General features: G+C 38.1%; 7 protein-coding genes across 8 annotated transcripts; 6 read left to right on the forward strand and 1 right to left on the reverse strand.

Annotated features, from left to right (window-relative positions):
• Positions 1 to 2,761: 2,761 nt before the first annotated feature.
• On the forward strand, positions 2,762 to 12,955 carry LOC122074037. Of its 2 annotated transcripts, none has more exons than XM_042638824.1 (6): positions 2,762 to 3,253; positions 9,314 to 9,399; positions 10,134 to 10,943; positions 11,033 to 11,254; positions 11,361 to 11,485; positions 11,553 to 12,955. In XM_042638824.1, the coding sequence occupies exons 1-6, from the start codon at positions 3,251 to 3,253 to the stop codon at positions 12,254 to 12,256; spliced, it is 1,950 nt and encodes a 649-aa protein (XP_042494758.1). In that variant the 5' UTR covers positions 2,762 to 3,250; the 3' UTR covers positions 12,257 to 12,955. The 2 variants fall into 2 exon arrangements, with proteins under 2 accessions (XP_042494758.1, XP_042494759.1); XM_042638825.1 differs by having other exon boundaries at positions 9,317 to 9,399.
• Positions 12,956 to 14,085: 1,130 nt separating this feature from the next.
• LOC122073182 (uridylate kinase) lies at positions 14,086 to 20,757 on the forward strand. Its single transcript, XM_042637719.1, has 7 exons — positions 14,086 to 14,429; positions 17,690 to 17,837; positions 17,934 to 17,987; positions 18,186 to 18,277; positions 19,283 to 19,509; positions 19,982 to 20,158; positions 20,243 to 20,757. The coding sequence occupies exons 1-7, from the start codon at positions 14,227 to 14,229 to the stop codon at positions 20,350 to 20,352; spliced, it is 1,011 nt and encodes a 336-aa protein (XP_042493653.1). The 5' UTR covers positions 14,086 to 14,226; the 3' UTR covers positions 20,353 to 20,757.
• Positions 20,758 to 22,955: 2,198 nt separating this feature from the next.
• LOC122074841 (nuclear speckle RNA-binding protein B-like) lies at positions 22,956 to 24,239 on the reverse strand. Its single transcript, XM_042639810.1, has one exon. It carries the CDS (start codon positions 24,114 to 24,116, stop codon positions 23,316 to 23,318), a length of 801 nt encoding a protein of 266 aa, XP_042495744.1. The 5' UTR covers positions 24,117 to 24,239; the 3' UTR covers positions 22,956 to 23,315.
• A 5,325-nt stretch (positions 24,240 to 29,564) lies between these two features.
• LOC122074624 (probable Histone-lysine N-methyltransferase ATXR5) lies at positions 29,565 to 32,718 on the forward strand. The gene is made up of 6 exons (XM_042639533.1): positions 29,565 to 30,177; positions 30,332 to 30,418; positions 31,161 to 31,390; positions 31,498 to 31,598; positions 31,689 to 31,901; positions 32,119 to 32,718. Exons 1-6 carry the CDS (start codon positions 29,829 to 29,831, stop codon positions 32,276 to 32,278), a joined length of 1,140 nt encoding a protein of 379 aa, XP_042495467.1. The 5' UTR covers positions 29,565 to 29,828; the 3' UTR covers positions 32,279 to 32,718.
• A 3,442-nt stretch (positions 32,719 to 36,160) lies between these two features.
• Positions 36,161 to 37,476, forward strand: LOC122073465 (dof zinc finger protein DOF1.2-like). The gene has a single exon (XM_042638057.1). The coding sequence runs from the start codon at positions 36,276 to 36,278 to the stop codon at positions 37,251 to 37,253; it is 978 nt and encodes a 325-aa protein (XP_042493991.1). The 5' UTR covers positions 36,161 to 36,275; the 3' UTR covers positions 37,254 to 37,476.
• Positions 37,477 to 47,899: 10,423 nt separating this feature from the next.
• Positions 47,900 to 51,987, forward strand: LOC122074783 (LRR receptor-like serine/threonine-protein kinase RGI2). The gene is made up of 2 exons (XM_042639749.1): positions 47,900 to 51,367; positions 51,438 to 51,987. The coding sequence occupies exons 1-2, from the start codon at positions 48,547 to 48,549 to the stop codon at positions 51,917 to 51,919; spliced, it is 3,303 nt and encodes a 1,100-aa protein (XP_042495683.1). The 5' UTR covers positions 47,900 to 48,546; the 3' UTR covers positions 51,920 to 51,987.
• Positions 51,988 to 55,032: 3,045 nt separating this feature from the next.
• LOC122072863 (glycolipid transfer protein 3-like) lies at positions 55,033 to 56,787 on the forward strand. Its single transcript, XM_042637288.1, has 6 exons — positions 55,033 to 55,323; positions 55,469 to 55,524; positions 55,657 to 55,787; positions 55,863 to 55,998; positions 56,226 to 56,369; positions 56,478 to 56,787. The coding sequence occupies exons 1-6, from the start codon at positions 55,155 to 55,157 to the stop codon at positions 56,511 to 56,513; spliced, it is 672 nt and encodes a 223-aa protein (XP_042493222.1). The 5' UTR covers positions 55,033 to 55,154; the 3' UTR covers positions 56,514 to 56,787.
• The last annotated feature ends 2,295 nt before the right edge of the window (positions 56,788 to 59,082 follow it).

Consider the following 59,082-nt stretch of genomic DNA (forward strand, 5'->3'; position numbering starts at 1 on the left):
CTCACCTTTAAGTAAAGGGAAAGTCTTGTCCTATCATGTACGTTTGTAACAAATAGTTTCAACCTCAACATTACTTTTTAGGTGTTTTCAACATAAAAAGAAAATCTCTCTCTCTCTCTCTTTCTCATGTTAATCTAAATTACCTAGTTTGTGTACATGCTGCTTGAGTTCATGAATTCGGGACACATTACACACGAGTCGTACTTATTAATAGCATTTGCAATTTACTTAATCTCTTTATTAGCCCTTGCTAATAAGAAGATTAGCCAAGTCATCTCAAGATCTATGGATTCTAATTCATTACTACAATTATTGATTCGGAGAAAATCTTCCTTCACCCATGAATCTAAATTCATCATTAGGCCTTTATACGTTAAAGGTTTGAAATGTCCCATGCACCCATCCAAGCACAATGATGGCTTTGGGTGACATAATATAATTTTTATTACATTACTTTTTTTAATAGGAGAGAATTCTCTAAGAAGTGGCATGAAGGAATGCACCAATGAAGGTTTTATACATAGGAAGGTAAAGAAGTCATTTCATGTGAAGAGGAGAGATATAATAAGGGAGAGTGCAAACATACTATCCCCTGGTAGTTCAAAGATTTACTTTTATTTTTTTACCCTTTTTAAGTTAATAATAAAATTTTGTAATTAATATAAAAAAATGATTGCATTTTTTTTCGACATATTTTTTTTTAAGTAAATGCGGTAAAATTTGACTGAATGATCTTTCTTGCAAGACTTGATATTTTACGCTAGCCCTACACAGAAGAACAAACAAAGGAGAGTCGGGTTGCTCCAACAAGGGACTCTCTAATGCTTAAGTCAGATTTCTTAAAAAACATATACTCAAGGGAGTTTCACTATGAAGTGATCAATCCCCTTTTTTAGGGGTATACCTTGATATTGTAGTAGATAAAGAGAGGCGGTTGACGAGAGTCCCATTTTGGCAAGTAGTTCACTTTTTGTAAGAAATCTCTTGGAAAAGCCCATGAGGAAGTGTTATCTTATTTGGTTTGAATTCATATCCAGATAGATCTCTTAGGGAGATTGCTTTCGTGAGTTCCAAGCGATAAGATTTTTTGAGCTAGCGATAAGATCTACTGAGTTGGCAGTGAGTGATCCTTGGGATCATCCTCGCAATTGTCGGGATCATATCCGACTCCTTGGAGAGGCGATCTGACGAGTCTACCATACAGATAGATGACTTAAGAGGTCAACTCAGCCAAGGGAAGACCTAAGAAATCAGTTTTCTTAGGGATGACCTGGGAGGTTGGCCAGGGCAAGGGATGATCTGGGAAGTCGGTCTTCTCAGGATGAGCTGGATGGTCGGCTTGGCCAAGGGATGATGACCTAGGAGGTTGGTCTTTCCAAGGATGACTTGGGATAGGGGTGTCAACGGGCCGGGTCGGTGCGGTTTCGGTCCGGTTCCACCGGTTTCGGTGTGAGTTTGGAAGTGACCGAAACCGACCCAATAAGGATTTATCAGTTTCGGTCCGGTGTCGGTTTCGGTGCGGTTTGGGTTCGGGTTGGTACCGGTTTGGATTTATTAGGTTCATTTCGGTTTGGATCGGTTTTTTAAACCGGTATGGAGCCATTAGGAAACAACCAAATGATGAATTGTTGAACTTCGATTTCTTAAATCGATTTGTAACCGGGTTGGTTTTGATTTTTGGTCTAGTTTGAATTCGATTTTCCATACAAATGTATACAAAACTATTCAAATTTTAATTTTTTTAATGAATTTTGGAGTGTTTCGGTTTCTTACCGGTTTGGTTTCGGTTTCGGTCCGGGTTTTGAGCCGGTTTCGGTTTGGTTTCGGGTTCATCCGGTTTTCGGTGCGGTTCGGTTTGGTTTTGGGGTTACAATACTTGAAACCGAACCGAACCAATAAGGCTTTGGTTCGGTTCGGTCCGGGTTGTTATCGGTTCGGTCCGGCCGGTTTTACCGGTTCGGTTTAGGAATTGACACCCCTAACTTGGGAGATCCCCTAAGAGAGGACCCGAGGGGTTGATTTTCCCAGGGATGATGTGGATGGTTGGCTTATTAAAATCCAATCAACAGACGGCAATTCTCTAAGGTCATAGGTCAGGTATGCCTCTGCTAATTGCCTACTTCCCCACATTAGGCAACATGTCACGACCAGATTGGTGAACAGTATTTTTACCCTCATCATTAAGTTTTTCGGTAGAGAATAAGGGTGCATGTTGTTGTTACCAAAATAGTGAAGTGAGAAGTTTTAACTCTTTTTTTTTTTTATTCCCAAAAATTGTTTAACTTAAGGTAATAGATGTTCAAGATATTTGACATAAGAATCAAGGATAGAAATTTCATTATTTTGAATAAAATGATATGATAATAACTCTAATTAAATTATATAAATCACGATTAAAATCAAAGTCAGACTGGGCTGAGCTGGGCATAGGACTCAACCCAAGCCTGGCACAACCCTAACCCGGGGTTAGTGTTTTTCAACCCTAACATACCCTTAAGTTAGAAATCTTAGCCCAGACCTTTTTGGGGCTTAGGGCATGCCTGGGTGATTTCAGGCCATCAGGTCCAAATTTATACCCCTAGAAAAAACCCTTGCTAATATGATATCCTTCTCGGTTCGGCCTTTACATTGAAAATAAATCCAACGCCTAGTATTTCTTTTGTAAATTGCATATTTTTCTTACCGTCCAAACACAGCTTTAAAGGAAAACGGAAAAACGGTTTTATGTACCCGGAGGCGTAAAGCGTAATGCCACCTCCCACCCTAACCATTGAGCGCATAAAGAGGGGACTGCGCCTCCCCCTCTTCCTCCTCAATTCGTATTAAGGCCTTTAGGGGTGAAGAGAGCAAACAGAGTCATACTATCACTAGGAGAGAACAGAGAAGGGCTTGAGAGCAACCTTTTCCCTATTAATATTACCCTATTTAATTTCTTTATCAGTCTTAGAAGCGATAGGATTAGAGGAAGCAACAGCGGAGAGACCGACACTCTCCCTCTCTGGGTTTATTGAGAAGTTCGCCTTCATAGTCCTCTCGAGTACTTTCCCAAATTTTCCCATCAATATCTTCTTTACTACCATGTACTGTGTATCAAGGAGTCACCATTTTTTCACTTGTTATACAGTAAGGAGTTCTTCAAAGCCCTTCAACCTTCATTTTTTTGTTCCGTACTTTTCAGCAGACGAAAAGATCCAATCTGTTTCTCTCTCTTGTTCTTGCTACGGTTCTGCCTACTGAAGCTGCAGCGATCATGGTAATGTATTTTTCATGTTCTAGATTCGAAGTGTTTGAAAAGCAAATGCGGTTGCTTTTTCTCCTCTCATTTATCTGTATCTGGTAGTCACTTCTATGTTGGTGAATAGAAATAAGTTTGGGGAGGGATTGCTTCCTTCCTTGTCATCGTTAGGTTTAGCTTATCTGTATCTGGTAGTGTCACTTCTACGTTTTGGTGAATAGAAATAAGTTTGGGGAGGGATTGCTTCTTTCCTTGTCATCGTTAGGTTTAGATTATCATGATGTGATTTTTCCTCAGCAACTATAGGTTGTCTTTTGAAACTCGGTATTTTGTTGAAACTTGAAGGACATGGAGCTCAATGTTGAGTCTTTCTCTTCTTTATGACATGTATCTCTATATATCTTATTAGAATACCCATGAGAGTAGTTAATTTCTAGATTCTATTAAGAGTCGACATTGTTCTTTCCGTTATTTTATTTTAATCTATCAATGGTTCATTCTCCTCTGGTGAACTTAAAAAATTAGGCTCCTTTTACTGATGGTAGAGTCGTAGATTAAAAACTTGTGACTCAGCTGAAATATGATATACCAATTTTTAGGACCCAGCCTCTAGTCCTTGATTGTTAGGGATTTGTTTCTTATGCAGGCATAGAGTGTTTTATTTTGCAGGGGGTGAGGGGACTCTATCTTGGGTATATGTTTAATTTTTTGGGGTTTTAAAAGCTGATGCTGTTTTTGGTTGTCTTCTTGGGTGAAAAAAAGAAGAAGAGAAAAGAACAATTTTCCTTCACTAATTATTAGTTTAAATAAGAAGTCAAGAGAAAATATACGACAAAATATCATTGTTGTTTGGTTATCCAAGAATTCTAGTGTGTTATTTCCCACTTTGTGAGAGGGAGAGGAGAAGCCTAGTATTGCCAGCTTCCTTTTGAAACTCCCTTGGGCGGTGGTTGTGAATACCCATTTAATGGGAAAGACATAAAGCTAGGGATAATATAGTCTAGACTTAATGTAAAAACAGAGAAATAAGAGAAGTGGAATAATAGAGGATTACCTCCAGTGTGGTGCAAACGAAATATGCAATGATGATAGAATGCACCTTTGAAGTCTTCTTAATGCTTGCAATACAAATGCCAAGATGTAGATGAAGACTTGTTGATGGCGTTGAGTTCCCCCCTCTTTCTTTATGCAATTTCTCTTCCCTGGTTAGATTTTTGCAATTGTGTGATCCTTCATATTCATTCTTTCTGTCCCTGAATTTGGTTTATATTGGATTTAGTAAAGATCTTGCTTGGGATTGGATCACTTGTGATTCGATCTTACGTATTAAGTGCAATTGATGCAAGAGAAGCTCGATGAGACTCAACGTCATTGCATGGACTTCAAAACCATAGTAACTCTACCTTCAACTATGCGATCTCAGCCATTGAACAACTGATAGACGAACTAGGAGATGAATCACCAGTGGTAGAAGATGAGATGACACCGTTGGAAGTTGATGATCAACTTGTGAAAAAATTTAAATTGGTTGAACTCTTCAGTGAACTGGTTGATTTTATTTTTCCGAGTCACTACTTCATCAATGAACTTCGCATCGTGGATTTCATAGCATTCGATCATAGTTTTGATGGTGACTTCGTATAGGCAAAGATGGATATTGATCGATTGGTGTTGATTCTCCCGTTCTATTTCTCAAATTCGGGGGAATTGATGCAGATAAGTTAGTTAATGGGCTTATTTTATTGCAAATAAGCCTTGGGTTGGGTTATGTATGTGTTGGGCCTTTGTTCCTATAGGTTTTCTTTGTAATGGGCCACAAATATGGGTAGAAAGTAGGAAAATGAGATTTAATTCATTAGCATAGTTAGAGTGGGCTGGTAGTAGTTTAATTTATTAATATGTCTTTTACTTTATCATATTTGTTTTGGGATAGGATACGTAAGAGAAGTAGGGTTCTCGTTTCAGTTTTAGAGTCTAAGTAGGAGTCTCATTATTGTCTTGTTTTAGAGTCTAAGTAGGAGTCTTATTATTTTCTTATTTTAGAGTCTAAGTAGGAGTCTTATTATTTTCTTTTAAATATTTGTATAAATTCAATGTTTAAGACAGATTTGAAAAAAGATGAATTGAGTTTGAATGTTTGAGAGGCTTAGGGTTGTGTGTGATTCTCCCCCCTCTTTCTTTATGCGATTTCTTTCCCCAAGTTAGATTTGTGTAATTGTGTGATCCTTCTTATTCATCCTTCCTGTCCCTGAATTTGGTTTATATTGGATTTAGTAAAGATCTTGCCTGGGATTGGATCATTTGTGATCAAGGATTAAAGTATCAGTATCGGTTGCCATGTCGGTCGACCAAAATTAAGATACGTATCGGAGGGTATTGTATCGTATCGAAGATACGCTAAGATACACTAAAGATACGCACATAAATGGATATGAAACACCTTTTTAAACACTTTTGCATAAAAAATTTGTTAAAAAAACTATTGATAATATGTATGATGCATAAACACTAAATTGAGAGTATCGCACTAAGAATTCAAGGTTTGTAGTTGTCCCATAAATGTAAAATCCTTGTTCCCAACCTTGATTTCTACTTTAATTAGAGAGAAATATGGCTGGCAGCAACTTTGGAACAAAAACCTCTCAAAAAATTGTGTTTTCTAAAAAAATACCCATCTTGGCCATTATATGACTGTAGCGCACTGTATCGATACATATCGATATTCACCGAAACGTACTGATACTCACCGATACGTACTGATACTCATCGATATGTACCGATCGATACATATAAATACTCATTGATTCTTACCGATACATATCGAAACGTATATTTCACCTTAATTTTATATTTTTCATAGAGTATCGTACGTATCGATAGTGTATTGGTGCATATCGGTATGTATCGTAGGATATATATATATTGATACGAAAGGATTGTAAAAATTCAATGTATCGTATCGGTGTGTATCGTATCGGTCGGTTAAATTTAAGATACGTATTGGAGGGTATCGTATCGGTATCGGAGGTACTTTAAACCATTCTTGTGATTTGATCTTACATTATTTACCCGTGTAAGATGAGACACAAAACCAATGATATTCTTTTAAGCAGCAGTTCCCCCTTCCCCAATAGTTTTTTGTTTCCGAAGTATGTGACAAAACAATTGCATATCCTATTCTTTCTTAATTTTCCCTTCCTACCTCATTACGGAAAGCAACCAAACATAGCCTAATCGTCAAGTTAGCTTCTTAAGCTGCTTACCCTTTTTACTTGTTTGCTTTTTATGTAAGCTCATGATTGGCCTCTGTAGCAAGATGATCTATTTCTTTTGAAGGAAATATATTTTGTTGAGACGTAGTGAATGAAGTTTTATTGCCATTCAAACCTTTTCCCTCTCAGGGGATCGTCGGAATACTTCGTATCAACAAATACTCGATATATCAATATCGATTCGATCCGAGATCTCTTATTGAATTGCTCATTCAATGAGCATTCTCAATATTATGCCTTGAAGAGGACTAACTCCACTCTTTAGCACGAGATTTTGAGTCTCGCGTGTCTACCATTTCACCACCAAGGCATCTTGAAAGTGAATCATATTTCATGAATATGATATTTATCTAGTGTGATGTATGGAATAGTGTTCCCTTGTACATATTTTTTAAAGTGCTTCCTTTTTACCTCATTGCACATTTGAATCCCGTCTGATTCGACCAAATCTTTTAGTCCTTGATCCTTGAGTCTAATCATTTTTGTGGGGTCCAACTATCTTAATTTTCATTTGCTTTTAATATTTAATAATCTTGTGACAACTGGAGAATTGGTTTACTCTATGTTCATTCTTTCATTGCATTTTGTTTTATGGGTATGGAATTTTTTTTTATATCATTTTAGTTTTGAGTCTAGTGTTTCAAAATGAAAGTTAGGTCTTTGGACGTGAATTTGTTTATGCTTGCTAAGTAAGGAAAGATTGTAAGAAGTTTAGTCATAGTGGTGGAGTATTTGTTGCTATAACAACCATAAGGTTAATTAAGGCTATGTAGTTCTCGCCCCCCACCCCCTAGCCTTGCACATGCGGGACTTGTGCACCGGGTATACCCTTAATGACTAGGGGGTATGAAAACTATTGAAACTCGCCTCAGGTAGGAAACGAGTGTTATGGATAACCAATTTGGTTTTATGTAAGGAAGATTAACGAAAGAATTCTGGACAGAATTGTTTTTTTTTTTTTGGATTTCTCTGTCCTGGTAGGAACCAGAACAGGGAATGGGAATGGAAGAAGAGAGATGGAAGGGAAGTGGATGGGCATCCTTTGCTCTGATACCAAGTTGATGGAGGGCCCTTAGGGAAGAAGGGAAGAATCACACAAAGGGGAGGGGGAGGAAATTCACACGACCAAGCATAACCACAAAGTTCAACCAAAATAATTAATTCATCATTCAAATCATTCTAAGTCTTCCGTTGGTTACAACCAATATATAGAAAAATAAAGACAAAATTAGAAACTTAATTGAAATGGAAACTAGCCTAAACTAGGGAACAACCAATAAAAAGAAAACGAAAGTAAGGAAATAAATCCTACTCCTACGTTCAAGTTTGGAAAGTAAAAAACATGAAATAAAATACTAAGTAACTACTAATTTTATTTCCAACCCTTGTTGGACCAAAACCCTGGGCTAGACCGGTTCTTCTTGGCCCTTGGCTTCCACAGCCAGTCATCCTGGTCCAACCAGGTAAGTGCAGCTGTATCTGTATCAAAATGACTCTTGGAGAAGTGGTGAGGAAAGACATAGCGATGTTTAAGCTGCTAGTTGGCTGTGCAACATAGAAATTACTAGAACCGTGCTTGTTAGTGGCATTGTCTTTAATTACTTCGTCTTTGTAGGCTTTGAGTATGTGGTCTCCCTTGTGAAATGTGGTCATCCAATTCATTTTTGGTGATTACTTTTTATTTTTTAGGACGTCTAGCAGCATTACCATTTTTGGGGGGGGGGGGGGATTAAAAGACAGATTTGAGTATGATCCTTTTGCCATTCAATTCTGATACTAAAGGGCGATTTAGTTTGGCCCGAGGTGGAAGCTGCTCTATCTGTCCTTATGTTAGCTCCATTTGTTGGGCCCGTTGAGGCCTTCTATTGAAGGCGATTCCACTGTAGTGATTTGGTGGATTCAAGAGGGACTGGTGGTTGGAGGTTGCATCTTTGGTGTAAGGATCTCCCCCTCTCCTTTGCATTCTGATCATTGGATTATTTATCCTAAAAGTAAAAGAAAGAACAAGTTGGAGATAACTCGTGTTCCATTCTAAGAAAAAAGCATGCTTGCACGGTCACTTGTGATTCATAACTATACAAACATCAAAATATTAACAAAAGAAAAAAGAAGATGCTAAACAAAATAAAAGCTGGTTAAAATTACTTGAAACCTTTCAAAAAATTAGTTAAACCCAATTTATACCCTATGACCCTTATCGCACAGACGTGATAAATTAAATAAGGAAAGAATCGAGGGTCATATCAGCTTTTCAGCATGCTATTTTTTCTACCTCCAACAACTAGATATCCTTTGAACAGTGTTAATTAGTATGACCCGAAATAATGTTCTCATGTAAGACCCATTGAAGGTTCATCCAGGAAAATTGAAGTTTTTTTTCTCTGTGAATCAAAATGGTGGATCTTACACTAGTTGAAAACAAGAATGGTTGAACTATAATATGGAGGCTTCTTCCCAAATGACTTTTAAGTGTTGAAGAGTTTGGTGTTTATTGCAACAGTCCCCCCTCCTATTGATCAAATTGAAAGAGTGATAAATTTTTATGGAAGTATGTCTCAATATATATAGCTCTGCTTTAGATATAAAAAAAAAAAAAGTTTTATTTTTTGGGTTTTCTGCACAGTTGTATATACTATATAGCGTGGCCCTTTGTCTTTCTTGGGGGAAAAAATTGTATTACAGTTTGTCACCTTATTCATGGCCATGGATTTTTAACCTTTTACCATGATTTTTTATTTTAGATATTTGATAATGTGTCTCGTGACATAAGCATTGAGCATTAACTGTCTTGTCTTGTTCTTGACAGCAGGAGATTTGCCAAAAATGTGGTGACAAGGGTTATTCTGATTGTCTAATTTACTGTTCCCAGTGTAAAGTGACTGTTGAGCACCTGTAAGTTGCATTATGGTCTAGCAGTTCTCTTGTATTAGTTTTAATGAAGGTTATTAATTACCTAGAAATGACTACTCTAGTTCTAACCTTGGTGGAAGTTAATATTTATGAAGGGCATACCCAATGCATGAGGCTCCCGCTACTACAAGGTCGGGGGAGGGGACATATGTACGCAGCCTTACCCTCACTTTTTGTGAAGAGGCTGTTTTGAACCCACGACCACTAGGTTGCGATATAGCATCCTTACCATTGTGTCGAGGCCCGTCCTCTATTGAAAACTATAATATTTATAAACTAGTCTAAATGATGAAAGACAAAACACTGGATATTTTATAGGCAATGAAATTATTATCGGGTGGAAAGAAAAGAAAAGAAAACAGCTAACATGGGGAATTGTATGGCTAGACAGAACTATGAGTGGTATCATGTCTCGTTGGAATTTGATATTATGCTTAGTGTTGATGTAAAGTTTTTTTTTCTCTTGAAATTAGGAAAAATAAAAATGAATGCTGACATCTCACCGAGAGTGAATTAATACATTAATACAGAGATGTTAAAAAGGTTTCACTTATAGTGCTTACTGAACACACGTATATTCGAAAAAAAAAAAAAAGCACATAAATGGTTACAAAAAAGGTTGGGGGAAAGAAAAGCAAGGAGATAGCAACTAATGTATTTTGTGTTGTATATGGTATTTTATTAACTAAAAGAATTATGCCTTTTGTTTCCTCCAGCTACTGCTTGGACAATTTACCCGATGGTGATCGAGGTGTCTCTGTCATTTGGTCATGTGAGCAATGTGCACCCAAGGCCTCATCTGCCTTAAACAGTCTTAGTTCACACCCTGTCAGGAGGAGTAAACGCCTTAGGTTTAGGAAGAGAAAAAAGAGTAGGAAGAGGAATAATACAATCAATTTCTCAAAAGTGGAGACAGATGTGCAGAATTGTGACACTGCTACTGCACTACAATCTCATAACCTTTGTTTGAAGGGAGACACACAGATGAATGAGGATATGCCTGATCCTGCTGAGGTAACAACTGATCATCTTCAATGTAAGGGAAACTATCGTCAACACTTATCTGAGGATAATCGTGAAGGAGCTAAGATGTCGAAAAAACAGAGAAGAAAATTGATACTGGATGACGAGGAGATTTCAGAAGTGGATAGTGGATCTGCTGAAGACGGAAACTCTCTAATAGCTTCAGATGTCAGGGATGCTCCTTTTGGTCTGTCAAGCCATAAGTCATCTCATTTTGCCCTTCCTGCTGAGATAACAACTTATCCTCTTCCATATAATGGAAGCTATCATCAACACTTTTCTGATGATAATCATGAAGGAGCTAATAAGTCGAAAAAACAGAGAAGAAAATTGATACTAGAGGACGAGGAGATTTCAGAAGAGGATACTGGATCTGCTGAAGACGGAAACTCTCCAGTAGCTCTAGATGTCAGGAATGCTCCTTTTGGTATTTCAAACCATATGCCAGGTCCAGAAAGTGGTTACTATGGCCCTGCACAGCCGGTCATTGATTCTGTCTGGAGGTGAGAATTCTGTTGTTCTTGTTGTGTTTTGCTGTTGCTAATCTGATATCTGATGCTAACTTCCAATTTTTGCTGGCTTGTCCTGCTAGGGGATGCTTTAACATATGTAATGAAAAGTCTCGTAAAGAAGTAGGTGTTGTTGCCCATTTATCAAACAAAGCATGCCTCAAGGTATTAGAGGGGGCAAATGCACTGCCAACTTTTATTGGAGTGAAAATGCTGCCAAGGCCCGATGCCTGGCCACCGAGTTTCAGTAGATCTCCCCCTACTGATGAAAATATTGGTCTTTATTTCTTCCCTGAAAGCAAAAGGTATTTTTCTGCATCTTATGTTATTTATCTTTTCATAAACTTCAGTACTGGTTTCGAAGACACATTCTCATTGAACATTATGAATTGTGATATTGAATTGTTACAGTGACAAAGCTTTGTTCGATGGGATTCTTTATGAAATAATTGATCGGGACCTTGCGCTGAAATGTGTGACTGATAATGCAGACCTCCTAATCTTCTCTTCTCTTCAATTGCCACCATTATACCAAAGTAAGCTAGGAACCTTTACTTCTTATCTTCCCTTCGATTGGCTAACAATTGACTTGTTGATTCACAGGATTTCGTGGGGACTATTATCTCTGGGGTGTATTTAGGAGGAAGCAAGTTTCACATCCCCCACAACCTGCTGAGCATCTTTTGATTAGAGATAGTGGCATTGAGTGTGCCATCACTGCCATGCCATCCATGTCAGCAGATGATTTTGGCAGCCAAAAAGGGAGAGGCTCCATTAAGACCTGGAGCCAGTGGAGTCCTCTTAGCAGCTGTGGTTCTGATTTACCACATTCTCCTCTGCATCAGAAAGCCATATCTTCTGGCTTTTCTCTATTTGATTGTACTGACATTGTCGAGAAGTCGGTTGATAATGAACATGACCTGGAGAAGCAGCTTGCATATGCATATGAAAAAGAAGAAGAGCAGCATGCATATGAAGAAAAGGAAAAGCTGCACGAATATGAGAAAGGGGAGGCGAAGATAAAAGATTGTGATGTAGTTTTATTACACAGTGGAGGGCCATGGCTAGATTCCTCGGAAGTGAGCAAGGAAATTGGAGGACCCTGTTTGGAGTTGTTTCCATTAGAGATGGAAGATATTGCTGTTGTTTCAAAAGCGGGAAGCAGCATTGAGGTGGACCTGGAGTTGGCATTAGGTCGATCTGGTAGGGAGGATTCCAAAAGTAGGTCACCTGGGTGTATGCAGCTTATTGATAAATCTTGCACTCTTGGTCTAAATAACGGGACATTCCAAGAGTTTTTGCTATGACTCTCTCAGGTGTGTAGTATGCCATTCCTTGTGCTTTTGGTTGTGACATAGGACAGCCTTTGGGACAAATAGAAGCTGTTATAGTCTTCTTTCCATGCCAAGAAGAGCTGATTGACATGTTATCTGTTTTGGCCTTGGCTAGCAAAATGCTGCAAGTTTTATCATGATTGCTCTCATGGGCCCTTCTTCTTGTTAGGCTCTGGTACCCGTAAACTGTGAGAGTCATGCTCTGATGGGTTTTGGTATGTACATGGTCGTCAAGAAGAGCTTGTTGATGAACGCTTTGGTTCTTGAAGAGCATTGGCTCAGTGTTCGGGTAGTTTCTTGTTTCTGGTTTCTTCTGCAGATTTTAGAAGGAAATGAGATTTTTACCTGAAAATAGAAGTGACCAATAGGTTGTAAACTTGTAAGTTACTAAATTAGTCTTTAGATGCTAATTCTTTTTATCGTCTGAGTGGGAAGTGGGATGGAGTAGGGGGGAGAGGGAGATCAAAGTCTCTGAAGACATTACAAGTGGAAGGGTAGGAGTGATAATGGAACTTGTGACTTGCACCATGAGCTAGAATCACACCACTGGTGTGCTGGTATTGCTCTATTTGCACCATGAGAAATCTTTTCTTCCATGTTGTATTTTTTGTGATTTGGACCCAATTGTGATACATGGAAGGAAATAAGAGAATTTTTTCCCAACTGTGTCAATACGCACTCTTGATTACCCATGCATCCTTTTTGGTAGAGCTAGACTTTTCAATGCTTTGTTTAGTAGTATTTGATTTGGCTGAAACGTGAAACGTGAAACGTGAAACGTGAAACGTGACATGTGAGATGGAACTTTGGCAATGTTTGGTAGCCGAGAGAAGAAAAGAAAAAAAAATCCAGAAAAAAAAGGAAAAGAAAAGAAATGAAATGGTGAAAAAATAAGAAAAGTATGCATGTTTAATTATCATTAGAAAGAGAAGAAAAAAAAAAGTTTTTGTATTTGCTCATGTTTTCTTGTTTTTTTGACAAGATTTATTTTTTGAGAGTAAAAGAAAACTTTATAATTCTCAAGGGGAATTTTGAAATTCAAAAGTTAAATTTTCTCTTGGATCATGACATGTCAAGTACAAAAAGAAATTCCTAAACCAAGTGAAAAATACAATTCTTCTCTTTGTCTTGGCTGCCGAATACAGCATAAAAATAATGATGCAGTTAGAAAGGTGAGCATTAAAAATAAGGTGAAAAGTAGTCTGCTCATATGACCGTTGTCCACGGTGAAATAAGTAGCTTGATCACGTGGTGCTTGCGCTCAAATGTAGAGGGATATAAAATTACTGTTCCCTCTTTGTGAAATTAAAATTTTTATTTATGTTGATGCTCTTACGCATGTTCTTATTGATAAAAGAGCCATAAGATCAAGTAACAATCTCTTGTCTTCAAAGTAAATCAGAAAAAAAAAAAAAAATTTCTTGTCTTCAAAGTAAATCAGAATATAAAAAAAAATTACATGATAAAAAGGGTCAAGGGTATCGCTTGACTCAAGAATCATAGAAAATCATTTGATTTCGAGTTTCTTATGGAATCACTCACCCAAGTGAAGAATCATTTATCATTAGAATTTCTTAAACTCACAATGGAGTTGTCCATGACATATGTATAAGTTCCAAAAATATAAATTATCAACTCTGTAAAAATTTAAGTGAAGAATGTGGTTTTTTGACATTGAAGCGTAGATATGGCCGATTGATATCGATATCGGTACAAATATCAATACCAGCCGTGAGCGGCACGATTCCGGGTAAATAAAAAAGGGACCACCCAGAGGGAAATATCTTGCGAAGAGGGAATTGACAGAGACCAGATATACCCATTACATAAAGCATTAGCTACCCATTAGTTATTGACGAAGGTTTAGCACTTACCACTACTTAGCAGCAGCAATAGCTCGTGAGTCTTTGTTGCTATTATCGATTCGTGGCTGTAAATTTCTAATGATGGCTTCCTCATTCTCCTCTGTTGTTGTTCCTTCGATGGCGTCCTTCAGCGCCTTCCCTTCTCCATCCTCATCTCCACTTCTCTTTCCCTTCAAACACAGCAATCGTTTAATGATGGGTTACCAAAAAACAGCTCGTCCGGTGGCGCTTAACTGTTCTTCTTCTGAAATAAGTCCATTATCTGACCCAATGCATATCAGGTATGTCTGTTTATGTTTAACCTTTTTAGCATGACGGATTTTATTTTCTACCTCTGGTTACATGTTTGTCGTTTCAGTGAAAGCCTACTGTTGCAATTTGTTAGTAGCATTCGATGGAACTATGATGACTAGTGGGATGTCTTTTGAGTTGGTGAAGTATTTCTGAAGAATAGGAGGAAATTGGACTTGGGGTTTTATGTTGGAGAAGTTTGTTGTTTGTGAACACACTTAGCTAGCAAACCCAAGTTGTACTTTAATTGGGATATGGAGGTTTTGTTTTATAGGTTAAAAATTTGCGGTTTTGGAGGATGGGGAGACACTTCATTTACCTCCATGATATATATCCCCTAGATATTTGATAATCAGTTGGGTTCGAGGCCGAGGTGGAAGGGTTTATTTATTAGTTAATGCTGCCTTCTCCCCCACCCTCTAGATCGTAACTTGGTGAAAACAAGCACACAACTACATCAAAAAGGGACAGGTTCAGTATCTAAGACTTTGCCTTCGTTGTACGGATTCTCTCGGCAGGGCATGGCTTGTTGTTCTGGACTTTAGCTTTATTTGTAATACAAATTTTAATAGAACAACAGTGACAGTAAGGATATCAAAACAATTATATAAAGCAATGCGTAATGGGGGAGAAACAACATCGAACATATGGAAAGAAGAAACTAAAGATAGCATGCTTAGAGAGATGGCAGTAAATATTTCCTAAGCATAATCGCTTCACCTTTTGCATCCAGGGTATGATGTTTAAGTTCAATGTCATTTAAAATAGAACCCTTAATATGACTAGGAGGAAATTCTGCTTGAGGTTAAAGCCATTAGCTGAGAATCCTTTTTTTGATCCGGACAGAGAGAGGTAGCTTGCCTGCCAATACCTGCCTTGATTTTTAATACTCATCCTCATTTCCCACTTCCTACGAAAGTGGATCCAGTTACACAACCACAGTTTTTCCAGGTGAAAAAGCCTCTTCCTTCCGAGCGGAGCCACAAATTCCACACTCCAAAAACCATATTTGAGTTATGCCTTTGATGGATGAGTAGGCTTCCCCTTTCCATTCATGGAATGTGATCTAGGACATGATGGGAACTTGTGTGCGTCGGTAGGAAAGATATCATTTGAGTATAGCACAAGATCTCCTTCTCTTGCTGCCATGGGTTTGACAAAAAGTATGGGGGGTTGTTGTTCAACTCCTGTTGAGGGAAAGAAGTTAATATTGGAAGCCTTTTGCAATATATGCAATGGAACCTACCAAATTTGTTGGTTTTTTTTTTTTTGGGAGGCGGGTATCAAGGACAATTAGCAAAACATAGAGATAATTTGATAGCAAGGTTTTAAATTTTGTCAGAATTTTTGAAGCTAAATGTATTCAAAATAGGATTGACAGAGTAGAGTTAGGAGAAGAAGGAGATAAAAAGAGATATAATAGTATTAGAGAAGAAATAGGAAAGAAGGGAGATCCAGTAGAATTTGATGTAATTCAGGAAAACTTCTGTTTTCCTGCCAATTTGAAACCTAGATCTAAACCAAGATTAAAAACTTTTTTGTTTGTGAGGATTGGGTTGACCGTTAAGGAGTAATTGGGTGTGAAGTGCATTCTAGAGTTGCAGTACCAAGATCCAAAAAGTAAACATGATAGAGGAGTTCACATACTATGCAGTGAAGCTAATTGAAGGGAAAACTAATAGTGAATGTAGTTATGAGCTAGAAATATACCACTAAAATATCACTCTGTTTTTACCATACGTCTTTTTTAGCGGACTGTTTTTACCCTACATTTGCGGATCTCTAATACAAGTTATGGTCTTGATTGTCTCCTTTGTTTTGCAAGATGACCTGTATTGAATGAATTTGTAACCAAGGACAAAGAGATGTTCATAATTGCGTTAAGCTCCTGGGTCTGCTTATGACCTTTTCCTTCCACCTTGGCTCAACAGAACCTGCGTATCTGTTTTCCATTTTCTTTGTTGTACTTTGGTCCATTGGGTAGTTTAGTCTTTCAAGAATTTTGTTTGGATTCATAAAAACTAGATCTGTTTCTCATTATTTGATACGAACCTTGGGAGAACTCAACCCCATAAACTGATAGTGGAGGGCCGATTAGAGGAGAGGGTGAAAATCTGAAAAGAAACTTAAGTGGGGAAGAGGAAACGCACATTCGCACAACCACACACTTATGTGCAACCAACAATTTTCTATATCCAAATCTGTCCTTCAGTTGTAGGAATACAATATATAAGTAAACAAAAATTAAAAGTATCCTAATTGGGAGCGTAAAACTCTATACCCTAATCTAACTCTAAAACAAAAATATAACTAAAAAACAACTAACCTATTTCCTACATTTCCTATCCAAAGCAAATAAAAGACAAATATTAACTAAACTACTTCTAGCCTTGTTAGACCAAAAGCCTAGGTTGGACCAGTTCTGTCTTGGTTTGAGTTTCCAAAGCCAGTCATGTTGATCCAACCAATCAACCGGCTTATAAGGTGAATAAAAGACAAATATTAACTAAACTACTTCTAGCCTTGTTAGACCAAAAGCCTAGGTTGGACCAGTTCTGTCTTGGTTTGAGTTTCCAAAGCCAGTCATGTTGATCAAACCAATCAACCGGCTTAACCAATCAACCGGCTTATAAGGTGAAGGAACCCAAGACCATATCAATCCACATCAAATCCCTTTCATAGTCGATGTGGGATCAGCCCCCTATGGCTAATATGGGATCGGAATATACCACCACACTTCCGAACTGATGTCCAAGGCGGCCCACTTCGGATCTGGTAGCCCTTTCAAACCGGGGATTCGCTCTACTCCAGGGTCTCTGCCTAGCGGCCAATAGCCCTTTTCCAGTGGCTTCATCCTGGCATTAGGTCGCCCCTTCCACATGAGGGTTGGGATTGAGGATTGGATGCTCCGATCCCATTGATATGAGACTTGCTCAACCCCATAAATTGGCTTTATAAGGTGAGGGAACCTAGGACCATGTCAACCCATATCAAATCCCTTTTGTGACCGATGTGGGATCCTAACATTATTCAGTTCATAATTGTGAAGTCCATTGGGAGGAAAAGGGTATAACTTTACCCCAACTTTATCTTGTTCTAATAAATTTCTTTTTCTATCAGTTTTTTGGATTGTAATTTCCTTTTCTTTTTTTTTCCAAATATTGACTTGAAGGTTTAATAATGGTGAGATACTTTATTGGGGAACATTGTGCTTTGTTTTTCACTTGGTTTGTATCATTATTATACACAGGCAGCCTCAAATGTCTACTGTGACGCCTTTTGGGCTGAAAATGGATGAAGCTGGAATGTCCAAGCCTTCGTATAAATGGCAAAGGGTGCTGCTTAAAGTTAGTGGAGAAGCACTTGCTGGTGATCAGAAACAAAATATTGATCCGAAGGTAGGAGAATGATTAACTTATAATTTAGTGAATCCTCAATTATCTGGACTTTTCGGGATAGTTATTAAGCATGGCAGCTCTGTCATATCTTTTCAGGTTACAATGGCCATTGCAAGGGAAGTGGCATCTGTGACTCGGCTTGGCATTGAGGTTGTCTTCTGTTCTTGATTTTTTGTGCAAAATTTCTCTCTTTTACTTCATACCATTCAATTACGTGTATGTGCACTGTTAAGTACTATGGGTGTATATATATGGTTATTAGGATCAGAATTGACCTTCCTCAGATGTTGCCAACTTCATTCTTAGCTGTTGTAGGTCTGACTTGTTTACATTTGCTGAATATTTTAGGTCGCTATTGTGGTTGGTGGTGGGAACATTTTTCGTGGATCTTCTTGGGCGGGCTGTAGTGGTCTGGACCGTTCATCTGCCGATTACATTGGGTAATCATCTTATCAGATTTTGACTGATGCATCTGGCATTTCGATCGAAATTCCATGTTCGATAGTGGTTTGAATCTGTGAATTATTCTTTTGATGTGGCGTGATTTATTTTTACTATCATTTTTTATTTTAGTCTCCTCAATACCCAATCTTGTCAAGAATATTCAATTTGTCTTAATTCTTAAATCCACCGATAGAAAGCCAATACTTAATGGTTTCCTTATCAGCTCCCTGCTTGTTTGTCTATAATTTGTAAATTATTAAAATATTCCAGATTGTTCTGTATGTATCTTGGAGATGATAAGTTGATACCAGCGGAAAAGGATCTGATGGTAATTCTTTCTTTTTATTCTTTCCTGCCTACTGATCGACTGATCAATTATGTGTGGGATGGATAAACTTTGTTCTTCTCATGCACTCCAGAATCCCCTCATTGTTTCTTCTCTAACTATCTGCTTGCTTGACTTTATCAAATTACTATATAACATATCGTGCCATACTGCCATATGTAGCTTGGCGACATATGCAATGAAATAACTGGAGAAACAGGTTGACTTTGGGAATTCTGCATTTGGTTTTTGTTTATTTGTCTTGTTTTATTTTTAACCACTAGACAAAAGGAAGGAGTGAGAAAGACTATTAAGTATAATTTACAGGCACCAAGATTCTTCCTGGTTAAGGTGCAAGTCAGGCTAAATTCGCTCTCAACTTTGAACCCGATTGAGCCTAGCTTGGGCACAATCTGGTTCAAGATTTATTATTTCTCCAACCCAGGTCTTGCTCTCTATCTTCTTACTTTCCTGGCATGACCCTTAACTTTTAGGTGCAGAAAAAGGATCTGATGGTAAAAAACAAGATTATATGGCATCATGATAAAATGATTTTCCAGTATTTGCCTTTCTTGATGTAATGTTTTGGTTCAATAAATGTGTTTTATCCAATTATACTTCACAAATTTTTTGGGGGTTAACTTGACTGCTTGAATTGGCTTCTCAAATTGACTAGGATGTTAGCAACTGTTATGAATGCAATTTTTCTGCAAGCAACAATGGAGAGCATTGGCATTGCAACACGGGTCCAGACTGCATTCCGCATGTCTGAAGTGGCAGAGCCTTACATTAGAAGAAGGGCTGTCAGGCATTTGGAGAAAGGACGGGTGGTGATCTTTGCAGCAGGGACTGGGAACCCATTCTTCACAACAGATACTGCAGCAGCCCTCCGTTGTGCAGAAAGTAAGTCAAATATTTCTTGATTGAGTTACTAATTGGGAAAATAAAGTAGATTGACCAAATTGCAAAACATGGTGGGAATCCAATTTTCCCAATAGTGGGTATAGCTTTAAAGGATCCTAAGTCCTTACAAATTTGATAGGAACAGTTATTGAGGAAATTATCCCTTTTTCCCCCTCGGTAGGTAGTAAGCTGAAGGCTGGACTCGATCAAAAGCTCTTGGCAACAACATGCCACAGACTTTACCAGCTGAGCCAGTGGGCACCTTCAAATGTTGATACCAACTTAGTTAAGCATTACTTATAAAACCATTGCCAACTGAGCAAGTATGCATACTATAAAATTTCATTGGTAGCTCTTGTAAAGACAAGATACTTCGAACCATTCGATTTGGTCTAGAGCACAAATATGTTAATACTTACACTCATATTTGATACTTTGTTAACTGAATTTAGGCATGTAATCTGTGATCCAGTTAATGCAGAGGTTTTGCTGAAGGCTACAAATGTTGATGGGGTCTATAATGATGACCCTAGGCATAATCCAAGTGCTTGCCTCTTAGAAAATGTAAGCTATCAGGATGTGACATCAAAGGATCTTTCAGTGATGGACATGACGGCAATAACTTTGTGTCAAGAAAACAACATTCCTGGTATGGCTGGATGATATTTTCTGGTGTATTTTCATCAATAAGTGAATCACTGATTGAAAGCAATGCTTTTTTTTCCTGGTGCAGTTGTTGTCTTCAATCTAACAAAGCCTGGTAATATCTCCAAAGCCATTATGGGAGAGAAAGTTGGCACTTTGATTGGGAGGTCTTGGAATGAACTCGCTTCAAAGATGTGAACGCAGGACTTCTCATCCTAGTGGTTGGGGTGACCATTTTTAAGTTTTACCGTGACTTGTAGTTTTGAATTTGCTGACAGTGTTTATATGGCTTTTGAGGGCTAACTGAACCAACATCGGAATGAGGCTGAAGTGCAAGATGAAATTTGATGGTTCTCTGAATCTGGAGGATTGGTTTTTACTATCTCGTGTACTTGATTCAGCACTGATGATGACAACTGACTAGTGAAGAGTGATTACGTAAATAACAATATAACTTCTATAGAGCTACTAGGTTTATTGTCTGAAACTTATTTGAAGCATTCCATTCTGAAAAGAAGATTTTGTATTTGGTTTGCTTTAGGACTTTATTTTGGAAACTGTCTTCTTGAGAACAATAAAATTTGCATTTGAATTGTTCCCTCAGATTATTGGTGGTTTAACTCAACTTCTGTGGCAATCCTAAGTAAGGATGTGAATTTGTAATCGAAACCGTTTATGGAAACTGAACCAATCCATTTACATCGAAATCACAAAAAATGGTGCGATTATGGTTTTAAGTTTCAAGCCGATTAGCTAAACTGGTTGGGTTGGTTTTAACTGCGGAACCCGTCGGTTTCAAATCGAATTGAAACCGTTTAACTCATTTAAACCGAACTGTTTAAAACCGTTTAAATCGTTTAAACCGATTTGATTATTCCGTATAATAATTAAATAAAGAAGGGGCAGTAATCCGTATAACAATTAACAATTAAATTAAGTACCCATCCTACTTTGGTATGATTTATTGCAATTCAGTTCAAGTTTAGGCTTTAGCTCATGAACTTGTAATCCATATATGTTACTATATGGGGTGTTTTGGCTGAACCACCTATCATTTTAATATTTTATGCTGTAGAAGGTTGGATTTGGATGTATGATATTATTTCTAAATGTTTGAGAAGGGCCATGCACAGAGATATCACTAGATTATCAAATTAAGACATACCATCGTTAATATAGAATCTCTTATTTGTGGTTGCCAATTATTTTTTGATAAGTTTATGATCTTCAGTTTAGAGATGGTTGCAAGTTATAACAAATCGATTGTGAATCGTTTTACAAACCGAAACCGAAACCATCGTTTAGAAACCGTGGAAACCTAAACCGTTTACTAAACGATCACAGTTTCAGACAGTGGAACCGTTTAGTAAATGGTGCGGTTATGGTTTTAGTCAAATAAATGTGAACCGAACCGATCCACACCGTTTAAACCAAAACCGAACTGATTAACACCATCAGTCCTAGGCCTGTTGGCCTAATTTTAGGGCCCGTTTGATAACGTTTTCATTTCTAAAAATAGAAACGGAGTTGAAGGTGTTTGATAAATCATGTTTCTAGAAGTCGATAGTAACCAGCGAAAGAATGACCACGAGTCGTTTTCAGAAACGGCGAAACAAGTTCTACTTGTTTCGCGCCTAGGTCGTCTCTTGAACCATAATAGGTAGAAATTTCAATTTCTATTTCTGAAAAAAGAGTGAAACGAAACAGTTTTATCAAATGCTTTTTGTTTCGCTTCTACCGTTTCTGTGTAGAAACATTATCAAACAGGCCCTTAGTAGGCACTAATAAAATCCAGTGACTTAAAAACCCTACTGCAATTAGCAGTTTGTTATAGTAGGGATGCACCCAAAGGGGGTGGCAACCCAGGTCTCTAGGGTTCAGCCCAAGACCAGTCTGGCCGGAAAAGTGCGGGGATATCTCGGCCTAGCTCAGCCTTGTTGGGTTCGGGGTAGGCCAGGTCTGGCTTGGCTTGACCCTGTTTTTAATCAATGTTGTATATTATAAGTATAAATTATAATACTTAATTCACGATCCTTATCTTGTGCTTGAGCTCGCCAGGTCAAACTTGTATTGCTAATTTATTATTATTATATGATAAATGCATCTAACCCGCACGTAACCGTTTTTCTGTTGGGGGAAGGAAAAAACAGACTACCGCTCTCCTAATGTATTTTGTTCAATTGAATCTAATAAGCATTGCAAGCCCTAATCAAATGTTATTAAAATAATATCAAATTTAACCTTCCTTGGGTGATTTTCTTCATTGAAGTGGTCATTCTTAACTGCTCCCATGTAACTCTTGACATTTTGAATGAAATAATTATTAAAATAGGAATCAGTCGGTATATTGACTTTAAAAAAAAAAAAAAAAAAAATTTATGTTGTGGAAACTGAAATTTATAAAACCACACCAAAAGAAAGATGTAGGGCTTGCGATTGAATTGTCCCAACTCCCAACCAAGGTTGTAAGTACCAGTATTGATGTCGATATCGATCTTGACCAATACCAATACAATATGGATTAGATTGTTTCAGGCTTTTTTTGCCTATATAATTGATACTGATACCATACTAATACGTAAAACCATGGTCCCAATAAATCATGGATTTATTATTATATTAAAAAAAGAAAAAGAAAAATGTAACTCTAATAGATATTGATTAACTATAATGAAACAAGTTGCATGAGAACCCACAAAATAAATGTTACAGCAATGAAAAAAATAATAATGAATAAATGAATAAATAAATAATATTGGCAAGGGCTTTGTTGCATAAATTACAATACACAGTCACACCTACTTCATGAAGACAAAAATTTTATCTCAGAAAGAAGGATAAGGGGGAAGAAGATTGATTTGTGAGAGATGTATAGCCCAATATACCCATCAAATGGCCCACTAAATTTAAAGCCGATTAAATGCTTTCCAACTCCCCACTGACTAATAATCTCCCTTCAATTCTCCCTCTCCCCCACCACCCCCCACACATTGTAACATTGTATTATACTATTATCAATTCGAGAGAGAGAGAGAGAGAGAGAGAGAGAGAGAGAGAGAGAGAGTACGCAGTAAAAAAAAGAAAAAAAAAGAAAAACAGACATCACTATCACTTCTAATCTCCCTTCCCCCTCCTCTCTTCTGATCTCTATGGAAACATAATTAGAAGTCGAACTGGTTAAAGAGATCCATAAATGGAGTAGGAGAAGTTAAAGGAGCTGAAGAAAAGAAGGAAGTAGGGCTTGGGACCATGGTACCCTCAATAAAATTTCTGTTTCCATGGAACATGGGACTTAGATCTTGTAAGAAAGCAAGTGATGAATTAGGGTCATGAGGTATTGTAGGTGAGAAGAAGTTGGGAAAAATAGGAGGAAGAGATGATGGAACAGGTGATAGTATCCCTGGAAAAAAGCTCTTCCTCTCCAATACCGTTCCACTTGCACCAACTCCATTCATGTCCTCTTCTAATCCTTCCACTTCCACCACATCAACACCACTACTACCCTTTCTTGACTTCTCCCCTTGGAAAGAAGGGGCAGTATTCGCCTTTTCTATCGTCGCAAATCTCGCCGCCGGAGAAGCAAGAATAGTATCCTTATTATCAACATAAGAAGAAGATGATGCAGACGATGATGATGATGATTGTACAGTAGTATAAGAAGAAGAAGATGTTGAATTGGGGCCAGTAAGACGTTGAACTAGTGTCATGAAGTCACTTGCGGTGGTGTGGATTACCTTAGGAGAGACGGTGTAGATAATCACCGGCCGACGAGGCGGTTGCTGTTGAGGTTGAGGTTGAGGTTGAGGTTGAGGTTGAGATTGCGGTGCGAGAGGTGGCTTCTTGATCTTGTAGGAATCTTTACGGACTTTGAGTGGCGGTGGCCGAGGGCCTTGGATCTGAACTTCCTTTCTAGATGGGGATGAAGAACCGGTGGGGAATTCATCAGAAGAGGAGGAGTCCATGAATTCTTCTTCAATGAATCTATGAGACTAGGGCTGGCAGCTGTTTGATAAATGATATAATATCTATCTATCATCAAATATTTATATGGAAAAAAAAAATGGTGCACACGCCGTTTGACGTGGGGTGCGCTCTCTCATGGTTTTTTTTTTTTTTTTTTTAATGGGGCTTTAAATGGTTTAAATGGATTAATAGGGTCAATAAACGGGTCATCATTAAGTTAATCAAGCTCTGAATGGTTGGTTAATGTTTAGATAAGTCTCGATTGGACACCATCAAGTTAGAACCAAACATCGTGAAGGCCATCTATAGTCGGGTTAGGCTTGGCACCAACCATTTACTAACCGGTTGCATGGTCTAGTGTTAGGCTATAATCAATTGTTCTAATTAAATCTATCGGTGCAAGTCAACATTTGACACCCTATGGTACCTTGTAGGTGTATGAATAATTGAATAATAGAAAACTTAACTACAAAAGATTTTAATTACTTCTTCATATTTTAGAACATTCAAAATAAAAATACTCATATTGAGTTCCATCCAATTACCAAAACAAGTGGATAAAAAATGGGTAAAATTCAACCTAAGAGAGTAGCGCAGTTGATGAGCAATGAACTTGGTATAATATAATTTTATATTTTATTTAAGGTAAAGTCCAATTTTACTATTACATTCAACATTTAGGGTTTGACTCAGATATACAAGTGGACTGTGGGGAAGGTTTCGTGGTGCTCTGAAATTATATACGTGTGTGCCACGTCAGATAAGAGAGTGATGTAAGACACACTTTGAACGAAATTTCTCCATTCATTTTTTGTCATATGTTTTTGGGTAATGAAGTAATGATTGTCTTATCATTTAAGCTAATTGGTCCCTCTTTGACTCCAAACAAGGTTTGGGTTTTGGGATCAGTATTATGAGACAGATATGGAGAAGGTGTGAATAGGTATCATCCACTGTCTTTAGCTTTCTAAAGTTTCTTTTGTCTCTCTATGTGTTATGTGTGTTGCTTTTGGCTAATAGTCTTCATCTCATGAGTGCTATAATTTTAAATTAAAATAAACAAATAAATAATTAAGAAACACCATTTTGACCACATGTCCCAATTAACCTCTGGTTTGAATTCAACATAATTTTGTACTTGACCAAGACGTACCACGCAACTCTCTACCTGAACACTTCATCTTTCAGACCAAAATGTTTGACCAGGTAAGTCCTTTCTAAGGGTTTCATTACTCTAGGGTGGTTCATTTCATGATAGGCAGTCTTTTTGACACGGTTTTATCCTTCTTTAGGGACTTTGCTCGGCAATAGGTAATCCTTTCCAAGGGTTTCACTGCTATGGGGTGGTCCATTTCGGATTAGGTAGTCTTTTCTATGAATTCTGGTCCAAGAAGTTTGTTTGGCAGCATATAATCCTTTTAAGGGTTTCATTGCTCCAGGGTGGTCCACTCTAGATAAGATAGCTTTAGGAATTTTGTTTGGCGGCAAGTAATCCTTTCTAAGGGTTTCACTGCTCAAGGGTGGTCCACTCTAAATCAAGTAGCCTTTTCTATGTGGTTTCATTATGCTCCAAGGACTCTACTTGCGACAGGTTGTCATTTCTAAGTGTTTCATTACTCCAGATAATCATTTCCTAACAATTTCACTCTGCCACTAAATTGTCTCTTCCATGCAAGGATTGGAACCGATATCATTGATACAAATTTTTGGAAAACTTAGTCCCATGAACTGATTTATGAGGAAACTCAAAACTATATTAAGTCATATCAAATTTCTTTCTTAATCGACGTGGGATCAACCCCCTGATATGTGATTTAAAACCTTGAGCCGAACCCCCTGTCAAGCCGAATTGGGGAACCGGAGTTGCAGAAAAAAAAACCAAACCAGAATGAAGGGGGAAAGAAGTCAGCTGGATTTGGTTTGACTGACTTTCAGCTTGACGGGGAAGATTAAAGATTCAAGCTTGGGTCCAAATCATAAATTTTTGTTCCCTAGAAAAAACTTTTAGTTTTTGAGTGATTGATAGGTCTATCCCTTGGACCTGGTGCCTAGTGCCGGTCCTGTTTCTTTCAATTAGTCTTTCTGACAGGCCCCACCCCTCACTGGGGCATTTATGTCTGCGCGTACAAAGCTTCTCTAAAGTCAAGCTTTGATTGACTCGTCAAAGGTTGCCATTGGACGATAGAGAGAAAGAGAGAGAGATGGAGAACGCGTGCCAAACTGCCAATCGCCTAAGTCAATCCGATATGACCAGATGAATCGGCCGATCTGTATTATCGGTGAATGTATCAATGTAACGGTACTGAACAAGGGTGGAAATGTAAAAAAACTATTTTTATGAAAAAGACAAGCGTAATAAGGAGAAAACTTCTAATCACCTATCGCGATAGTGAAGGAAACAACCAAAATTTATTTAAAGCATAATTAAATACACCGTCATTGTACAAAGTTTGAAATGCAATGCACTTTCCATGCAATCCAAGGCCCGCCCATGATGAAGGAATTCAATCCGAGAAAATATGTGCTTTAGATACAAAACTGAGTGTCTTAGAAGAAAGGGTCCTATGATGGGACAATTTCGTATGTAAAATGATAACATGATTATATCACGTGAGAAGAAAAAATGAAAGAGAAAAAATGCACCAACATATTCTTGACTGTTCAAAGAACCTTTTTTCTCATTTTATATTAATGGGCATACTTTACTGGTTCAAAGAAAATTTTTCTTCATTTTATATTATTAATTTTTGATAATGTAAATGGACTAATAGTAAAAAAAAAAAAAATTAATAATAGGGGAATAAAAACTAGATTGCATTTCCTCAAATTTTCATTTTTATAAAAAGAAAGAAGGTGGAGACGAGTTGTTACAGCTTGTTTTTCAAGGCTTGTCCCCTTTTGAAATCTCTTTCTAGTGAGTTAGGTTCATTGACCTCCCAAATGTTAGTGTGCCTAGATTTGTTTTTGGTAAACAATTTTCTTTTATAAGTTGTTTAAAAATAGTAATCCTCTCCCATGCGTGGATATAATTGTTTTCTATGTCAATATGTATATCAAAATTCAATATGTATTTTTAGTAAAATCAAAATTCAATGTTTAGAGATAATCTAATTGATTAATAAATGCCATGTTAAGTTGTTCAGACATTGATCGAATTTATAACAAATAACCCCCCCCTTTTTCCCTTTTTGGGCACATTTAGCAAGAATGGGCCATCTCTTGATCAAGGTTTTGGCATGGTAATAATTAAATATGGATATAGATTGATAATATCATATTAGATCAGATCGTTTTACTTCTCAAAATATTGATACCTGATTTTATTTCCCTCTACTTGCGTGACTAATCAAATGATATACAAATTCTGTGGACAAGTAAACCTCAACGTCATCAATTTTCATATCAAGTTTCAGCCAAAATATAATTTATCAAGTAACCAAATAATTCTATCAAAAAAAAAAAAAAAATCAAGTAACAAAATAAAACTTAAAAGTATAAGATCTATAAAAGGGAGAATAGTCATACATAGATGGAAACAGAGGGGGGATTCAATCCAGACATGCCAAACTGATGGCTGCTTCGACAAATAGTTCCTACCAACTGTGCTAAGTAGCTGTTAGCACCCACAGTACTTATAACCCCTGCATTTTTCCTAGAAACCCTAACCTTTTATTGTCACTTTAATCATACCTAATAAAACATAATATTTGATCAACAAAAATAAATAGACCAACCCTTATTATAATAATATTTCTTTTAGAAAAAGTTTTTCTGCATTATAGGTGGAAGAAAAAGAAAAAACCTATATATGGTTCTCCCTATATATTTGATCAACAAAAATAAATATATGCTTTGCCCTTTACTTTTCAAAGTTGATATTAACCTTAACTATTTCCCGTTACCTTCTGCAGACCATCTTAACCTCTTCATGAAAAGGGTTCTCCCTTGACCATGGGTGAAGTAAAATTGCCTCTTTTTTTTTTAATTGGAGGAACTCTTGCCTTAAAAACTTACTATCTACCCAAACTGACCATTCTATAACACACGCACACACAAAAAGAGAGAAAGAGACCAACCCCAGCTCCAGCTCCAGCCGTGTGCTCAAGTGTGTTTAATCAAAATGTAAGAGAGGAGAGCTGAAGCCCAATCCAGTGCAACCTGGGCTCTTTGATTGCCAGCCGGGCCAGCCCCACTGTGCTCATGTGGGTATCAAAATGAGAAATGATGCAAGGTGAGCTGGAATAGTTACCTTTCTATCATAAAACATGGGAAAAAGAAAAGAAAAAGATGAGACAAAGATTGGAGTTGTTTTTTTTTTATTTTTTTTAATTAAAAGATTGGGTAATGTGGTTATCTGGCAATTACTGGATAGACATATTTGTTTGGATTAATCATGTATTAAGTTTTAGAATCTAATTCAATTAAATACTTTTTATTTATATGTAAATGCTGAGACACTCTCTTGTAATCTCTTGAATATTTTTGTTACTTTCGTAAATTCTATTTGGACTGAAACTTGATATGTAAACAAAAGCCATTGTAGTATACTTGTCCCAAAGCACATCATCTGTAGATATTTATTTGATTAACCCGTTTAGGCCCATTTGGCCTGATTATAACCTATCAATGGCCCGCTTAAGGTCCAATTATCGCCTGATTAGTCAATTGGTGAGTTTAAAACTAGATTATTGTCCAATTATATTGAGGCCAAATATCAAATGATAACCAACCAATCAAGTAAAGGCGTATCCATGTCATGACCTATGAAGCCTGATTACCTTAATAGTTGTTAATTTTAAATGACCTTAAATTAGAGGGACCGAATAGGATTGAATAAAATTGGCTAGGCCTGATCGATTGACAACTCTAGTTTGGATAGTTGGAAGTTGGAACCACTTGGATCGAGGTTGATATAACATAGGTCAATGTTATACAGAAAAAGAAAAAAATCTAGATGCTTGGAATATATCGATTTCGGAGCTGATCCAGGTCTCACCACTGTTTAAAATTTGGAATTGGAGCATAGCAGACCATGAGTGATCCTGGTTTTGGACATTCCGGAGCTATCGATTCCAAGGTGTTTGGGACCGAATCACTGTGTTTTCAGGTCTGATGAGACGTTTTAGGGTTTTTGGAACCGATTCAAGTTGAAGTTGGCAAACTGATTCGACACTCAGTTCCGAGTTTAAAATCCTTGGTGCTAACCCGGACCGATCCCGATGCTGATTCCGAGTTTTAAAATCCTAGTGGGGAGGAAATAAAATAGAGACGTTACTCCTCTCCTTCCGTCTTCTCGATTCTTTTCCATTTGGCCCAACAAGCTATTCCACGTGTTCGTCAGCCACAAGTGAAATGACTGAAAATTGTCCATACCCTTTCACCAATTTATTACCTATCCCAATCTGCGCGAAGCCTATTTTAGTCTTTCAGACCACAGAATGCCTCCCCTCGTTGTTAAAGCACTCACCACTGCGTACTTTAGCAAACCTTTCCGTCTGCATCTTTTTCGCCATTAAAATTTACCTCCATTTGCCTTCTTCTCTTCAATGCCACTCCTTCTCCATTCATCTAATCTATTCTTATTTGTGTATTCTTATTGGGTTTCATTCATATATGCTCTTCTCCTCTCTGCAACAATCATAGGAATAGTGGAATAAAGGGAATAGAGGAATAGTGGAATTTTCACATACACCTATCAATTAGGAAGAGCAATGGCTCCTTCGAACCCAACATCGATTTCTACGTCGCAGAAGATTTTCCCCTTCAAAGGTTCCGATACCAAATGTAAGGAAGCGATACGAAGCCTGCCCTTATTTCGGGCTCACAAGAAATATAAGTCCTTGAAGGAGATAATGGAAATGGCACCGTACGCAGTGATTCCTCGAGATTACAGTGATGCGGGGTGCGAGGAATGTGGGTCTGGTGATCGAGCTGAGGTGATGCTTCTCTGTGATAAATGCGACAAGGGATTTCATATGTTCTGTTTGAGACCCATTGTTGTTCGGGTCCCCTCTGGCCCTTGGTTTTGCCCTCCCTGTTCTGGCCATACTCGAGTACGAGGTGGGGATTTCTTCTTCCCTTCTCTTTCCCTCCCCCTTCCCTCTTCTAAGTTGGCATTTACCTTTGTTCGTGCATGTGTCTGTGGGTATCATTGATTGGTTTAAGGTGAAACGATGAACGGTAATGGGTATTAGAATGCATTTGTTGGGTTTAGGATTTCCTCTGAGGCAGACGAAGATTGTCGGTTTCTTCCAGATTCAAAAACATTCTGATGCTTCTGATAAATGTGCTTCTCCTCAAGGTAAGTCCCCTCTTTTCCTTCTATCCTTTTTTTTCTCTAAGAGGGTTCATGTTAGGCCATGGCCTTTATCATTGTTGACATGCTAATCCAATTTTGGAAGAAAATTCACAGAGATGAGGTGCTGGGTAAGCCTATAGCAGAAATGGCAAGCAGTTAACAATTATGTTTAATTACCCACAAGGGTTAGAAGACTTGAGTATCAAAGTTGAAGTGGAAGCACTTTTGGAGTGTCTTCTTCCTACAACCAATGAATATTAACTAAGAGACAAATTAAGAGAAACTTCTATTAAGCTGTTACAAAATTAGGCCCATGGGCAATCAAGGCCCAAGGGACTGCATTATCAAAGAATGAACATAATATGGAAGAGGATGCTAATAGGGTTTAAAAGCATGTTTAGGAATCAGTTAAAGAGCATACAAGATAACATAGGAGTGGTTGCAATGGTGGACAAGACAACCAGGTGTAAACTGAAATGTTTCACCCAGAACTCTTTCAGTAAGGATCTCTCTATCACTGGTTGAAGGCTGAATTGGATTTTAATTCATAGGTTTAGAAACATTTGAAATCTGATGTATCAATTGAAGATAAAATACCCAAATAGGATTAAGAAGAAATTCCGGTTATGGACTGGAGTAAGTTTTGATAATCGTTATCATCAACGCCCTTTTTTGTTCAATGCCAAACTTTGTGTTACAACCATTTCATGAACATAGTTGTTTCTTTATCTTGCTTGATTGTCAGATACCAGGAAGCGTAGGAGGCGTTGTAAAACACTAGTTATGTATAAGAAAAAGAGGAGACTATTGCCATTTCATCCGACAGAAGATCCTAAGCGCAGGTTACAGCAAATGGGTTCCCTTGCTACTGCTTTAACAGCACTACACATGGAGTTCAGCAATGACCTAACTTACATGCCTGGCATGGCCCCAAGGTCTGCCAATCAGGCCAGGTTTGAAAAGAGTGGCATGCAGGTTTCACACCTAAATCTTCCCCTGACAAATTCTCTATTTGGTTATAGGAACTTCATATTTCATTTCATTTTAGGAGTTTTAAGTGTGTTGTACTGGTTCTCTATTAGGTTCTTTGTAAGGAAGACATAGAAACATTAGAGCATTGCAGAGCCATGTGCGGAATAGGAGAATGGCCTCCACTTGTAGTAGTCTTTGATTCATGTGAAGGGTATATGCAATTTTAATTTCTTGTCTTTGGTGGAGTATCTGGCTTGTATGCTTGTTCTAACTTAAATAAATGTTCAATGCTTTGGAGCAGTTTCACAGTGGAGGCTGATAGTCACATAAAAGATATGACATTAATCACAGAATACACAGGTGACATTGATTACATTAGGAACCGGGAACATGATGATTGTGATAGTATGATGACCCTCCTTTTAGCAAAAACTCCATCTGATAGTCTTGTTATATGCCCTGATAAACGGGGAAACATTGCTCGTTTCATCAATGGCATCAACAACCATACTCCGTAAGTCTCTCCACTGTATGTCCTGATATAATATTATTCCTATCTTAATCATGTTTTTTGTTTTGTGGCATTTATTCTTATATTCCATTATCTTTGTTTTCAACCTCAACTTTCAATGAGTTTGAATTTTGTAGAACTCTATATTTCTATTTGATAGCAATTTTTTTCCAAATATGTTCAATCCTATGGTGCCTTAAAAGGTGTCCCTTTGTTGCAGGGAGGGCAAGAAGAAGCAGAATCTTAAATGCGTCAGGTATAATGTGAATGGTGAATGCCGTGTCCTATTGGTTGCCATTCGTGATATTGCTAAGGGGGAGAGACTATACTACAATTACAATGGATATGAGCATGAATATCCAACTCATCATTTTGTCTGAGTTTCTCTATAACTCCAGTCATTAGATCAAAGAAGTCTATGAATTTGACAAGATGGTTTAAATCTGGATCCTCCTCTGGGATTTATTTTAACACTGGCATCGATTCTTTCATCACTTATTAACTCATTGTGTTCTGAAACCAGCTTCATTCATTTGCTGATATATATTTTTCTAGGACACATTGTATATGTCATACGTAGCCAGCTCATTCTTGGCCATGACAGGGTAGGACTGACTAGGGGAGTTTGTATTTCTTGGTTCTATGAAATTTAGTTCCTTGAAACTTTTTTTTCCAAGACGTAGTTGTCGATTTGAACTTGCTTCCGACATTACATTTATCCTTAGAAGCTTTGCTTTCCCTTCTACTTGTCCCATATGTTTGCAGCTCTGCCAATTTGAACACTAAATTTGACCTTCCATAATGAAATTAGAGTTTGATACATGGTTCTCTACTATTAAGATGGAAATAACTGTGGCAGAATCCTTTGTCAGAGGCACATAAGAATCTCATTCTAAAACATGCTTGGTCACCAGAAAATTTGGATTCATATTGGAGCTTCTATTAGGTAAAAGTTCTTTGTTCTCTAGTCCAAGTTTTCAATGAGCTGCAAAATCAGTCTTATCTTATTATGATCTTTTCTTTCATGTGCCACTTCCTGAATGTTCTGGTAAATTACTTGTCAAGATTTTATTTTTCTAATAATTAATTTCATTGTAAACCTGCCTATTTGATTCTTCTGATAATTTAGGTTTGTGTTTGGTATGCATTCTCAAAATAGATTGAGTCTAGAATACATTCTGAAACACACTCCTCTATTTTCTCACTTCAGATTGTGTTCTAAATCCACAATCTATTCCGAGAATGCATAAGAAACACAGCCTTAGTTTGTAGAGTCTCTGGCATCTTGTTGCCAAATTCTGGGATCAAGTGGTCAGGAACCCTAAGAAATGCTCTTTCTTCATGGGCCTACCAATGGGTCTCAATTTTGAGAAACCCTTGTACCGTGTGGCCTATTCTTAAGCTGGCAAGTGATGTGCTATACTTGATAGACAATGCTCGAAACAAAAGAAGATTTGATAGGCAAAACACTGTGCTGGACATGGGAAGGAATAAGGATGACCAAGAAGTAACCAAAAAAGTGAGAGATCCCAACAACAACAGCAAGAAGAAAATGTGCCCAACCCAATCCTTGATTCCCTCGTAATCTGAAACTGATTGGTTTTGTCTGGACCCACGCCCACCCAGTTCTAAGTTATAACCAAACCCACGGGCGGCAGGGGTGGGTTCCCTGGAGTGGACCATTTCCTGGTTCATTGCCCAATTTGTTGACCAACGTGGGGTTCTCATTAGTTTGGTAGTGAAAAAATCAATGGTGAGATAGATACCCGCAACAATCGATAATGGACAATACAATCCTTCTCTATCAAATGGACCCACCATGTCTGCCACATGCTAGGCATGAACGCCACTGGGTCTGGGTGTAGAGAGAGAGAGAGAGAGAGAGAGTATTAAAATGAAGATAATGTTGAGGAGCCATGATTCTTCACTGAACTGAACTCATCTCATCTTGTATGTATGTAAAAAAGGAGACGGTTGGAGTTTCTTCAGCTACGCCGTCATGCTTATGTTGAAACCAAACCTTATAAACAGCAAAGTTTGAAACGTAGAAACTACTGATTATGCATGGCCGGATGACCTCTCTCTCTCTCTCTCTCTCGCTACTGTTTCGGGGTGTTCTCACAAGCTTCACACGGGTGAGGACATAACACAATCACACAACCCCACGAAAATGACGCAGAACCTACATGGACTCTTTCATCGATCGAAACCTAACAACCATCATCTACACACAATATAGCTGGCCCTTACCAAATATATAGCTCTATCTTACGTACTCTTGTTTTCATTATTCTCCATCTTCCATCCCTTATTCCATTATGCCTCCTTGTCCACTTGCCCCTCCCTCTCATCCAATATGGATGGTAATGGGGGCTTTCTTCTACAGTCATTTGCTGGGTTTTGGCTCCATCTTGGGATGTGAGAGCTAACAAAACTCCGGAATGTGGGTCCATTCATGTTTGGCTGTTCGACCTAAAATGGTAACTCATCTTGTCCTATAACATGACCTGCCACAGGTCATGCAGGAAGGACTCGGGAGTCTGGACCATGGTTCTAATTGATCCTAATTCATTATTTGTTCGATATGATTTTGATTCAAATTACATATATAATCCTCGGAACTAAGTTTTCCTTTCAACGGTGGAGTGTCCATGGGTGACCTGTTTATGACATGTTTATAGTCCATTTATACACAATTAGTCTGTTTAAAGATCAATTATAGCTTGATTAACTTGACCCTGATTACATACTACTAACCAATCGGATATAAATGGGTCCACACGTAGCCTCAAACTGATTGTGATTGATTTGATGAGACCAAAGAATCGATATCCTTAGATATGATCATGTGATTGGACTCTTGAATTTTGATATAGAACGGATTCTGACCCACGTATCCACCCCTAAACGGCTAAACCCATCTCATCATCCGAAGACTAAGAACGAACCGTGGGACCGATGACGATTCCTAAACAGCGAATATAGGGAGGGACAAAGTTCAAGGTAACGAGTGATGACTGATGAGTCGCCACGACTCACTGCACTACTAGCTGAAACGCCCCGCACCTGCATCTTCCCAGTTCCATTGCGACGTTTTCGTTCGTTGGATTATAATATTGTTTAAACGCAGGAACGCATATCACGTGCCACGTAACCTCATTAAACACGTGCTCTGTTATGCCTCACGCTCATTAGTCGTTACTTCTTTTTCACTCCATTTCCTCCCTTGCTAGAGTTCCGCGTATCACGGTAACCCCCCTCTCTCTCCCACTCTTCACTTGGTAAATTACTATGTTATCCCTTACCTGTGTATCCAACTAATAGTGAGGAATTTACAATGTTACCCAGTACAGTATATCTATTGTCCTACCGCACAAATTCATGCTGCCATCAAGAGTGTGTTAAGTCAAAAATTCGATGCTGTAGAGGTGTGTTGCATCCACGTGATATTGTTCGTTTTGGCCTGAAGCCTCTACAGTTTTAAAATGTGTCCACATGGAAAGCATTGACCTGATAAACCACAAACTCTCGCGACATTTAAACTATGTGGGACTATCCTAGTCACCCCTAAGATTACCTTTTACCGCAACGAGTATCCTTCTAATGAAACTATAAGTGAAGAGTCATTATCCTTCATGTAATGGGAAGCTGATCTGATCTTCTCCTGATACATGAAGGCATCTCCATGTACAATCTATACTAGATCTGATCAACTGCCCATTTTATCTCCTTTACTTTCTTGACAGTCCATCTTCGTCACAGTAGTCATTGAGTGGCATGTTTTGATCCTCTTTCCAATTATTTAGAAAAAGTGAGTCATCGGTTCAAGTACAAGATACTATCTTTGTCCCCTAAATAATTACACATCAACCCATAATTGCAGCCACCCAGTTGCAAGAGCGGCGGCCTACCAATTGAGCTATATCCCCTTAGCCAAGTGGAGCATGCATGAAGAAGTCAAATAATTCTTTCATTCTTTTCCTTTGGAGTAGTTGGGCCATCCTGGACTTGAACTATAGCCGTCGACCATGAAGTAAACCATCCCACCTAATACAACGAAATCGTACTTGAATCGTTGTGATACATAAAGCTTCTCCGGAACCCCACGAGAAGCTAATCCAGGTCTCAAAAAAGAGTAGGTAGGTGGCAGTTGAATTGGGAGGGGTAGTTTGGTCATTTCGAAAGGCCAGGCAATGCATGAAGAAAGCCTATACGATGTGGACACGTATCTACTTGGGAGTCACCCTTTGATTGCCTTTTATACCAACATAACCACTCCTCCCTCCTCCCTCCTCCCTCCTCCCTCCTCCCTCCATCTTTCCCCTTCTTCAGTTCTTCTTCATCTTCTTGGTGATATCGATCAGTTCATCGATCGTAATGTTCACAACAGGAATAGGTGAGAAGATGCTTCAATGCCCATCAAGGCCAATGGTTATGGACCGAAGATGGAAGACCAGCGCAGAGATAGCTCCCAATTGCCCTCGCTGCGCCTCTCCCAACACCAAATTCTGCTACTACAACAACTATAGCCTCTCCCAGCCTCGTTACTTCTGCAAAGGCTGCCGAAGGTACTGGACCAAAGGTGGTTCTCTCCGTAACGTACCCGTTGGCGGTGGTTGCCGTAAAAACCGCCGCTCCACCAAGTCCGCCACCAGGAATTCCCCTCCGGTAGATGGTGTCTCCCTCACGTTCTGTCGCTCACTCACCTCTTTTAGTTCTACTAATTCTGATTCATATCCTGTCCAACACCCACCCACTACTACTACTTCTAGTACTTCTCACGGTACTGCCACTGACACTGAAGCTCCGAATATTGATCTTGCGGCCGTGTTCGCCAAGTTCTTGAATCAGAATCAGAACTCTTGTTTCGATCCTGGGCTAGCTCCAGAATTGCCTGGTCATGATCAAGTGGTGGAGGTGCATTCTCCTTTCAGCTTAACGGGTTCCTCTTCCGACCTTCCGAGTCATGAATCCCTAGTACCCAATATTCAATTCCCAGAAGAACAATTAGCCCATCAGGACTTTCACTTGACGGGAGATTTCGAATTCGGATTGAAGGATCAAGCTTGCAGGATTCCACAGTTTATAGATTATGATCCAAATAATTACGGGTTAGAATCAATGTTGAGCGACGAATTCAGTCAAGGGATGGATTTATGGTCGGAAATTGCTCCGGCAACGGCAGCGTTGCAGAATTTTTCATGGCAGACGACGTCGCAGATACAGTGGTTGGAATCCATCGTCCCGTCTCCTGCAGATCATCATAATTTTGCGTGCCATCCTCATGTACCACTCAACGATCATTGGAGTTCCTTTGATCTGTCAAGCACTGGTGTTTTCTCATCAAGGCCTTAATTGTCTCAAGTCTAATGGCTACTCTAAACATACACAGATTTTTCATTTTTTCCCATGAAAGGACTTCTTGATGTTACTGATTACTACTTACTGTACCATGTTAAAGGAACAATCTCTGAATCTCTTTGTAAGAGAGAGATGATCTACTTTGTACTTTGTATTGGAAAAAGATAAACTGATCTCAATAGAAATTAACAATAAAACCCACCAAATTCTTCTCCAACCATACTCTTTTACTGTTCATGTTGTCCTAGTGCAGATCTCATAAACTATGTTGAGAAAAATCTTTAGCCAAATAATCAAAATTCAAAAGTCTTCTCTTTCACTGTTCATGTCATATGAGTTCACTAGCAAACGGGTTTATCATTCATGGGAGGAAGTAATGGTTGAGGTCCAAGAGGAACAGAGCGAGAGAGAGAGAGTGTAGGATTAGAAGTCACGTATACCAGGTGCACGTTAGGCTAGTGCGGTCTGTGAACGATCCTCATTGTAGGCAGTAAGCTTATGTGAGAATAAAAAAAGGTAGACACAAAGGAAACTCATCTAGGGGAGTAAAACTCATTGTAAAAGGGTCTAACTTAAAACCTTAAGGTATTAAGAGAGAGCTCCTCAAATATATGAAAGCACCGATGATCATAATAATCAAATGTGGGACTATCACTCCCAACATCTCATATTCCCCCCTCATGTATACATGAAAAAAAAACTTAAGAAGGATAAGAAACGACCCGAGCTTTGACATTATATTAGAGAGTCTAATCTAAAACCTAAAAGCATTATGTGGAGAGGTCTCCTTAAGTATACGAAACAATGTAGGATTATAACTCTATAACTCCAACATCTCACACTTAGGAATAAAAAAATCTGAAAAACCACAGACTTAGCTATGTAAACTTCTTCTTCCTAGTTGAAAAAGTATTGAAATACTTTTTAGGAACTACGATCCAAGGTGACTCCCGGTCATTCCTGTCAATTTGATACACATCTAAATATAATTAAACAAGAAGAAAGTTTTCCTTCGACGTGTAGAGAAGGTTTTCCCAAAAATCCTAGGGTTATTATTACTTTCCTAATAATTGAAGGTCTGAAATGCCCTCCTTTACTTTTTAACATCTATCCTATGGCAATGAAAAAAATAAAAAATAAAAAATAAAAAATGATAAGCTTCTATGAAGAAATACTTCCTTCTCCATGGATGAATCACCTTCATTAAACAAAAACAAAGATAAACTGAAAAGGTACAAATATATTACAGAAAAAAGAAAGAAAAGAAAGAAAGGGTAGAGGCCACTTACACCTTGGGTGGTGTAGACCATGACATGCAGGGCCAAGCGTAATTAGTCTTTATAATATCCAAATCCGGAAGTAGTGAGAATCATGCCAAGCTGAAATTGGTTGATGGTCCCCCATCTAGATCGATCTCACATTGACGTTTCATTAGGAAGCTCATCAAAGACTCTATCACAGCTGCTTGGGTGGGCAATAAGTTGGGTTGGGTTCGTAAGGGTTCTTTTTGGTTTGTGCCATACAACAACCCTACAACCACCATTTTATAATTAGTAGCATAGGAGGTGTCAACCGTTTGGTTCAGCTCAATTTCATGGACTGGAGCTGAACTGAACCGGTTTTAGGCATATGTTGGGCCAAGCTGAAGCCGAACCATTAAGGTGAAGTTTGGTTTCGAATGGTTTAATTTTGATCCAATTTGATTCTGGTTTGCTATTTGTTTTCTTTTACGGGTTGTTCTCGGTCTCTACTGTGGATTTTTGTTAATTTGTTTAGATTTTTATTTTCTAGATAAGGTTAGGGCACGTGACCCGCTCCAAGAAAACTAGCGGTTAACAGACACTTAGGAGGGGGGACAGCCATGAGTGAGGGACATTTCACTACGAGGGGGAGAGGGAGACACATGGTTGCATAACCCGAAACTGTGCCAGCCAATTCCTTATTTTTTGTATTTAAAAAAGAGGAAAACTTTCCCATAACACTAGAGTGTAGTTTTTCTCTCACATAAATATTTTTATTTTTTTCTTTCACCCTTTCGTAATATGTGGGAATATGTGGGTCCCATGTGAATTATTCCTTTTCAAGGACAATTATTGGTATAAGACGGGTGGATTCCTCCGAAACCCTCTTCCTAGATTGAGTTTCCTATTCAACTGTGTAGTACTGTAGTGTACACTAGCTCTTCCATGTGTCTATCTATCTCCTCCCACAATAGGTGTATATATATTGTTTCATAGGAGAGCGGAGAGAGATAGACATTGATAGGTGTTAAAATACAGTACACACGATGCGTATCAACGTTCTTTTTCCCAAAAAGATAATGAAAAAACTTTTGTTGGGTTTTTGGATTTCCATTTTGTTCAAATTTCCATGGGTTGATAATTCATCAGTTGCTTCTTCGGAGGACCTTTCAAACTCTCTAGCATTTTCGAATCTTGATATTGAGACGAATTCTGAGGAAGGTACTCCATTTCTTCATATCTCAGATTGGCATGCAGCTTCTTCAATTGATCTCTCTAGTGGAAGAGACAGAATTGAAAGATACTAAGTTGATTCAACATGTTAACGATTCATAGGAAATGCCATGTGAAGAATCTGATGGTCATACCATTTATACTGGATGGAGCAACCGTATCAAATTTGCCCCATACTACCTTCGCTCTAAGCAATGGAAAACTTAATTGGCATTGTCCTGTTGGTCCATGTATTTTTTTTCGTTTGCCTCATCTGAGGACAGTCTGGTGTTTTTAGCTTCTTGCTAATTTGGCCTGTATCCTGCCTTTTGGCTGTCTTCTTGCTCATTTTCTTTAATATTTTCTTTTTCACTAAAAACAATAAAAAAAATTCCATGGGCTTCTAGAAAAATCAAACCAATAGAGTTTGGTCTATTTGGTTTTCTCAGTCGGTTTTGATCGATCCAACCAATTCAAGATGGAATTTGACACCTCCAATCCACAATGGCACCTAGAAGATTACTTAAAATTTGCAAATGAAGTACTAGAGGGGGCCAGGGGAGACTGGTTTCCAAATTTGATGAAGTTTTCTTTCTTTCATCATTCATTGGCTGGATAAGGAATGAATCGGAAACTTCTGATTCTTGCCTTGTCTATGATCATCAATTCAGAAGAGTAGGTGTGGGTTATTAGTTATTAGTGACGTGTTGATTACCAACTCCTAATGTTAATTAATCTAATACTAAAAATACTAGTTAATTAGGATGAACTTGATTACACCATGCCCACGTTGTTTCTAGATCATTAGCATTTACTAAATTTGATGTTAATCCTTGACGTACTTAAACCAGTTTTGCCTAATTACCTACTCAGGAAACAAAGCTGGTATGGCATGCAAGTGGCTTCATATTGTAACTGTATAGATAGCTAGATCCTAGATAGAATGGGATGGATGGAGGCTTTATTTTTTTTATTCCTTCATGGTGGGACCCAAGGTCTTTGATATTGATATCAGTCTAGGTTGATATCGATATCATCTGATCATATCAAATCGAATCGAACTGTTTCGTTTTTTAAAATACTGATACTTAGATTTTTTTTATTTTATTTTAGTCATTTTATCTTCCTTTGTATTGATACCACCACTTAGGGGTGTGAATTCTTACACCGAACCGGTAAAATCGGTTGGACCGAATCGATAACAACACGGACCAAATCGAATCGAAGCCTTATTGGGTCGGTTCAGTTTGGAGTATTGCAACCCCAAAACCAAACCAAACCGCACCGAAAACCGGATGAACCTGAAACCAAACCAAAATCGGCTCAAAACCCAGACCAAAACTGAAACCAAACCGGTAAGAAACCGAAACACTCCAAAATTCATTAAAAAAAACCAAAATTTGCATAGTTTTGTAAACATTTGTATGGAAATTCGAATCCAAACTGGACCAAAAATCAAAACCAATCTGGTTACAAATCGATTTAAGAAACCGAAGACAAATCGAAACCAAACCGCATCGAAACCGAAACCAGAATTTCTTTATTGGTTTGGTTTCGGTTTCAACTTTTCCACACCAAAACCGACTCAACCCAGACCGAAACCGAGCCAGACCGACCGATTGACACCCCTACCACCACTCTAGTGTTATATCAATATTGGATATCAGCGGTATTCTTACATGCCCGATATGTTACCGACACCATTACCGAGAGAGAGGGAGAGAGGTGAAGGCGTGTTTAGGGCCTTGAGAATTGAAGAGACCCCTCTAGGCTTCAAGTGGTTGTTAGGCTGTCCACGACACAATGAGTGAGAAAGTGTGACAACATCAGCTTGCCTTTGTGCACTAAGCTCGGTCGGTCACTGATTAAATTAATTAAGTAAACATAATATTGACATGTCAATTAATTAAACATTTAATATAATTTTTTATTAGTTAATTGTGAGATTAAGAGTCCATGCATGATATTAGCTGAACCTAGCCAAACAGGTCGAGCGTAAGTGAGCTAGGCCAAGCATAATACTAAACACAGTTTTATCACAATTAAATCGAGTCGGTAGCATCGACCTTTTTCCTTCAATAAGTTTTATTAAAAACTATATTTGTTATATATGGAACATTATACATGTATTTTTTCACCACTTTTTCTAGAGTAATTTTGATTCTTTTATCTTTTTCAATTTGAATCAAATCATCCTTATGTTAGAGAGAATTCAAAGAATCTATTGCTCATATTCATGTCATCTCAATTTTTTAATTTTGCTTTAATTTATTTGTTTCTTATTTTATTTTTTCTAATTTTACCACGTATCTATCTTAACATCCTCATTTAACTATAGTAAATTAGTTTATAAATCATAACTCCAGCATTTTATGTTATCATTCCCAAACTTAGATAAATTAAAGATGGAGATTGATGCGTCAGATAGACAGGTGACATAATAAAAAATATTAGTCAAATCCAAACTACCTAAGGCCAGGGAGCCATTATATCCCAAGTACATTGACACAAAACATGGGAGTTGCACGCAGCCATCGAGGGTTGGGGGAAATGTCGTGCTAGGATTGTAACCATATATATGATGGGAAAATGTTCTCTAAGCCATCAAAAGAGGGTGTATGCTAGCATATGTTTCTATCTCTCCTTATATGAAATGATATCAGTGTCGTCCTATGATACTATTTCATTGCACCTTATTGGTGCTTTACCTTATACCATTTGCTTAGACAACCCTCTCCCAATATGGTTATATGAATCTGTTGAGAAATTGGGTCCAAGTGTTGTCATTGTTGGCAGCAGTGTGGTGGTTTTGGTTCGATAATTGACTCGATTTGTTTAGGTTCGATATTTGGATTCGGGATTGAACCAATTTGTTTGTATCAAACATTACATCAGCCACAAATATGATGAGGAAAGAAAACCACTTTAATTAAGTAAGCAGAAAATCGGTTTTGTGGTTTGTACTTGAACCAGCCAAGAACTACAGCTCTTATATTAGGAATTTTTATGTAACACAACATCTTAAGATATTAGATGGTGAAATCAACAAGCATTGAAGCATAACAGCTCGAGGATTGATACAATAAATCAACCTTGAGGAAGTTGACTCAAATTCAAAGTATCCCATTAATCCTATTCCTACTAGGATTTGAATCTCACTTGATCAGCATGTGGACAACATTGAGCTCTACATCTAGAAGGTTGGTGAGTTTGCAAGGATTTAAAAAGCAAGGGTCCACATGGGTATATCATATAGAACTTCAGTAGTTTAATCAAATAGAATAACTCATCTCTACGTGGACAACAAAGCTTGAAGCTCAAATTGAAGATGGGAGTTCAAACAAATTTGGTTTCTCTTACTGAAGCACGTGGCTAGCAAGGAGTTCAACTCCGTATTGAATATGAAATCCTTTGAGATAAAAAGTTGTATACGTGTGATCAAATTACAACTTTATTGTTCACGGATTGAGCCCGTGAGAAATAGAATTCCTTATGCGTGGATAGCTTGAGAAGTGGTGGACAACAACATATAATAAGACTCCGAGATCGAGTAGATACGAAGCAGATTAGACAGATGACTTTGTGATATAAAGGAATCCTCTCGACAAAGTAAAGTGCACCTCTCCATTACTAGAAAAAACCGAGAAAGAGAAAGAGAGAGAGAGAGAGAGAGGAGAGAAGCAACATTGAGAGAGATCCAAAAGGCTGCTATGTTGATGGTTTCAGCATGTTCTTCTATATGTCAAGCAAGCAATCATCAACGGGGTTTACACAGGCTGAGGTAACTCGTATCTGAAATCCGTATTTTTGTATTCTAGAGTGTTTATTGTTGAGAAACTCTAGATCAATGATGTATTGGGTTGGGATTTTTATTTTATTGATTTAAAATTGTGAACCTAGCAAGTTGGGGCTTGTCTAAGGTGTGGAGTTGTTGCCCTTGTCTGAGTTGCATCTCAGATTGAAGCAGGGATAAGTTCCTAGACCGTTGTAGCGGTTAAAAAGTTGAGTATTGGAAAAATACGAAACCCTATATGGGTATTCCTCCGTGGAGTAGGCACTCTGACTGAACCACGTATATCTGGTGTTATTGTCTCGCATTTATTTTTCTACATATATTTGAAGTGCGTGTTGTGCAGAGTGATGGGACACTGTCTAGTAAACTCAACCACATTGTGATGTGAGGTGGACGTATCGTTGTTTGCATGATTTGTAATTACGGGATTGCTTCGGCCAATCTAGAACTTGAAAATTGGAAGTTTTTGTTGGGTTGCAATTAAGGAAATTTTTTAAACTACTGATTCACCCCCCTCTCAGTGTCAACCTGAGAACATCAGAATCTCCCATTGAAAACCTTTTGGAGATGGGTTGGATTGGGGTGGGGTGGGGTGGGGTGGGGTGTAGTGTAAAAAGTTGGCATGTGCCGACTGGTTAAAGCATAAGATCGGCCCGACCATTATTAAATCTGTTAGACTCAAGCACTGATCTATTAATAATCGGGTCTTCCCAATGCAAGGTAGTGGAGGTCGGACGGTTGGCCAATTGGAACTGACTGATGACCGGCAGTTTATATCCTTGATTATTTCGTTTAAGATCATTTAACCTAATTATATTAAGCCCAATTATAAATCGAAAAAGATCAATCAAATAGAAATGTGTCTATACCTTGGCCTGCTATGTCAGATTACCGATTAAACCTAACCGAATCCAATTAACCGGAAACAACCAGTTGACAAACCCTGGCTTGATTGGAAATCCATAGGATGAATCCTGGAATTCCAGAATTTTGGAGGTCCACATCTAATATCATGATCAGATCGTAATCTCAACGACAACAAATAAATGGGGACATCAACTGATCACATGGGTGTTTGCGGTTTGCGTACGTATTTGAAGTTTTGAACACGCGATGGATGGTGACGCCTCGGGATCAGATGGTCCTCTTTTGGTTTTCGAAATTGGGACCACTAAATATGAAACGTGTGATTTGAAGTTCACGACTTCTTGATACGCACGGCACATGGGGATCCTGTTTTTAATTCTCAATTCTTCACCCATCGGCCCCTCCTATAAATCCTAATGGGATATTGAAAGCGACTGATCAGACGGTTGGAATCATTCCCATGATTTCTATCTCCGTCCCTGACAGAATAAACCTACGTTGCGTCCATTGATTAGTTGCTTTGGCTGTTTTCGGTCTTAAAATCTTGCGGAAGAGAATGGAGATGTGTGGGGTCCACTCATCAATCCCAATCCACTTGTGGGAACTGCGGCGGCCGTTGTATTCATAAGATATGGATTGGCTGTATCAGCTCATATCGGGCATAAATTCAAAAAAGAGAATCAATTTTTACTAATAACATTTGATCAGTTTAAGTATCGTATCGGTAGTTGGTACCGATGATGTCGATTTAAAAAAAAATCAATAAATAAAAATAAAAAAAGAACAATCGGGTATTGTAAAATTTAATAGCAAACACAATCTTAATTAGCCCATAAGCCATTGGCCCATAACGCTCGAGCTCTATTGCGACTGGTTATAGCATAGACTAACACACTAAAGCAATGAATTAAGTGTATTTCAATTAAGAATGATTGCTTAGCGCAGCTGGTGGGGTAGCGGTGTGTTGAACCTTATACATATCAGAAGGTCGATTTTGGAAATCGATCACCCTTATCAGTTTGGTTTTGGTTTGGGATTTTATGAAACTGGTATAAACAAAACTGAACCAGACTGATCGAAACTAGAAACCGAACTAACCCCACAAAAAAAGGGATAAAACCGATTATATTTAGTATTTTTCAATGTGTATATATGAAAGCCAAAACCAAATCGATAACAGCCCGGTAAGGCCAATTAAACCAACCAGATAAAAGACCAAACTGAAATCAAAATCGAACTGTGGCTCAACAGTTTAGTTTCGATTTGTTCCATTACAACCTAAAGCTGGTTCAGCCGATTTATATGGATCAGCCAATGCATAATTATTTTTTTAATTTTTTTTTTTAACAAATGAAAAAAAATGGTTTTTCGATATGGTATGATTTTTTTTTTTGTGAAAAACTTGTGTTTTGATTTGGAATCGGACCTTTGCCATGAGTAGTGATATCGGCAGTGATTGACATCATGAACTAAACCCATGTGCATAGATCCCTCAAAAGAGAGTACATTAGCACCTTCTCTCAGTGTCACATGAAATGTTTTCATTACCCTCCTATGTATGTGTTAAGTTTGTCTCGAATTCTTGACTCGTTTTGAAGATTGACCCACTTCGACATATTTTGATGGCGATCCGAATGAAAAGTTTTATGAGATTTGTGATGGAAGCAGAGGGATTGGGTTGACATGGTTCAACCCGATTGACCACGACCCGATGGATCGACCTGTGACTTGGAGTATATAATGTACAATCGACTTGTTGAGTAAATCATTATAATTTGGGGGTTTTTCGAGCTAGGGTTTTAGGGCGAGTTTTCTCGCCATCGCTTGGGTGTAATCTTTCTTCTGTATAGTGAAACATTTTCTTCATCCGTGGACATAGCACACCACATTAGTGTGTTAACTTTGTTAAATCTCTATGTGTTATATAGATCTGTCTTAATTTATTTTTCATATTTCTTGATGTTTACTATAACAGTATGAAACCGGTTCACCACACCTATTAGTACGCTCCTCAATGCTACCCGCTTAAAGAGCCCTCTTCCCATATAAAATTATTGTTATTATTATTATTATTTTTTCTTAGTGAAGCAACATGAACACCAGCGTCGACGCAACAATCCAATTGAACTTTATGTAGAATCTCCTGGGACACGACTATATGCTGGCCTTGCGTGACGTACATGGCTACCTTCCATCACCTTCTCATTCTATTCTACCACTTATTATGGATCTTCAGCTACACGTCCCAATCTAAGAGACTTTGACGTCTAACCTCTTTTGAGCTCTCATATTTTGAGTTGTCATTTTATTTCTTCAATCTTTCTGTTTATTCTCTTCTTAGTTGGGTATCTCTAGCTTTCCCACTTCCATTCACTACTCAGCTATCACTTGAGCAAAACTTTGAAGTGGGGCAGCCAAACACTGAAGAGTTGGGACCAACCCCTTAAAGGATAAGAAGAAGTTAAGAACATGACAGTGAGAAACAAAACATTATGGGTTCCACCAATTGTATTTTCTCTCCAGCCCTTGCATTGGTTACCTCACAGCTCCTCTCATAGATTAAGAACTAAGAAATGAGGCAACCAAGCAATGAAGAGGCAATGAGTTTGGAGTTTTGGACAAAGTACAAACACTAGCCTTCATGCCACCTAATTTCAACAGCAAAAAGCATAAATTATCATTTTAAGAAGAATGTGGACCTTGGCTTTTGGGTTGGCAGGTTCATGCATGAGGAAAGAGCAAGGGCTTTCTGGATCACAGATGAGGGATTCATGAAATCTACCAAAATCTTTCCACTATATAAATATACATGAACAGCAAGGAGCACTTGTAGTCATATACCCTATCATAAAAAGCAACTTTAGATCAACTTGTTTCTTCTTCAATGCCTTATCTCCACTGATTTTGAGGCTTTCTCTTACCAGAATTGCATATAAGAAAAGGATTTCTTTTCTGTGGTGTCATTTTGTCCTCTCAAAATCCATTGGAATTTTCACTGCACCTGCTCTTCTGATTATGGGGTTTAAATGGTCTATAATCAAAGCCCCACCATTTTGATGGATTGGTATTTCTTTTGTTGTTACAACCCTAAGTGCAGGGGAACACATGAAATTGACCTGATTAGATAATCTCCTCAAACATCATTCCAGATTTCATTCTTTCTGGAGCTTTGCTTTGGTTTGTATAAACAACACAAAGAATGTGAAAGTTTATGTTCCTCTAATTAAGTTGATATGTAGATTAGAATATCTCACAGGAAAAATCACTTCAAAAGGGGTCCCAAGCCCCAACATCTGCACATGCACTGCAATCTGAAGATATCTAAATCTTTCAGTTGTCCCTCTCAAACTCCGGATTTCGGAATTTCTACCATTCATAAGAATGTCATAGATTGGACCATTGTTATAATCCAATTCAGTTAGGATATCTGCAAATTAACTAGGTCCCATGGCCCTATATGTATGATAGATCTGTCACACCATGCCAACCATATATAGCCCATACAGGCCATATTCTCAATAACATATAACATATGAGACTCATAGGTTACTGTCTTCCTCCAATTATTGGGTTTCTAGGGATCAAAACAAATCCTGGGACCTTTCAAGGCATTGTAATTCATTGGATAATAGTGTTAGGGTTCCATAAGAAAGCAACGATCCTACATCGGATGATGTGAGTAGTCTGATATGATCAGAAAATCCCCTCAACACTGTATTTCACTGTACTACATCCAGAATACCACTGTATGACCAATGGTTCTCATGCTACACAAAACAAGAACAACAGACAACCAGGTGCATTATCAGTAAAAACTTCAAAGAAGACAAAGCCTTTTACTTACCAGCATTCATTTCAACTGCAATCTTAATTCTCTTCATCACCATCATTCAGTACTCGGTAATTCTATGCCTTAAAACTATAAATGAATCTGTCTCTCCTGCACCTAAAATTCAACCTCTTTATTAGAGCCCCACTTAAACCAGATATGTTCTGTAATTCTAGAGGAAGCCAAGCGCTATTCCATAACTTATTACCCAGGCAGGAGAAAACATTAAGAACAACTTTGAGGAGCTGAGAAGCTGGGTTTTGCCGTAACTACTTCACATTCCACTGCTCATGTTAGAGGAAACATCTGAAAGAAGTGAGTGGTTTTTCCATAACTACTAACAGTATGTACCACAAGACCAACCTCATTATGTCCAGAAATCTAGTTTATACATTATTCTTATTTCTAAACATTGCTGCCTATCTTCCTATCCATGCTTTAAACCATGAAGGTCTGTCCCTTCTTTCATGGCTCTCTACTTTCAATTCCTCCTCTTCTTCTTTCTTTTCTTCTTGGAACGCAACCCACCAAGATCCGTGCCAGTGGGCCTATATTAAATGTTCTACAGAAGGTTCTGTAACAGAAATCACAATCAAGTCAATCAACCTCCCTACCTGCAGATTCCCCACTCAGATCCTTTCCTTCAACTCCCTCACCACCCTTGTGCTCTCAAATGGAAATCTCACAGGAGAAATCCCAGCGTCAATTGCAAATCTATCTTCGCTGACCACTCTTGACCTCAGTCTCAATGCTTTCAATGGAAACATCCCTTCTGATATTGGAAAATTGTCCAAACTACAACTGTTATCATTGAATTCCAATTACTTTGAAGGTGAGATTCCACCTGAAATCGGCAACTGTTCAAAACTTCAGCAACTTGAACTCTTTGACAACCAGCTCACAGGACGAATTCGTGCAGAATTATTCTATTTATCAGGTCTGGAAATCCTTCGGGCAGGCGGAAATCGAGGAATTTATGGAGAAATTCCAATGGAGATTTCAAACTGTAAAGGCCTAATGTTTCTTGGACTTGCAGATACTGGGATTTCTGGGCAAATTCCTTCAGGTATAGGAGAACTGAAGAATCTCAAAACTCTTTCAGTCTACACTGCAAACCTCTCCGGTGAGATCCCACCCGAAATTGGCAACTGCTCCGCTTTAGAAAATCTGTTTTTATATGAAAACCAATTGGTTGGCAAGATTCCTGCTGAATTAGGCCAGTTGAAATTTTTGAAAAGGATCTTGTCATGGGAAAACAATCTAAATGGGAAAATACCAGTAGCTCTTGCAAACTGTTCACATTTGACAGTTATCGACATCTCTTTGAATTCACTCAATGGTGAACTTCCTCCACTTTCTAGTTTGGTAGCATTAGAGGGGCTTTTGCTGTCTAATAACAACATTTCTGGTAACATACCTCCATTTATTGGCAACTTATCCAACATGAAACAACTTGAACTGGATAATAACAGGTTCTCTGGTGAGCTTCCCGCGGAAATTGGGCAGCTAAAGGAGTTGTCTCTGTTTTATGCATGGCAGAATCAGCTCAATGGAAGCATTCCATTTGAATTAGGCAGTTGTGAGAAACTTCAAGCCTTAGATCTTTCCCACAATTTCCTATCTGGACCAGTTCCAATGTCTTTATTCAATCTGAAGAATTTAACACAGATTTTGATGTTATCCAATGATTTGTCTGGTGAGATCCCAGCAACAATAGGTAGCTGCACCAGCCTAATCCGTCTACGCCTGGGCTCAAACCAATTTTCAGGTCAAATTCCGGCGGCTATTGGTCTTTTAAGTCATTTGAGTTTTCTTGAGTTATCAGAGAATCAATTCTCTGGACAAATTCCTCCAGAAATTGGTAACTGCACCCTGCTAGAAATGGTTGATTTGCATGAAAATAAACTTGAAGGCATGATTCCCACCTCTTTTGAATCTCTTAGAAATCTCAATATTTTAGATCTTTCAATGAATAGAATATCCGGATCCATTCCAGAGAACGTGGGAAATCTTACTTTGTTGAATAAACTAGTTTTATATGGAAACTGCATTACTGGTTCGATACCCAAATCCTTGGGTCTCTGTAAGGATCTACAGTTGTTGGATATGAGCAGCAACAAAATCACAGGTTCTATCCCAAATGAGCTTGGTAGCTTGCAGGGTTTAGATATCCTATTGAATTTGAGTTGGAATTCTCTGTCAGGCCCGATTCCTGAAGAATTTTCAAATCTTTCGAGGCTTGCTAGCTTAGATCTGTCTCACAACATGTTGACAGGAAGTCTAAGGGTATTGGGTATGCTCGAAAATCTTGTTTCCCTGGATCTCTCATACAATAAATTCTCTGGCCATCTTCCCGGCACAAAGTTTTTCAGAGAGCTCCCCACCGCCTTTCTTCGTGCTAATGAAGAGCTCTGCATCAATAGTAATGAATGCAAAGCTAAAAAAAACCTCTACACCAAAAATTTAGTTCTCCGTGTTCTGCTCAGTACAATGTCAGTTGTTGTAATCGTAATTTTGGGAGTCTTATTCATTAGCTGGACTGGTAGAGCAGCAGTCAGGAGAGATGAGGAAGAATACTATGGATCAGACTGGGAGTTTACCCCTTTTCAGAAGATAAACTTCTCCGTTGACGATGTTGTTACAAAGTTGTTAGATTCCAACATCATTGGAAAAGGCTCCTCTGGTGTGGTTTACCGTGTTGAGATCCAAGCAGGTCAGCTAATTGCAGTGAAGAAGTTATGGCATGTTGAAAATGGTGATTTTCCAGAGAGAGACTCATATTCTACAGAGGTCCAGACTCTTGGATCAATCAGGCACAGGAATATAGTGAGGCTTCTGGGTTGCTGTACTAAAGGGAAAACTAGATTGCTCTTGTTTGATTACATCAGTAATGGGAGTTTGGCTGGATTGCTTCATGAGAAGAAGGTATATCTAAACTGGGATTCAAGATACAATATAATAATGGGTGCAGCCCAGGGTCTCTCCTATCTTCACCATGACTGCGTCCCCCCAATTGTTCATCGTGATATCAAAGCTAATAATATCTTGGTCGGATCACAGTTTGAAGCTTATCTCGCAGATTTTGGCCTTGCAAGGCTTGTAGATCCCTCAGACCGTGCAAAATATTCCTGCACTGTGGCAGGTTCTTATGGGTACATTGCGCCTGGTATGTAAAGACACTTCATTTTCTTTCCTCCTTCCTAATATGTTATTCCTGAATTAGTATTTGCTTGCAGAGTATGGATACAGCTTGAGGATCACAGCGAAAAGCGATGTTTACAGCTATGGTGTGGTTCTTCTAGAGGTCTTAACTGGAATGGAGCCAAATGACCATCAGATACCTGATGGTACCGACATTGTCAGTTGGGTTCGAAAGTCGGTTCAAGAAACAGAAGTAGAAGCAGCATCCATTCTTGATCAGCAACTTCAATGCCGATCGGGTACTCAGATCCAAGAAATGCTTCAAGTGCTTGGTGTGGCTCTCTTATGTGTGAACCCTTGCCCAGATGAGCGACCCGCCATGAAAGATGTAACAGCTCTGCTCAAGGAGATCAGGAATGAGACCGAGGACTTCAACAAACCAAATTTTGTGGGCAAGCAAGTAGCTAGCAAACCCAAAGCAGCAGTCCACTGTACTAGTTTTTCTAGATCATCGGAACCACTTATCAGTTCATCTTCCTTGTTTATTTGCCCAAAAGATGTATCTGGAGCAGGTTGATTTCTTCTCATTGACATGTATAGATCTTCTTTTTGGAATAAGACTATTGAATTCCATTCTGGTTCTAATAATTCTGCATTTGGTTCAACCTATTTGTTATTGATGTAGCTTGTGCTTCCCTACTGAACTTTTACTCTTCTTTTGGTTTCTTTCTTACACTTTAATTGGTATTTTTATTTTAAATCAATCAGGATTCTCTGATTCTCAAAAGCAGAGGATGAAAGAGGAATTGATAATCAACTAAATTTCTGTTTCACACTGAAAAAGAATCCTAAAGAAATAAGATTGATAATTTCTCCACATCCTCCCAGCCTTCTCTCTCAATTTGATCAGTAGAATCATTGCACAACATAAAGCAACAGCGATTGAGACTCCATTAGCCTAGCAGCTTTCACACTGGACACCTGCCACAGACCAATAGCTTTCCCACAAATTGAGTCATCTGTGAGATGGGAGAAGAAAATGGAAATGGGTCTTGACCCAACCTTGGTTGGCATGAGTCACATAGAACATACACTCATGTGAAACAAATGGGCCTACTTCTCAAAAACATCCCAACTAAGACACAAAAAAACAGCTCTCATTCTTCAAGTGATACATTGTCTCTGGTCATGTGACACAGGCCATCTCTGGCCCACAGATGGTCCTCTTCCCTCATCAGACACAGTGCCTGAGAATGCAATATAGCATCAGGAAACTCCTTTAGGAACTCCAAATATGAACCCTGTTTACTCTGAAAAACCAGTCATTGAAACATTCAGTTCTTAACATACTTAAACTACAAGATCAATATTTCATTCTATTCTTGAATCAGATGGATATCCATATGTCCTGGAGGTCCTAGATCCAATTCTCCATTGCTGAAACAGGCAATGATATTTATTTTAAGACCCATAAGTATCACAGTTCCCTTAATCATTTATCATTTTGAGTTCTTGGCTACAGGATTACTTGAAATTGTGAGATTGAACAGAAGGAACTTTAAATGTCTTTTGAAATGTGGCTATCCTAAATCCAGGAGTAGAAGAAGATTGGCTCAGAAAATTCACAGATTCACAGTAACTTATTAGGGACCAATTGATAAGAAAATCTTCTGATCTAAATCTTAAAGCATCAAAATGAAAGTATTTACCAAATAAATTAACAGAAAATGTTGGCATATTTTTATTTTATTGTATTTATTATTATTATTCTTTTATCAAGGCAGATAACACCTCTCCTCAAAGTTTATTTAATCATCAGCAAAATTCAGATCTGGTTCTTATTCGCTACCTCAAGAATTACAGAAAGTCTGAAATATTCAATAATTACAATGAATTACAAGAGATTACAGGAATTAAGAAACAGCCCAGAGAAGGAAAATATGAGAAAATCTTTATCCTGTTGTCAATACAGGATAAGATGAAACAAGTTGTTACAGTTTACAGGATCTAATCTGGATGCCTCTTTATACTCCATCCTACACTTTACAAAAAAACAGAATGAATTGACCTTTTCAGCATGTGAAGTAGGAAGACCAATAGTAAAACCCTAACCGAGTATCAATACCTTGTGGAGAGAAAAGCAATCAAAATTATAAATTACCTAGGTTTTTCCACAACCTATAATGATTGGCCACTGAGAACTCAATCTATTGCCAAAGCTAAATTCCCTAAACATAACGATTGATTCTTAAAGTTGGTTAGTTGTCAATTCAAAAAGAATGCATTCTGAAACCTGATTCTTCTTTTTTTTCTAATTGTAGAATGTGATAAAAACTCAGAATCTATTTCGAGAATGCATACCAAATATTACCTTGGAGTAGAATCCTCAGTTTAAAGTAATTAGCTTGAGTGATTGACCCACATGTAAGACCAGGCTTTACCATGGCTTTAGAAATCGGATCTGAATGCCGATTCCTATAATCTATTTTAGATTCGATCATAAATTTTGGTTCTTTTTCTCTTCAATTTTTTTTTTAAATATTATTTGTTTCTTCTTCCTAATTTCAATTTCTAGGATTTCGGTTGATTCCAAATCGATTCCAACCAATTACGATAAGATTGATACATGAAATGGTTTCAAGAGGTAAGAGATAAAAGAGAAAGACTATCTTGTATTTGTTCTACATTCAGGTCAATTATACATTCCAAGAAATCATACCAAACAGAACCGTAAATCCTACTTAAGGTGTATATGTAGTCCATTCTCTTTCTTACCCAGAAAAATAAAAAAAAGAATTAGTTCATTCTCTTTAACCACGATTAAAAGTTGAGATATTCAAGGGGTGAGGTGCCTAGGACCCATAAAAAGTTGAGGTTGAGATGATTATATGACAAATGTACCTTATATATTCTAAAACCCAATTCTTTTTTATTTTCTCATTTCAGAATATGCTATGTTCCACACCTAGAACCTATTCCAGAATACATAACCAAACACAGGCAACAAATCACATAGTAAGACAATGACTGATTCCCTTGTTGGGAAGTCAACTATCTTGTATATGCCTTCCTTATCCTCCAATAATCATCCCTTATCGTTGACTTATCCAAAAATTAAACTAATGGGCCGGGTTTATCCTTAGAAGCAACCCCAATCCTTGACCCTTAGGTACATATTATTATTATTATTTTTTTTTAATGAAAAATGGTGCTCTATAGAAGTGATCATAGCTTCCAAGACAAGCCCCTATACGATAAGCAGCGCTTCCGCAGGACCAATGGGCGATACGCATGCCAAGACTCGAACTCTTAAGTACATATTGCATTTTGCAGGAAATGATTTGACGAGCTCAGAAGACTAAAATCATCCAATAAGAACGATCTTAGAGCTACCTTCTTATGCCTCAGTACATGTTTTGGAAATATTCTCATATCAAATCTCTCAAATCTAAGAGATAGATTTAGTTATTAGACATACCCAATAGCCCATAGGGAGAGGACAACTGTAAACTCTAGAGGTCAAATATCAGGTCTCAATCAATCTACAATATGAAAGGAAAAAAGAATTTTCTATTGCAGAGAAGATGAAGTCATGGCTGATGTCTGATGGTGATGAGGATGACGCCCCTTCCAATGATTTAAGTAAAGAACATCAGATGACTAAAGGATACATCAGATGCAAATCCAGTTCAAAGCTTGGCTTTTTACTCTTTCTCCTCCTCTCTTTAGGTGGTTTCAGAATCTAAAAGGTAGGGTAGATACCCTTTTGTAACCTATGTAGGAGATAAGAAGAGGAAGATTTAAGAGACCAAATGAAGAGGAAAGGAGAAGGGTCTGACAAGAAGGGCTCAGGGATAAGGTCTGCCATTGAAGAGCTTTCCTCAGTAGTCAGAGATAAACCTGGCATTCATCAGGATACAGCCCTCATGATCCCTTCCAAGCCCTTTCTCTCCACCTGCAACTTGCTTCTTCAAGTTCTTGGTTGGTTCCTCTCTCTCTCTCTCTCTCTCTCTCTCTCTCTCATGCACACATGAAACACAATTCAACCATTGCACCAAGCTCTGCAATATAGCTTTGTTACACCCACCAATTAATAACTTACCCATCGATCTGGTCCTTTTTGCAGATAAGATTGGGCCAACAATGGTGGTATTGAGACAAGACGTACACCAGAATATTCAGGTAAATATTGCAAGAAAAACCCAATTAACTAAAACTGGAGCAAACACTTACAGAACAGTGAGGGGACTGCAAGAGATTGGAAAAGCTTGAGCTTCTTAATTTCATATATGTTTGTTGGTTACTACTCTACAGAGATTGGAGAAGCTCTGTGAATCAGATCCTTCAATCCATTCAAATTTGGTTGAAGTTTTGAAGAAAGAGGATAGCGAGGGGACTGCAAGAAAGCCTACCAGTTCTTCAAGAGCCTTGGTTTGGCTCACCAGGTGCCTCTCTCTCTTCAGAAATAGTTCAGTCTCATAATCAGGATTGTAACATGACTTGCTTCACTCATATGCTAGGTCTATGGACTTCGCAGTAGCTTTGTTAGACAGATTAGTAAAGGATCCAAACCAGCCCATTGAGCAAGCGGTGGAGTCTTCTTATGATATTGCACTGAAACCATGGCACGGTTGGATTGCTTCAGCTGCTTATAGAGTAATAAACCTGCTTATTAACTATTCCTCTTCACCCTCACCTCTTTTTGGTTATAGTTATAATGCATCCACCCATGGAGGATGATGACCTGTTACTTCCAACATGGCAGCTGATTTGGCGACAATTAATTTCTTCACATGTTGGAGATGACATGGACATCTGATCAGATATGGGTTTCATATTGTACCACCCCAACTCAAGAATGCCTTGATAATATATTTTTATAGGTTGCTCTCAAGCTGATCCCTGATAGAAAAACCTTCATTTCCTTGCTCATGGCTGAAGATGAAGACTATGACCAGCTAAAGGAGGATGTGCAGTGCTTGGTTTCTTTGCTTTTGCCTCTTTTAGATGACATTCACTCTGTCCTGGTGAGCCAACAAAATCCATATCCTATCAATTGTTTGATCACAAAAGAAGTAAAACTGATCACTTAGTTTCTGTTTATCTTCTTCTTTTTTTCTTTTTCTTTTTTGCAGAGAAGCTTTCACTTGGACAAGTTAAAATCCAACTAAGTAGAGAACAAATAAGAAATCGAATTGGTTTTTCTTTCTCCAACATAATTTCATGTACAAAGTGTTAATTTTGCCTACTCTAGATCTCTATTACTCTTCAATCTTATGTACATATACATGTGTTTTAATTTTCTTTACTAGTAAATTTGTATTATTCAATAAGCAAAAACTCATGCAAATAATGATTACAACTGTACAAAAGCTTAAACTATATATTGGGTGTGGAAGGATTCACAGGTATATGAGACCAGATGGAGGCAGCAACAATGTTTGCTCTGATACCATAATATAATTTCTAACTCGATCAAAAGCTTCAACTATTGGGTCATGGTTTAAAGTATCTCTGATACCGATACGATACCATACGTATCTTAAATTTAGCCGATCGATACGATACACACCGATACGATACATGAAATTTTTAAAATCCTTTCGTATCGATATATATCCTACGGTACATGCCGATATGCACCAATACACTATCGATACGTACTAATACTCTATGGAAAATATAAAATTGAGGTGAAATATACATTTTGGTATGTATCGATGAGTATTTGTATGTATCGTTCGGTACGTATCGATGAGTATCAGTACATATCGGTGAGTATCGGTATGTACCGATACGGTGCACTACGGTCATATAATGGCCAAGATGGGTATTTTTTCAAAAAACATTATTTTTTGAGTGTTTTTCTTCCAAAGTTGCTGCCAGTCATATTTCTCTCTAACTAAAGTGGAAATCAAGGTTGGGAACAAGGATTTTATATTTATGGGACAACTACAAACCTTGAATTCTTAGTGCGATACCCTCAATTTAGTGCTTATGCATAATACATGTTATCAATAGCTTTTTTTAATAGATATTTTATGCAAAAGTGTTTAGAAAGGTGTTTCATATCCATTTATATGCGTATCTTTAGCATATCTTAGTGTATCTCCGATACGATACGATACCCTCCGATACGTATCTTAATTTTGGTTGATCGATACGGCGACCGATACCGATACTTTAATTTGGGTGGAAGGACTCACAAGTATACATCACAATAGAAACTTTAAGGGTAACCAATGGATGTGGGACTATTCTCTCAACAACATCTACTTGTGTTATTACCTCATCCCAACTATTTCTGAAGTAGATTTTAATGGATGAAGTAGCAACTGAAATATTCTTTTTTTTTTCTCAAATGCCTCCTCCTTTATTTTTGTCTTTATGTGTGTGTGTGTGTGTGTGTGTGAGAGAGAGAGAGAGAGAGACGCAACCCTAAAAACAAAAACAAGAACAATCAATGTACACAAATTTATAAGGTTCGGCAAGATTGCCTAAGTCCTAAATGAGATTAGATCCTGCTTCACTATCAATGGAGAATAAGGTTACAACGTTCATTCTCACACCTTTCATAATCGCTTATAGAGAAAGTAAACCTCACTACAAATATATAGCGAAAAACTCTAATACCAAAAGGTATAAAATTGCCCTCAAATAAAAACTGCGATGTTCTATTAGAGGACCTACACCAGTACTCATTGGATTAAACTACGACGGAATACAAGACAACATACACCAACATGAGAGAGAGAGAGAGAGAGAGACTTATGTTCTACATTCATGGCTGATGGGAAGAAATTCTCAATAGTATATCCAAGATAGCATATTTTCTAGTTGCAAGGAATTACGAAGTTCCTTCCACTACCAATTCATCCATATATAGCTGGAGGAATTGAAAATTTGTCTTGCCTCTCCTCCACAAAGCATCATCCATGATTAAGTTCCTTGTCGACGAGGATTAGTTTTCACAAGCTAGCCTAAATAATGGTCTCTGCTGGCTTGACCAATTCCCTTGATCAAGTATCTTTTTGAAGAGCCATGATGGTGATCATGTTTGTAGGGGGAAAAAACTTGTACGTATAAAGAAGTACTAGTGCATGCTATATAACAGGGCATGGAACTCGATCCTAAAAATAAATATGGGGATAATGTTCTTTGTGGGGGACCACAGTCTCCATCGTTGTCTGTCTCTCGCCTCCCCCATGTGAAATGACCTAAATAGACAGAAGAGATCCAGAGATAGTCTATGTGAGGCACCGATGGAGTCTACGCTCTCCCACAAAGAAGTGAAGAACACTCTCTCATAAATGTGGGAAAGAGATCATTGCATGGATGTGTGACCCTTGCACCAACGGACAATCGCATCAATATAGATGGAATTTTGTATTTCACAGGAGGTGGGGTGGTATTTTTATGCGCTCTTGTGTTCGGACACAAGATTTACGAGATCAACTTTCTTTTTTTCAACAAATATATATAGGGAAGAAGAAAACTACCATGCAAGAGGCAATGTAATCCGGTGATTGAATAAAATCCCTTTTTTTTTTGCTTGCTTTTGTTTATGGCAAGAACAATACCACACCACCAAGGCTCCGTTTGGTATCATTCTAAAAAAACATTTTTGGAGTTTTTTGTTTCTATTGGAACAAAAAAACAGAATCTTCTGTTTGGTGCACTTATGGTCCGTTTCTATTTTTTTGGAACAAAAAATGAAAAAAAAAAACTGAAAAAAACAAG

This window comes from Macadamia integrifolia, chromosome 3 (assembly GCF_013358625.1).
Source record: "Macadamia integrifolia cultivar HAES 741 chromosome 3, SCU_Mint_v3, whole genome shotgun sequence".
Lineage (NCBI taxonomy): Eukaryota > Viridiplantae > Streptophyta > Magnoliopsida > Proteales > Proteaceae > Macadamia > Macadamia integrifolia.

Excerpts from the sequence above, each read along its gene's own strand:
- LOC122074624 (XM_042639533.1), top strand. The coding sequence starts at position 29,829 with ATGGCTCCTTCGAACCCAACATCGATTTCTACGTCGCAGAAGATTTTC. Across the intron at positions 30,178-30,331 it reads TGGCCATACTCGAGTACGAG|GATTTCCTCTGAGGCAGACG; the intron begins GTGGGGATTTCT and ends TGTTGGGTTTAG. Across the intron at positions 31,902-32,118 it reads GGCATCAACAACCATACTCC|GGAGGGCAAGAAGAAGCAGA; the intron begins GTAAGTCTCTCC and ends CCTTTGTTGCAG.
- LOC122074841 (XM_042639810.1), bottom strand. The coding sequence starts at position 24,116 with ATGGACTCCTCCTCTTCTGATGAATTCCCCACCGGTTCTTCATCCCCA.
- LOC122072863 (XM_042637288.1), top strand. The coding sequence starts at position 55,155 with ATGAAGAGGAAAGGAGAAGGGTCTGACAAGAAGGGCTCAGGGATAAGG. Across the intron at positions 55,525-55,656 it reads ACGTACACCAGAATATTCAG|AGATTGGAGAAGCTCTGTGA; the intron begins GTAAATATTGCA and ends ACTACTCTACAG. Across the intron at positions 55,788-55,862 it reads GCCTTGGTTTGGCTCACCAG|GTCTATGGACTTCGCAGTAG; the intron begins GTGCCTCTCTCT and ends CTCATATGCTAG.
- LOC122074037 (XM_042638824.1), top strand. Across the intron at positions 9,400-10,133 it reads AAAGTGACTGTTGAGCACCT|CTACTGCTTGGACAATTTAC; the intron begins GTAAGTTGCATT and ends TGTTTCCTCCAG. Across the intron at positions 10,944-11,032 it reads GTCATTGATTCTGTCTGGAG|GGGATGCTTTAACATATGTA; the intron begins GTGAGAATTCTG and ends TTGTCCTGCTAG.
- LOC122074783 (XM_042639749.1), top strand. The coding sequence starts at position 48,547 with ATGTACCACAAGACCAACCTCATTATGTCCAGAAATCTAGTTTATACA. Across the intron at positions 51,368-51,437 it reads TTATGGGTACATTGCGCCTG|AGTATGGATACAGCTTGAGG; the intron begins GTATGTAAAGAC and ends ATTTGCTTGCAG.
- LOC122073182 (XM_042637719.1), top strand. The coding sequence starts at position 14,227 with ATGATGGCTTCCTCATTCTCCTCTGTTGTTGTTCCTTCGATGGCGTCC. Across the intron at positions 19,510-19,981 it reads AGCCCTCCGTTGTGCAGAAA|TTAATGCAGAGGTTTTGCTG; the intron begins GTAAGTCAAATA and ends TCTGTGATCCAG. Across the intron at positions 20,159-20,242 it reads TCAAGAAAACAACATTCCTG|TTGTTGTCTTCAATCTAACA; the intron begins GTATGGCTGGAT and ends TTCCTGGTGCAG.
- LOC122073465 (XM_042638057.1), top strand. The coding sequence starts at position 36,276 with ATGTTCACAACAGGAATAGGTGAGAAGATGCTTCAATGCCCATCAAGG.